This window comes from Balaenoptera acutorostrata, chromosome 14 (assembly GCF_949987535.1).
Source record: "Balaenoptera acutorostrata chromosome 14, mBalAcu1.1, whole genome shotgun sequence".
Lineage (NCBI taxonomy): Eukaryota > Metazoa > Chordata > Mammalia > Artiodactyla > Balaenopteridae > Balaenoptera > Balaenoptera acutorostrata.
The window spans coordinates 52,552,775-52,624,863 of NC_080077.1; the positions used below are offsets into that span (position 1 = coordinate 52,552,775).

The 72,089-nt window shown below is 38.3% G+C and overlaps 1 protein-coding gene and 1 non-coding gene across 2 annotated transcripts; both read left to right on the top strand.

Annotated features, from left to right (window-relative positions):
• Positions 1-17,481: 17,481 nt before the first annotated feature.
• On the top strand, positions 17,482-55,184 carry OSTM1 (osteoclastogenesis associated transmembrane protein 1). Its single transcript, XM_007190657.2, has 6 exons — positions 17,482-17,974; positions 30,369-30,483; positions 42,184-42,281; positions 46,626-46,793; positions 49,211-49,376; positions 53,087-55,184. The coding sequence occupies exons 1-6, from the start codon at positions 17,570-17,572 to the stop codon at positions 53,140-53,142; spliced, it is 1,008 nt and encodes a 335-aa protein (XP_007190719.1). The 5' UTR covers positions 17,482-17,569; the 3' UTR covers positions 53,143-55,184.
• LOC114238976 (U6 spliceosomal RNA) lies at positions 35,486-35,592 on the top strand. Its single transcript, XR_003624192.1, has one exon. It is a non-coding gene; the product is annotated as a U6 spliceosomal RNA (small nuclear RNA).
• Positions 55,185-72,089: the final 16,905 nt, after the last annotated feature.

Below are 72,089 nucleotides of genomic sequence, written 5' to 3' on the forward strand. Positions count from 1 at the left end.
TTCACAAGGATATATTAAATTGGTATATGATAAAGCAGCAACTAAATTATTGGATGTGTCATTTTCATTACATTTGCTACCTACTCACTGCTCCTCATGCATTCTGGTGATTTACTATAACTAATCATATATATTTAAATCATATGGGCCTATAAAAAAGATATTATTTGTGATAATTTAATAATCATGCAACTTCAAATGTTAGGCTTTACTTTTAAGGATCATTTCCACATTTTACTCCTTTTCTTTGGATTAGCCAGCCATTTTATGAGGGCCATCTTGTGTTCCTCTTGTAGAAAATCCAGTATATCAGTGTTTCTTTCAATTCATAATGAATGGTACAATTAAGATTTAAGTAGAAGCACACTAGTACAGGAATTGAAAGCTACTCTGAACCTGTAAATGAAACGTTACACTTTTAAATTGTTCACATGTTGCAACGCAGCCTCTCTAAAAAGCTGCCATATGTAAACTTAATTTGAGATGGAGCTTTTTAAAATAACATGATTGCTTGTTACACTGAACCTCTTCCTTGTCATGTGCTCACCAAAAAAGCTCATTTTATCTAAAGAAAGACTCACAGATGCTTCAAGGAAGAAAAGGGGAATTTTCACTACATTTGTTTTAAAAAGAACATCCCGTACAAGTATTTAAGGGTGAGGAGAAGACCTTACACTCATTAACTCATGTCCTACCTACTTCTCCTCCCTGCTTTTCACAGCTTTACAAAGAAGCACATTTGGGAAGTGATTTGTCCATCATATATGAATCCATTTTGAATAAATATGTAGCTTTATATTTATTTTTTGTAGCTTTATATTTAAAACAATGCTTTAGAAAACTAATATTTCCTGTTAGAATTTGTGTCTTCAATACTGCTTTAAATCCCATTAACTTCTTTTCAAACTTAGATGTATCATTTCTAAGACTGAAGTAGAGGGTACATTTAAAGATGATGTTGCAATTATGGGTTTTCTCATTTTAATTGGGATTAATTAATTTTCTGAAAGGTAGAATGGAATAGCAACTTAGTGTAGAGGTTTGAGTCTTGGTGAGGTGAGAGAGATGAGTTCAAGGCTGCTGAAAATACCCTACTGACATGTCTTGGCTATAGGAAGAGGAATGGCTTTGTTCCAAAGTGGATTTCAGGCAATTATATGTACTACTGCCTAGGACTTAAAGGGTTTCTGACAACTTGGACTACAAGTAGAGAATTAGTGTCTTAGAAATTTTTCCTATCCGTTTTATTGTTACATCTGGGTCCAGAGGACCTAATCATGGGATGAAGCAGAGAAATAACCAAGTGCTTATGATCATTATGGAGATGAGGAGTTGCAGGAAATCCTAAACATCCAAGGTCTTGATATTCACAGGATGATCTAGAATTCATGTTCTAAAGGGAGAGCATTTCTGGAAACAACTTATTACCCACAGGTCTCTGTCATTAAGGCATGGTAGTATCCTAATCAATATATCTTCTAATAATGGGGTAGATGATATTTTAATATATTTTAAGAGGAAAGTAGAAGGATTTTCCAGAGATCATTATTTTAGAGAGCTGGCTAATTATCTCATGTTTATAGATCTCCAGTAAAGATGACTTTAGTAATCTTGAGCTTTAAAATTTCTCTTTCTACAGTCTTCATAATATAAACAGAGTAATAGCAGCCATATATACATTTATTAAAATCACATTTCTCCCGGGATGGAATTCATTTACCCAGAATTTATTTAACCAATCACTGTATATGTATATATCAATATCGATATCTGTATCTATGCATTAAGCCAGAGCTTAAGATCAGCATGGAAAAACAGACTTGCTGTCCTGACTTGATATAATTCCATTCTAAAACAGAGAAATTTGATGTTTTAGGTAGCTTTGTGTCAGGTAAGTACATGATTTCCTTTCGACTTTATGAAATAGTGCAAATAGCTTATGGATCTTCAATTCTTCCCTTACGGACTCCTAGATGTCTAGGGATCTCAGGCTGGAACCCACTGGTTTACAGGACAAAATCAACTGAGTCACTGCTTGTCCATTGTGGTCATGTCAGGCACTATGATAATTGAGTTGAATCTCTGCAAAGCTGACCTGGATAACTAACAAACATGTGAATTTGAAGATGGCTCAAAATCCAGGAATAAATTTGCTACAGTCAATTAAATCTCTTTGTGTAAGAATGGTTCAAATAATGAGCTATATTTTTAAAAAACATACTTATGGTATATATTGAAGTGACCCCCAAAAGCCCAATTGCCTCAAAATTCCTCCTTTTACCCAACATACCTTAATACCATCCATTTCCTTTTCCACAGCATGGACTCCAGTAGGCTACTGTTTAAGATCAATTTTCCATGAGGAGGGCCTTGCAGTAGATACCTATTAAGTGAGCCATCCAGCCTCCCTTCTCTGCAAACTTCTCCCGTTCCCTCTCATCTACATGGTCACAGGATAGCCTCCAAGCAGCCATGGGTATAAATTATGAACCCTAATTTTTGTCCTGGCTAAAGTTTGGGCTGAACAGAGATTCATCCTTGGAAAACTTCAAATTGGGAATAAAAGATCTGGTCTTTGCCTAGATTGAAATCCTTAATGCATGAGATATAAAAAATGGAGTTTGTTCAGCCATATTTTCTACCATGAAGACTGGGTAAAGAGATACATAAAGTGGGCAAAGACAGAGAGAGTGTCTGGTGCATAGCTTCAGTCCCATCCTGAGACATGGCCTTGGTTTGATCCTTATATTTTCTACTTTTTGCTTAAGTTAACTTGAGTTGGGTTTTGTTTCTTGAAATCAAAAGAGATCCAACAGACAGACTGTCCTGATGGAAGCCTATTGTCAAGTCCCACAGTCACATTATTGCCTCTATCAGATCAGCCAGTAGTTATTCTCAAATGCACAGAGAATCTCTGTCTCTGAAGATCTAGGAATACAAGCCAGGTACCCAGGAGAGTCAAAATGATATCTTAGTTCACATCTGACAAGTCCAAGATTGATTGATTGATTTGCTGTCAAACCAAGTAATTATTTTAAATAGTTGCCATACTCTTTAAAATGTTAGCAGACTAACAAAAGGGAACACAGAGAGGCAACTATCTCCTCCATGGTACTCAGAAAAGTAGAACGGTTGCTTTTGTGTGGGTAATTTATTTCTCTAATTTTGGAGAGAAAAAAAAAAGACCTAGTCCATAGTTTTATTATTCAAATACAGAAAGCAGAGTTTTCCATTCTTCATACAAAGCTGAGGTGGACGCAGTTGGAAATAACTGAATAATTAAAATATCAATCAGAACACGGGAGATTAAGTGACTTTACTTGAATAGAGCAATTGGGCAGAATTAGAATTGGAAGGAAAATAAAATAGTTTACAAAAGAGGGAAAGCAAACAATTTAACATTGGCCGGGTCTTCAAGTAAGGGATGACAACAAGTGGTACTTGCTCCAAATGTTGCCATAGGTAAACTGAAGAACATCCATTTCTCTGAGACATGGACATTCATACATTTTACCTTGTTTGTAACATTTGCTTCCTCCTGCTTCTGTTGCCATGTACACAGTGAATATGACTTAACTTTCAAAGAATACTTAACTTTTGATATTTAAAAAGGCATACTGTACAGAAATCGCACCTTATTTATTTCTCTAGCTATCTATGTATCCCAGGAAATTTAATAATGGATAACAAACAATAATAAAACAGACTTTGAAACTGCCAAGAGATACATAAAATCTATAGTATATGGTTATTAATAAGAATTGAATAATTAACAAGATTTTTAAAATAGTGCAATCACCTTTCTATTTATAATTAGGTATCTGTATTAGTCAGGGTTCTCCAGAGAAATGGAACCAACAGGAGATATAATATAGATATAGATATAGATATATAGATACACATGGGGAGGAGGGAGGGATATTTATTATGAGAAATTGCCTCACATGATTATGGAGGCTGAGAAGTCCTAAGATCTGTAGTGGGTATAGTTACTGATGTATAGTTACAGTCTGTGTCTGAAGGCCTGAGAACCAGGAGAGCCGATGGTGTAACTTCCAATCTGAAAGCTGGCAGGCTCAAGACCCAAGAAGAGCTAATGTTGCAGTTAAAGTCCAAAGGCAGGGAAAAAAGTCAACGTCCTAGCTCAAAGCAGTGAGGCAGGAGGAGTTTCCTCATACTCAACGCTTTTGTTCTATTTAGGTCTCTGCTTGATTGGATAAGGCTACCCACATTAGGGAGAGCAATCTGCTTTACTCACTGTGCTCATTCAAATGTTGGCTTACCCAAAAACACCATCACGGGGCTTCCCTGGTGGCGCAGTGGTTGAGAATCTGTCTGCCAATGCAGGGGACACGGGTTCGAGCCCTGGTCTGGGAAGATCCCACATGCCGCAGAGCAACTAGGCCCGTGAGCCACAGCTACTGAGCCTGCGCGTCTGGAGCCTGTGCTCCGCAACAAGAGAGGCCGCGATAGTGAGAGGCCCGCACACCGCGATGAAGAGTGGCCCCTACTTGCCGCAGCTAGGGAAAGCCTCCGCACAGGAACAAAGACCCAACACAGCCAAAAATAAATAAGTTAATTAAAAAAAAAAAAAAAAAGAATAAACTCTCTTTAAAAAAAAAAAACAAAAAACAAAAAACACCATCACGGACACAACCTGAATAATGTTTGACTAAATGCTGGACACCCCATGGCCCAGTCAAGTTGACACATAAAATTAACCATCACAAATCCACCCCTTGTAAACTTGGCACCCATGTGCATCTCCTTAAAACAAGCTTAATCTCTAAATAAAGACAATAACAAGGTCATAATTCTACCTACCATGATACAACTATCCTGCATATGGCCAGAAACACACTAACCACTTCCATAGAAGAGGAGGTAACGTCCTGGAATGGTGTTTACTCTTTTCCTTGATATCCCATAACTTAAATTCTACGATGTAAAATTAACGATACTTAAATTCTACGATGTAAAATTAACGATACTTAAATACGATGTAAAATTAACGATACTTCAATACTTAAATGACATAAAGCCAATATATCTTATTTTATATGATAAAGGAATAAGAGAGGGAAGAAAACAAAGATATTTGAGATACACACACACATACTCATAACAAAATAAGGGAGAGTACTCATGACAATTACGTCCTCATTTCTATAACTAGTTATGTGGTCATAGCTGGTATTTATAACTACCTTCTTCCACTACCAATTTTGTATTCCTTTTGTCTTCAGCAAGCACCTCAGCTGCTCACCGTTCTTTACCTGGTGGAGTGACCCAAATCTTCATTCCTGAAGGGTCTGGGTCATCAGTAGTCCTGCCTGGATTGGGCTGTTGTATTTTTCCATTGGCCTTAATCACAGGGTATGGTGATACTAAGGGATCTCCTATATTCCAGACATACTCTTCCTTACCTCCATTGTGAAGCAGTAGTCCAAGTCCCCCTTGGTAGTCAGGATCAGTCACCCCAGCCAACACAGAAATTTCCTTCTTTGCTTACTTATTAAAATGCATGAGGAGCCCAGTGTGGTCAGGCAGCAGTTTTAACTTCCAGTTCAATGGAATCATTGTGTCTCCTGGTGGAAGCATTCCACCTTTTGGAACTAAGACCTCTAAGCTAGCAAAACATAAGGTCACATGGACAGGAAGCAAAAATTTTGGTAATAAGTCAATAGGGGTGATAGTGAGTGGTGACACTCCCATTTCTACCCCTTGAGTCCTGGACCTGTGAATCCTAGCAATGGGAGAAACAGCATCATGTATTAGGTATCTAATTAACAACCAGATTTTCCTGTTATATTAGGACATGGATTCAGCGATCAGAATTTGGTCACTGATAATGTACAAATACTGAACACACATATTAATGTGTATCTCTATTCCTTTCTTTTTTTAAAAAATAAATTTATTTATTTTATTTATTTTTATTTTTGGCTGCATTGTGTCTTTGTTGCTGTGCACAGGCTTTCTCTAGTTGTGGCGAGTGGGGGCTACTCTTGGTTGCGGTGTGCGGGCTTCTCATTGCAGTGGCTTCTCTTGTTGCAGCACGCGGGCTTCAGTAGTTGTGGCTCGCAGGCTCAGTAGTTGTGGCTTGCAGGCACTAGAGCGCAGGCTCAGTAGTTGTGGCACACGGGCTTAGTTGCTCCACGGCATGTGGGATCGTCCCAGACCAGGGCTCGAACCCATGTCCCCTGCATTGGCAGGCGGATTCTTAACCACTGCGCCACCAAGGAAGCCCTCTATTCATTTCTTTATTGAGCAGATATTTATTTTAAAATATATTGCTATAAACATGAAGTCCTAATAAGATTCATCTGCTAGAAATATACATTTACAACCAGATAGTTTGTCAGGTAAATGTAATTAAACTTCACTGTTTTAAAAATATCTTCTAACGCAGAGGCTATAAAATACTCTATTTAGGAGCAGGAGATTTGGAAAGGAGATTGGCCACCAGAGTAAGTACATGAGACTCTCTGTGAAGTGTCATGAATGAACATGATTTATGTGTTCCATGTGTTCCGGTCATTTTAGTCAGGCATGCAAAGTTTACGGACATTAGGAGTTAACTTATTGCATTTTTGCATATTAAAGAATTAGGAAAATAGAAGTATAAGTTTCCACTGATATATTAATGGAAAAAGCATTTAAAGCAGATGTGTAATTGCATTACATAAGTTCAGTGTAGCAAATGTACTGAGTACCTATTAAGGCCAGGTACTTCTGAGTATACAAATATAAACAGGACACAGTTCACATTCCCCATGAGGTTATCATCTCATGGGAGTGGGGGGTGGTGAATAAGAGACACATTCTAATTACTTTAACGAAGAATGAGGTAAAACAGAGGAAACTGCCATTTAAGACAGCAAGTTGAATGCATGATTAGATCTGCTTCTTCCTGAAATCTCACCAAAATGATAGTGAAAGGATTTTTTTTAAAAGACACACAAGGACATAGACAACAGGAGGGAAGAAAACAAAATAAGAATATTGGGGGCTTCCCTGGTGGCGCAGTGGTTGAGAATCCGCCTGCCAATGCAGGGCACACGGGTTCGAGCCCTGGTCTGGGAAGATCCCACATGCCGCGGAGCAACTGGGCCCGTGAGCCACAACTACTGAGCCTGCGTGTCTGGAGCCTGTGCTCCACAACAAGAGAGGCCGTGACAGTGAGAGGCCCGCGCACAGCGATGAAGAGTGGCCCCTGCTCGCCACAACTAGAGAAAGCCCTCGTACAGAAACAAAGACCCAACACAGCCATAAATAAATAAATAAATAAATTTATAAAAAAAAAAAAAGAATATTGGAAGTTGGAAAGCAGATGGACTAATGATAACTGACTTAGCAGAACCAGGAAAATTGAATCCTAAGCCTGCAGTGGGAGGGAAAAAAAAAGCAAGTGAATTACATTATAGAACTCTCAAATAACCCAGGAAGTGGGGGACCTCAGGTACCTCTGAAAATGTAGGTGGAGGAGCTAAAAAGAAGATGATATTTGAAAGTTTGTTTACAATACCCTCCCTACAACTCTGTCTCACTCTGATTCCAGCAGAATACCCCTGAAGTTCTGATCTCTGGAGAAAGTGAAACAGAGGGAGTCTGGACCAAGAGGCATAAGCATATTTGAGGGCAGGAGTGTTTTACTAAAAATAGGGTAATTAAATAAAGGTTTACTAACAGAATGCAAAGACTGACAGTCTTTTTCCACTGCTAGGATCTCAGAATGCTGGCAGCCAGATAGCATATTGGCACGTCTTCTCTGAAGAGCGTGATCTGCACAAGAGAAAAGATCTAAAATATTTCTGTTTTCAGTTCTTTGTTTTGGGTGACCATTCTGTGCATTGTAAGATGTTTAGTAGTCCTGGTCTCTACACACTAGATACCAGCAATACCCCTACCCCTGTTGTAACAACCAAAAATGTCTCTAAACACTGCCAATGTCCCCAGTGGAGGAGGATAAATTGTCCCCAGTTGATAACCACTGGCCTATAGTGATCCCTACAGTCAAAAAGCCCTTTCCATGAGCTTCCATTCATCTTTGTAGCGCCTCTCTCTTAAATATAAGCAGAAAGAGCCAAAGTTCACCAGAAATCCAAGGAAAAATGGAGAAAAAAGCAGCTTGGAGGAACCAGGCTATGAGGAAGAAGAAAACTTTAAAGAGAGCATATAGCATCTACAAAAAAAGAACTACTGGAAATTAAAAATGTAGCAGCAGAAATGAAAACTTAGAAGCAGCACTGGAAAACAAAGGTAATGAAATCTCCCGAAAGTAGGGTAAAAAGACACAGAAATGGAAAAATAGGAGAGGACACAGAAGATGAGAAAATTAAAGTAACAGCCTAGGGGGACTATATTAGGAAGCAGCTTAAGTTGTTATAACAAAGAGACTCCAATATATAGTGGCTTAAATAGCAAAGAAGTTTATTTCTCTGTAGCCTAGGGTAGGTAAATGGCTCTGCTTTATGACCAGCTGGCTCTGTCATGCCAAACATTTTACATCCATATCCATCCCTGTAGCCAGGGCTGCTGTTTCAGTTGTTAACATTCCCTAACTAGCAGGAAGGAGGTCAATAAAAGTCAAAACAAAGATATGACTCATAAGGTACATGTATCACTTCTGTTCACATCTAGCTGCAAGGGAGGCTGGGGGATGTAGTCCTGCCTATGCCATCAAAACTCAGGAGAGAGTTATTAAAAGGAAGAAGAGGATGGATATTGAAGGAAGTTGAGCAATTTCCTCGATAAAGTCTAACATCCAAATAAAAGGAGATCCAAAGAGAGAGAACCAGAGAAAATAGTGGAGAGAAAATCAGCAAATAAATATATATTACGATGACTAGGTTTTCCTGGGGTAAAAACCAATCCCTAAATCTTAGTAGCTTATAAAAACAAAGGTTTATTTCTCATTCAAGTTGAACGTCCATCACAAGTCAGTCAGCTGGGAGTTCTGTTCTATGCTTTCTCACTTAGGCCAACAGAATCTCCATCATTTAGAAAAGTGTTAGTCATTGTGATGGGTGGGTGGGACCCCTGGTGAATCATACACTCATCTCTAAAGCTTCCACCTGTCATTCTTGCTCACATTTTACTGGCCAAATTAAGTCAAATGGCTAACCTAACTTCAAGTCAGGGCAAAGGGCACAGCAAAATGCAATCCTATTATGTGCACAGGAGAAACACTGGAAATATTTAGTGAAAAATATTAATGACTACCACAGCTCACCTAAATAACTGGTTCACTCTCCTTCCTGCAGGCAAAATACACTCATTCCCCCTCCAAGGGAAACAGCTCCAAAGTCCCATGTTGTCATTGTATAAAGCTCGAAGTCTAGACTCTGTGTTTGAGTCTGGACTCACTTCTTTGGGTGATATGTGGTAGTCTCTATAGCAGGTTCAAATGTGGCTCTTCTGGGTCCAAAGACCTATGAACTAAAAAGCTAACTTATCTGGTCTCATATACCAATACATGGTGGTAGAACAGGATCAGTATAAGCTTATAAATAGGAAGAATGGAGACACAGAGCAGACAGTAGGCCACTGCAAAAATGTAATAAAACAGTGGTTTCCAAACTATTTTTTTCCCCTAGTAGAACTTTTTAAAAAAATCTTATGTGGAATTCCCACATGTAAAGTAGATCAAAGTAAACTGCTCTGCTTGGGGATAGGAATGCTGCCTGATCTCCACCTACCCTCGACCTAGGGCTACTCTTGAGGAAGCTCCATGAAATCTTTAGAGGTCATGAAGCATAGTGGAAATGAAGTCATCAAAAGATACCCAGGTTTTGTTAGGGCAAAGAGGAAGAGAAAATATTGAGGGAAAGGAAGATTATGGACGATAGACTGTGACTTCCAAATGACCCAGTGGAATGATTTGGGAAGGTGGGAAGCCATGGGAGACTGGGTCAGGTGAGGAGATGTATAAGGTGGTATGCGCTCTCTCTTTTCATCGTACTGGATTAAGCAATGCCCCAACAATTTTAAGCTCAGCCTTTATGCTGCTCTATGCTTTCACCTGAACAGCTGACCGTTGCTGAAGAGAACACATAATTAGGCCGACTGGTCAAACCTTAAAATTGTGTCCACAAATCTCAAATAGGCATTCAATATTGGCTGGCAATCTTGTCACACTTACCTAATATGTTCACTTTCTCACTATCTAAAACAATTATTTCACCTTCTTTTCAAGCCTTGAGCTTCTTATTCTCCACCCTCTCCAAATGAAATCATCTTTCAATAAATATTTATTGAGCATCTATTAAGTGCCCAGCACTGTTCTAAGTACTAGAGATAGAGCAGTGGAACAACAACAACAAAAATCCAGTGGAAGGAGATAGAAAATAAATATATAGAATTTTGTATAGTATTAAGGGCTATGGAGAAGCAGAAAGCCAGTCGGGGGAAAGAGCATGCTGTTGGGAGTGGCAGATCATGTAGATTCTTCTAGGACATAGTAAAGACTCTGCCTTTAACTTTGAGTGAGATGTATAGCCACTGGTGTGGTCAGAGCATAAGGGATGATATCACCCAACTGAGGCTTTGAAAGGATCACTTTGCCTGTATGGTTGAGTAGACCACAGGGGAGAAAGACTGTTAGCAGGGAGACTGGTTATTGGCCTTGATCTCTGAGCTCTTCTGATCATCTTTGACTACCTTCTTGGCTTATATCCTTAGTTTTCCTCCATTCTACATATTTTGAAGGAAAGAACTGTCAAAATACAATTTTCAAAAAGATAAAAACATGACTCTCATACAAATATAGAATAAAAATGTGTCAAGTATTTATTAGCTCATTAATGTTTCTCAAACTGAATAAAGGCACTGAAAAAAAGAAAGAATATTGCTAGGTTAGATGCAAAACATGCTAATGTCCCTTAGGGTAATCAAACCATAATCTTTGGGGTTATCTTTCCTAGCAGAGAGAAATCTACACATTAACATGTAGCTTCATAGTGTCTGAGCTCTAATTAAATAGTAAAGAGCCAAACACAGGTTCATTCTCCTAGACTTGAAAATTAAGTAATCCTTGCTTGCCCCAGTGTAGTGACTCTTTTGCTTTACTTCCAAATTTGGGGTAAATTTTCTTAAAAAATTTCCATGAAAACAAATTTTTGAGAAGTCTCATAGTCTTGATTCACATTTTTAACTTACTAGAGGAATCTGGGATGGTACTAAGGTCAATTTCTCTTCTTCTCTGGGTGTCTTGCCTTTTTTCTTTGATCTCTATCCTTTGCTGTTGCACTAATGTATGTAAGAGATGCAAAGTACCTGCATTTAGGCAGTGGCATTCCTTTGGTTATTAAGTTTACGCTCAGAACAAGACCTTTTCTTGATCCTATTCTGATATTCCAGGGCTATTATGCATATCATCTATGAAAATAATCTTCTTCAACAATCATTAATTAATCAGTGTCTCAATCTCTGGTTGACTTACTTTACCTCCAGGGATTCAACCACCACAACGATTCCCAATTCTAAATCTCTAACCTAGGCCACTCTACTATATACCAGATATGTAATTTAAAATGCTCCCTGGGTATCTCTATCAGAAGCATCCTGAAGTGACAATTCCAGTTGAATTCATTGTTTCTATTCCAGTCCAAATGTATTCCACTCTTCCAATATTTCTATTCTATTCCTGTCCATGGCACCACCATTTACCCAGTTATCTAAACTTGTAAACTTCGAGTCATCACTGGTTCACATGCCCATATCTACATAACCATCAATTCTCGTTCTTCTCTATCATAACTATCTCTTTAATCTAATCCCTCTTCTCTCCCACTTCCACCTCAGCCTCCTTTAGGCCTTTAATGTAGTTACTTTAATTAGGCTTTAGTCTTAGTACTGTAAAAAAAAAAAATCTCCACTGCTGTGAGTGTTCTCTTCCTAAAATGCCTGTATGATTATATCATTGTCCTGCTTAAATCTTTTAATGGTTCCCCACTGCCTACAGGATAAAACTTAAGCTTTTTAGCATAGAAAGTACCAAGTGGGCAGATTGCTTTTAGCACCATCCCTATAATCTCCATTAGTAACCCTAATAAACATAAGCTCTAAGTAAAAATAGTGTGCTTGCCATGCAGATTCTGCTTTAAGACAAGTTCTCCAGTCTTTCCTTCTATCTAGACTGCTGCCATTCACTCCTCTGATAGAGACATTCTAGAGCTGCCACTGGGTGAATTCCTATTCATTCTATAAAACCTCACTCGAAAATCACCTCCTCTTTGAAAAGGTTTCTGACTCTTCTCCAAACCCCCAGGCACAGTTATTTCAATATTTATTGCTCCTAAAACACCTCCACATTACCGCCTTTAATATTTAACTTTATTGTACACAATTTGATTTTATGTCCTATTCTTTGTGAGCACAATGGTGTTCTAGTGATCTTTGTTTATTCTAGTGCATACCACAGTAAATTACTGTTTTTTTGTTTTGCTTTGTTTTTTGTGTCACATGTTCTAAGATACGTGAGATAAAAAGCAATTTAATGTAATTCTTAAACTTGTAGGAAGGAATTTTATTTGGGTTTATTTTAAATCTATGGTTCTTAATCTTTTGGATCACAGACCCCTATTAAAAACTATGATGAGGGGCTTCCCTGGTGGCGCAGTGGTTGAGAATCTGCCTGCTAATGCAGGGGACACGGGTTCGAGCCCTGGTCTAGGAAGATCCCACATGCCGCGGAGCAACTAAGCCCGTGCGCCACAACTACTGAGCCTGCGCGTCTGGAGCCTGTGCTCCGCAACAAGAGAGGCCACGATAGTGAGAGGCCCGCGCACCGCGATGAAGAGTGGCCCCCACTTGCCGCAACTAGAGAAAGCCCTCACACAGAAACGAAGACCCAACACAGCCAAAAATAAATAAATTACAAAAAAAACAAAACTGATGAAAGTTATGTCACTCTTCTCAGAAAGATATACATACGTACAAAACTCTATGAAAAACTTTCGTAGGATTCACAAATGCCCTGAACCCACTGATAGCTGACAAGGTAAGAAACTATCTTTTCATTTTTATTAATTTTTTGAGTAAGAATAATATTCACATGGAACAAAAATTTAAAAGTAATAAAGTTTACAATGAACAGTCTCTCTTCTAGCCCTGTTCCCATACTACTCAATTCAATTCCTCTTCTATCAAAGTGACCACACTTAGTGTATCCTTCTGGAGACAGTCTATGCATATGTATGCATGAGCATTAAAAATTCTTTTTTTTGACACTTTCTTTTTTTCCATTTAATTTATGTTGGCAATTGTTCCACATTGGGTACATAAGATGTCAAATGCACAGAATTCTATTGCACTGCTGTACCCTAATTTTTTTACAATGTATTTTAAATTTTGAAACAATATCAAGCTTACAAAAAAGTTGGAAGCACAGTACAAATCATTTCTTTCCAGAACCAACTGAAAGTAAGTTGCTGAATCAAAACGACAATGAGATATCACCTCACACTGGTCAGAATGGCTACCATCAAAAAATCTACAAATGATAAATGCTGGAGAGGGTGTGGAGAAAAGAGAACCCTCTTACACTGTTGGTGGGAATGTAAATTGGTGCATCCACTATGGAAAAAAGTATGGAGGTCCCTTAAAAAACTAAAAATAGAGCTACCATATGATCCAGCAATCCCACTCCTGGGCATATATCCAGAAAAGATGAAAAACTCTAATTTGAAAAGGTACATGCATCCCAATGTTCACAGCAGCACTATTTACAATAGCCAAGACATGGAAGCAACTAAGCGTCCACTGACAGATGAATGGCTAAAGAAGATGTGGTACATATATACAATGGAATACTACTCAGCCATAAAAAGAATGAAATATTGCCATTTGCAGCAACATGGATGTACCTAGAGAACATCATACTAAGTGAAGTAAGTCAGACAAAGACAAATATTATATGATATCACTTACAGGTGGAATCTAAAAAATAATACAAATGAATGTATATACAAAGCATAAACAGACTCACAGACAGAAAACAAACTTACGGTTACCAAAGGGGAAAGGGAGGGGGAGAGGGATAAATTAAGAGTATGGGATTAACAGATACACACTACTGTATATAAAATAGATAAGTGGGGCTTCCCTGGTGGCACAGTGGTTGACACTCTACCTGCTAATGCAGGGAACACGGGTTCGAGCCCTGGTCTGGGAAGATCTCACATGCCGCGGAGCAACTAGGCCCGTGAGCCAGAATTACTGAGCCTGCGCGTCTGGAGCCTGTGCTCCGCAACAAGAGAGGCCACGATAATAAGAGGCCCGCGCACTGCGATGAAGAGTGGCCCCCGCTCACCGCAGCTAGAGAAAGCCCTCGCACAGAAACGAAGACCCAACACAGCCAAAAATAAATAAATTTAAAAAAAAATAGATAAGCAACAAGGATTTACTGTATAACACAGGGAATAATATTCAATATCTTGTAATAACCTATAATGGAAAATAATCTGAAAAAAAATATATGACTGAATCACTTTGCTGTACACCTGAAACTAACACAGTATTGTAAATCAACTATACCTCAAAAAAAAGTAAGTTGCTGCCCTGATGTCCTATCACCCCTGAATGCTTTCCTGTGTATTTTATATTTACAAATAAAAACATTCTCTTGCATAACCACAATACAATTATAAAAATCAGGAAATTAACATTATACATTACTACCATCTAATTCTCAGATCCCATTCAAATTTCGCTAGTTGTCTGAATAATGTTCTTTATGTCAGGTGCAATTTCTCAATCTTTTCTTGACTCTTGTAGACATAACACTATAGATTACAGGCTAGATATTTTGCAGAATGAAACAACTTGATTTATCTGATGTTTTCTCATGATTAGAATCAGGTTATGCATCTTTGGTAGGAATATATAGAATTGGTGCTATGTTCTTCTAACTGCGTTCTATCAGGTGGCATACAATTTCTATCTGTCCCATTATGATGACGTTCATGTTGATCATTTGATTAATGTGGGATCTGACAGACTTCTCCACTGTAAATTTACTCATTTTTTCCATTTATAATTAATACATATTTTTTGAGCAGATGACTTTGAAAATATGTAAATATTTTAATCCCCATGAAACATTCAGCTTATTCATTTATTTAAATATATCACTATAGGTTCCTGGTTTCCTGTTTTATTCAATGGTTTACGACCCATTGACCACCATTATTTGTTTTGATGCTCAAATTGTTCCAGATTTGGCCAGTGGGAGCCAGTTAAGCTGGCTTCTGTGTGTTCTTGACACGTCCCCATCATTCTTTCAGCACTTCCTTACTTTCTGGTACAAAAAGATGATCCAGGCTAAACTTCTGCTTTTCCTACCCCAGCGGTAGAATTGGCTATTTCTCCAAGGATTCTTGATTCCTTTTAGTGGAGAATGACATTTAGAAGCCACAATCTATTTCTATATGTATTTGCAGCCACTAATAATACATACATTGCTAATTTTAATCCAACACTACAGAGTTCATTCTACTTTTCTCCCTTTTCATATTTGTAACTCCCTTCTTGGACAATGAGAAACCAGACTCCCATTATCCTTAATATACTTACCTATTTGATCAATCCTTCTGAAGGTAAGCAAACTCCCAGTCACTGCTGTACCCTCCCTTACAGGGAAACCCTTCTTACCCAACTCAGGATCCAATACCCTGCACCAGGATTCCCCGCCCCCCCACACCGTCATGTCTTCCTCTTCTTCCCTGTGCTCTGACACCCCTCTCTGGGCCTCTGACACCCCCACCCGACCAAGCATGGATGCCAACCTTACGCTACTTGATCTAACAGCTTTAGGATGGAATTGCTCCAGGAAGGGAAGTTTGAAATTGAGTGGTTTGCCCAGGATTTTCCAGGTTTTTGCATTGGATGCAGGTTTGTGCTGCACTCCAGGAACTCCTTCAGTCCTAAGGAAACCTGGACATTAGCCACCCCAGTAAAATAAGTTGTCTTAATTTTCTCAAATGTCATCCTATAACTTTTAGGTCTTTCTACATGTTAGAATTACCATTCTTAAGAGTTCTTTAGGAACCATTATGAGTAAATTATTAAACCTCCGTGGAAAGTAATATAGCACAATCAACAACATCACAAATGCACATACTCTCTGACCCAGCAAGTCTATTGCTAGGAATTTATCTTAAACATATACCAACCTGTATAGATATGATTATTACCTGCAATATTGTTTGTAATATTAAAAGAATAAACAGGCATGTTAAAGAAATTATGGAACTTTTCTCCCTTCCCATTAGGAACACAAAACAATAATCAAACAGACTGGCTAAAAAAGTAACTCTACCAACTCTCAGAAACATAAATTAGCACCATAAGATGAATAGGAATTAGTACAGTAGCTCTGCAATTTACAAGGCAAAAACGAAAGCGGGATGACACAAAACAGCCAGGAAATAATTCTTCTACCAAATCTGTTAGCAGATACTTGTCAGAAAACCGTTTTCCAGGTCATTAGCTAAATTCTTTTTACAGCACAGTAGTGGTATCAGGACGCTTTTCAGAGTGTCCCCAAAGATTGCCCTGGGCTTGTCAGAAACTGGATAGGAGTTTGAAATTGAGCAGTTTGGCGAGGATTTTCCAGGTTTTTGCACTGGGATACAGGCTTGTGCTGCACCCCAGGAACCCCTTCAGTCACAAGGAAACCTGGACATTAGCCACCCAAGGACCAGGCTACACAGTGAGAGAACTTAGACCGGCGCTGTCCGACACAGCACCGCTCGCCAGATAGGGCTATTTACATTCACATTAAATACAGTTAAAAATTCAGTTCCCCGATGGCAGTAGCCACATTACGAGTGCTCCACAGCCGCAAGTGGCTAGTGGCTACCGTATGAGCGCAGATACAGAATCTTTCCATCACCTCACGAAGTCTATCGGACAGCGCTGACACAGCTGAGCTTAAGGGGAAAAAAAGCTTGTAAGCCGCTAGGCTCCACTATCAAAAATAATCAACACACGTCATTACTCTTTCCAAATATTTTGAGGGGGAAAATTATGCTAAGAAATACCAAGTAAAAAAACCTGCCAAGGCATGTGCCAGCAGGCTTTCTCAGGGAACTCACTCGTAATTCCCACGGCGGAGGCCGTCCGTCTTTCTGTGGCACATAACTCCTCAGACTTCTAGAACTCAGCGAACAACTAAAGAGGTGGGCAACCGAGGGCAAGACCCCCGAGATTTAACGGCTAAAAGCGGCCGACGCCTGTATTCATAGGGCAGGCGAGCCTCAGCTCGGGGCTCCACAGCCGACGCCACACGGGTCTCGCGCGCCCCTCGGTCAGGCGCTTGGCACAGGATGAGAGCGCGAAACCGCCCGTCTGGGCGCGCTCCCGCACACGCGCCGGTCCGCTGCGCGAGAGTCTCTCTGCAGCCAATGGGGCGGGGCGCCGCGCGCCGGAGGCGGGGCCGTGACGCGCGCGCCTCGTGACCCTGCTCGCGGCCTGCGCCCAAGGAAGCCGGAAGCGGCCGCTGTCCGCAGCACAGACTAGGGGCGGAGAGGTGGAGGTCTGCGCCTTGGGGTTCGTGAACCCCGCGATGGACCCGGACCGGACAGTCGCGCGGCGGAGGTCATCGTTGCTGCTGCTGCGGCTGCTATTGGTGGCGCTGCTGTGGTCGGGGCTGGCTCTGGGCACCTTCTCCTTGGGCAGCAGTTCCCACCGGGTCCTCCACGACCTCCTGTCGGAGGAGCAGTTGCTGAAGGTGGAGGACTTGTCCCTGGCTTTACTGCAGGGCGGAAGGATGGGGCCACTGTCACTACCCCCAGACTTGCCGGATTTGGATCCCGAGTGCCGGGAGCTGCTGCTGGACTTCGCCAACAGCAGCGCAGAGCTGACCGGGTGTCTAGTGCGCGGCGCCCGGCCGGTGCGCCTCTGTCAGACCTGCTATCCCCTCTTCCAACAGGTCGCCAGCAAGATGGACAACATCAGCCGAGCCGTGGGGGTGGGTAGAAGGCACACCCGGGACCTCTGGCGTGGATTGTTGGAAAGGGAGGAGGATGGAATGATGGTTAACTTGGTGTGGGGGGGTGCTCAGTTTCCCCATTTGTGAGAAAAGGGGGTTGGATTGGGACTGTGGAGTTAGGGGCATCAGAAAAGTGGGTGGCATTATGGGGCTTGGGGTTTGGATTTTTGCTTCCATGGCTGCTGTTGGGCATCTTTTGGTACATATTTGCAGATAGGTATGACTAGTTTTCTTGGGGCTTCTGCACGCCAACTCTACCTTTCTTCACCTCTTTCCCCCCAGTCTGCCGCAGCTTCTTCCCATCTCCACCTGGAGTTCCCAGGAAGGACTCTTTCCTGAAACCCCAGGTGGAGTGGGGAAACTATAGTGTGCTGGTGGTAAGGAACTTGAGCTTTGTAGCCAGGCATTTTCAGATCCACCACTTTCTAGCAGTTTGACCTTGGATTAATTACCTTGGAGTCTATCTTGGAGTTTCCTCCTCTGTAGAATAGAGAAAAACCGCTGCCAGATGTGACTGTTAAAAAAATAAAAAGAGATAATGCATGAGAGTTCATTTTAGTCATTAATACAGCCTGGAGCCATTCTGCCAGGAGACCAGTTCTTCTCTGCTTATTCGAGGTGTACTCTGGGCAATTTATATTCTCTGTTTCTGTTGTCTCATCTGTAAGATGGGTGTGAGAGGAACTCTGAGAAAACTATTACTACACATAGTAATAGTTCTCAGTAAATGGGAACTAAAATCTTACAAAATGGTAAATCTGCCCTCCACTCTTGGTACTCTTAGAGCTCTTCTGGTCATGTGGTTGGTGCTGTGAGGGTCTTGATTAAAAGAAAGAAAGAGAAAGAAAGAAAGGGAGGGAGGGAGGAAGGAAGGAAGGCAGGCAGGCACAGAGACATGTCCTTGTTCCTAAGTACCTTATAGGGGCTAGAGTAGGAAAGGATTAGAGTGTCAGAGCTGGCGGGAGTCATGAGGTATGGGCTGGATATGCCTTGTAAAGGAAAAACAGGAGAAATGACTTTGCGATTATGGAGTGGAAAGTTCCTCTTGTACTGAGAAAAAAAGTCTCATGAAAATGTGGTTGGAATTATTTCATAAATCATAGTTGATTTGACAAAATATAAACATAGAGTTGCATCCTACTTTGTCAGCCTGATATTACTTGACATAAATATGTATTTTTTACAAAAATAGGGAATTTATTTGCATTAAATAAATTCTGTGGCCGGTCTCTGTAAAGAGCTACTTTTCAAGGTACTTTAAGTAAATGTAGACCTACATGCAGTATTTTTCAGGCATACTTCTACTGGGTATAGCAAGGGCTATATATGTGTGTGTGTGTGTGTGTGTGTGTGTGTATACATATATATATAGTATATCTCACCATGATTTTAAAGTAAAACACCAAAGACTTGTCCCTGTCAACTACAGCAGGATATGATATGGCATCATATTCTGTTTTAAGCAATTAGGTGCATTGTTCTGTGGCCAGAATGACGTGAGTCATTCTTTCTCACCTCTTTAGGATGAATCCATGTCCATGGATTGATTGAGAGGAGGGGATTATAACAAGGAGAAAAAGAATCAAAGGTAGAAATTAGCAAGCTATTTCTGTGGTACAGCAAGCTGATTCATTTAACTGTAATAGAGTTATCTGATGAGAATTCAATTTTCTAGTCACTTCCTCTTGGAATTACTGGGTCAAGGACTCCATATAGTTTTATTATCTCAAGGTAAAGAATACAGTGATTTGTGAAACCTGAATAGTAGAATTGACGGATTCCCTCTTACTTAGAGTCATACTTTCTTCTTTAATTTAAACTGAATAGAGATGTAGTTTCATTGAGCTGTTCAGCATCACCAGAGTGGTTGCCAGGATGCTTTGGCCCCCCAAATTCTCAATTGCTAATCTTCATCTTATTATACTTGGTTTGTTTAAAATTTATATAAGCAGATAGATAGACATATTGATATGTTTATATATATATTACCTATGATTGGAGGTATGTATCTAGAAGTGTTCAACATAGTTTTAGTGTAGATTAATAAATTGTTAGGAATATAGGGAGAAAATTGGAACATAGCATAACGTAATCTATGTCTTTCATTGGAGATCAGAAAATGTAGTGCTTCTCATTCACTAAAAAAAAAATTATTGAGTACCTATTATGTGCAGGGTAGTGGTAGTAACTAGGGATATAGCTGTGAATGAGCAGAGCTTGTAGTCTGGTAGGGGAAACAGACATTAAACATATTGTTATAAAAGTAATTATTTAATTCAGGTGTGATAAGTGTTGCAAAGAAAAAAGTCCCATATGCCACCAAAACATATAACAAGAATGCTGATCTTGAGCATTCAAGATCAGCTGGGAGTAGATAGAAGTGGTCAGTGATTAAAGCTGACAACTAAAATTTGAGAAGGTCGGGGAGGAGAGAGAATGTATACATGTAATGAAGTAGCAGGTGTGAAGACTCTGAATGGGAGTCTGGTGTATTTGAGGACTAGAAAGAACTTAAAGCACTGTGAGCCAGGAGGAGACTAGTGATCTGAGCCTGAGGAAGTGGGCAGGTGCCAGGTCATATTACCAATAGGGTAGTACTAAGGGTTTTAGTCTTTGATTTTAAAGCAGTGTGATATTACTGAAGGGTTTAATTCTGTGAATGATATGATCCGATTTGTACTTTAAAAGGTCATTATGGCTACATGAGAGAAAATGGAGGGGACAGGGACTAGGGAGGGTAGGGAAAGAGTATGTGTGGGGAAATGAATTAAGAGACTCTTGCAGTGATGTGAGAAATGTTGGTGGCTAGGCTACATGTGGGCCATTGTGACGGGGAGAAATGGATAGATTTCAGAGATATTTAGGAGGTAGAACTGACAAAACTTGGTAGTTATTTGAATATGGAATGTGAAGGAAAGGAACGATGATTTCCAGGGTTTTAATAAGAGCAGCTTAGTGAATAGGGTTGCTATTTAGTAAGATGGAGGGAGGAACCTGTTTGGTGGGGGAAGATCATGAACTTGATATTGAACTTGTTGATTCTGAGGTGTTTATGAGACATCTAGGTGGAGATATTGCATATGTGGTTGAATATGTATGTCTAGAGATGTGGATTGGGGATAATCGGTTTGGGAGTAGTCAGCTTAAAAGTAGTGTTTGAAACCATGGTATGATGAGTTTGAGTAAGAAGTGAGAATACATAAGAAATGCTGGGTTGAAGATTTGGTTAGAGGATAAAATATTGAAAGAGACCAAGAAAGAAGAGTCGGAGAGATTAAGAAAAATCAGGAGAATGTGCTGTCCTATAAAAGGGAAAAGGGAATGGGTGGTTATTTGTGTCAAATCCAGCTGAGAGGACCAGAAGTGAATCTATCAACATTGGCATTCTTGGTGCCATAAGAGCCATTTTGAGGGAGCACTTGGGGGTGAGAGTAAGATTAAAGTAGATTAAATAGTGAATGGAAGATGAGGAAGTGGGAATTGTGATACTACACAACTAAAAGTTTGGCCATAAGGAAGAGATAAGAAAGAGAGGTCACTAAAGAGGAATTGAGACTCAGGGATTTTCTTTTAATTTCTTTTTGTTCCTTTGTCCCTCCATCCCTCTGTCTCTACTTCCCTTCTTCCTTTCTTAAGATGGGAGAGACCTGAACATGTTTAAATGCTGATAGGAAGAATCCTATAGAGAGAGTGAAGATATAGGAAACAGTGGGAAAGTAAACAAGGTCAGTTTTCCTGAGAAGGCAGAGTAGTTGAGATCTAAGGCATCCACAGAGAGAGAGAGAGATGAGCCTTTGACAGGGGCAGGCACGTTCTGCACTCTAACAGGAGGGTAGAAGGAGAGGTTGGGTGTAGAGGGGTAGGCAGATCAGAGTTTCAGCTTGATGGTCTCTGTTTTCACTGTCAACCAGGAGGCTAGATCTTCACTTGAGAGTAAAGGGTGAGAGGGATATCAGTTTCAAGGGAGAGTGGAGAAGATTGCAATAGTGGTGTTAAAGAGGGGAGAATGAGCAGACAGGCAAGTGAGGAGTACAGTTTGGGATTATGGATTTATTGTGGAAATAATCTGCTTGGTTGTTTGCATTTTGCCAAATAGGCATGATGAAAGTGGATTGTTGGATTCATTGTGGTTAGGTTTCTGCTAAGTGGTTGTGACAGATTTGAGTATTAAAAGTTCTAAATATAAACCAAAGGCCAATGTTTTTTGTCATGTGCTAGGTGTTGGGAATACAAAGATATAAGACAAAGTTTCCATCCTAAAGGAACTTTTGTCCAGATGAGGAACCTAGACATATATAGGTGGATATCATGCTTTAGGAAACTGAGCCTCAGAGTGATTAAGTAACTTACCCAAGGCCATGCAGTGAAAGAGGCTGGGTTTGAATCCAAAAGGATACCACTGCCTATTTCATAGAGTTGTTACAAGGATTAAGTGAGTTATACATTTAGAGCTTTTAGAACCATTAGGTATTCAAAAGTACATCATCATTGTTGGGATTATTCATCACTTACCTTCCATTCTCACTGTTGCTACTGTCTTCTCATTATACATGAACTATGGAAATAGTCTATTTAGTCTCCTGCTTCACCCTACATATTGTGATATAGACCTGTGCTCTCCAAACTCTGCTTTTCATGCCATCTTCCTCAAAAATCTTAAAAAGTTTCCCACTGTGTGACTCTCATAACCCTCAAGACCCTTCATTACCTTGCCCTGACTTCTCCCTATACTGCCTCTACTTTCATAGAGGTACCTTCCACTGGCCTCCTGAATACTCCCTGAATACTACATAACCATTCCTATTTTCACCCCTCGATCATTTTATTTACCCCATTTTAGAACCTTCTTCCCTTTCTTAGTATAGGGCTTAGTTCAAATCCTGCTTCCTTCGTGAACTCTCCTTATTTCTCCCAACTACACTGATGTCTTCCTCAACTGAACTATTCCTCACATTGACCACTCATGCAGGTTATTCTGTATTGATTTTTTTTTCTTTATACAGCAGGTTCTTATTGGTCATCAGTTTTATACACATCAGTGTATACATGTCAATCCCAATCTCCCAATTCATCCCACCCACCCCCCTGCTACGGCTTTCCCCCCTTGGTGTCCATACGTTTGTTCTCTACATCTGTGTCTCAATTTCTTCCCTGCAAACCGGTTCATCTCTACCATTTTTCTAGGTTCCACATTTGTTTTTCTCTTTCTGACTTACTTCACTCTGTATGACGGTCTCTAGATCCATCCACGTCTCAACAAATGACCGAATTTCGTTCCTTTTTATGGCTGAGTAATATTCCATTGTATATATGTACCACAACTTCTTTATCCATTCGTCTGTGGATGGGCATTTAGGTTGCTTCCATGACCTGGCTATTGTAAATAGTGCTGCAGTGAACATTGGGGTGCATGTGTCTTTTTGAATTATGGTTTTCTCTGGGTATATGCCCAGTAGTGGGATTGCTGGATCATATGGTAATTCTATTTTTAGTTTTTTAAGGAACCTCCATACTGTTCTCCATAGTGGCTGTATCAGTTTACATTCCCACCAACAGTGCAAGAGGGTTCCCTTTTCTCCACACCCTCTCCAGCATTTATTGTTTGTAGACTTTCTGATGCCCATTCTAACTGGTGTGAGGTGACACCTCATTATAGTTTTGATTTGCATTTCTCTAATAATTAGTGATGTTGAGCAGCTTTTCATGTGCTTCTTGGCCATCTGTATGTCTTCTTTGGAGAAGTGTCTATTTAGGTCTTCTGCCCATTTTTGGATTGGGTTGTTTGTTTTTTTAATGTTGAGCTGCATGAGCTGTTTATATATTTTGGAGATTAATCCTTTGTCCGTTGATTCGTTTGCAAATATTTTCTCCCATTCTGAGGGTTGTCTTTTCGTCTTGTTTATGGTTTCCTTTGCTGTGCAAAAGCTTTGAAGTTTCATTAGGTCCCATTTGTTTATTTTTGTTTTTATTTCCATTACTCTAGGAGGTGGATCAAAAAAGATCTTGCTGTGATTTATATCAAAGAGTGTTCTTCCTATGTTTTCCTCTAAGAGTTTTATAAAGTCCGGTCTTACATTTAGGTCTCTAATCCATTTTGAGTTTATTTTTGTGTATGGTGTTAGGGAGTGTTCTAATTTCGTTCTTTTACATGTAGCTGTCCATTTTCCCCAGCACCACTTATTGAAGAGACTGTCTTTTCTCCATTGTATATCCTTGCCTCCTTTGTCATACATTAGTTGACCATAGGTGTGTGGGTTTACCTCTGGGCTTTCTATCTTGTTCCATTGATCTATGTTTCTGTTTTTGTTCCAGTACCATATTGTCTTGATTACTGTAGCTTTGTAGTATAGTCTGAAGTCAGAGAGTCTGATTCCTCCAGCTCCGTTTTTTTCCCTCAAGACTGCTTTGGCTATTCGGGGTCTTTTGTGTCTCCATACAAATTTTAAGATTTTTTGTTCTAGTTCCGTAAAAAATGCCATTGGTAATTTGATAGGGATTGCATTGAATCTGTAGATTGCTTTGGGTAGTATACTCATTTTCACAATATTGATTCTTCCAATCCAAGAACATGGTATATCTCTCCACCTGTTGGTATCATCTGTAATTTCTTTCATCAGTGTCTTATAGTTTTCTGCATACAGGTCTTTTGTCTCCCTAGGTAGGTTTATTCCTAGGTATTTTATTCTTTTTGTTGCAATGGTAAATGGGAGTGTTTCCTTAATTTTTCTTTCAGATTCTTCATCATTAGTGTACAGGAATGCAAGAGATTTCTGTGCATTAATTTTGTATCCTGCAACTTTACCAAATTCATTGATTAGCTCTAATAGTTTTCTGGTGGCATCTTTAGGATTCTCTATGTATAGTATCATGACATCTGCAAACAGTGACAGTTTTACTTCTTCTTTTCTAATTTGTATTCCTTTTATTTCTTTTTCTTCTCTGATTGCTGTGGCTAGGACTTCCAAAACTATGTTGAATAATAGCGGTGAGAGTGGACATCCTTGTCTCGTTCCTGATCTTAGAGGAAATGCTTTCAGTTTTTCACCATTGAGAATGATGTTTGCTGTGGGTTTGTCATATATGGCCTTTATTATGTTGAGGTAGTTTCCCTCTATGCCCACTTTCTGGAGAGTTTTTATCATAAATGGATGTTGAATTTTGTCAAAACTTTTTCTGCATCTATTGAGATGAGCATATGGTTTTTATTCTTCAATTTGTTAATATGGTGTATCACATTGATTGATTTGTGTATGTTGAATAATCCTTGCATCCCTGGGAGAAATTCCACTTGATCATGGTGTATGATCCTTTTAATGTGTTGTTGGATTCTGTTTACTACTATTTCGTTAAGGCTTTTTGCATCTATATTCATCAGTGATAGTGGTCTGTAATTTTCTTTTTTTGTAGTATCTTTGTCTGGTTTTGGTATCAGGGTAATGGTGGCCTCATAGAATGAGTTTGGGAGTGTTCCTTCCTCCACAATTTTTTGGAAGAGTTTGAGAAGGATGGGTATTAGCTCTTCTCTAAATGTTTGATAGAGTTCACCTGTGAAGCCATCTGGTCCTGGACTTCTGTTTGTTGGAAGGTTTTTAATCACAGTTTCAATTTCATTACTTGTGATTGGTCTGTTCATATTTTCTGTTTCTTCCTGGTTCAGTCTTGGAAGGTTATACCTTTCTAAGAATTTGTCCACTTCTTCCAGGATGTCCATTTTATTGGCATAGAGTTGCTTGTAGTAGTCTCTTAGGATGCTTTGTATTTCTGCAGTGTCTGTTGTAACTTCTCCTTTTTCATTTCTAATTTTATTGGTTTGAGTCCTCTCTCTCTTTTTGTTGATGAGTCTGGCTAATGGTTTATCAATTCTGTTTATCTTCTCAAAGAACTAGCTTTTCGTTTTATTGATCTTTGCTATTGTTTTCTTTGTTTCTATTTCATTTATTTCTGCTCTGATCTTTATGATTTCTTTCCCTCTGCTAACTTTGGGTTTTGTTTGTTCTTCTTTCTCTAGTTCCTTTAGGTGTAAGGTTAGATTGTTTATTTGAGATTTTTCTTTTTTCTTGAGGTAGGCTTGTATAGCTATAAACTTCCCTCTTAGAACTGCCTTTGCTGTGTCCCAGAGGTTTTGGATTGTCGTGTTTTCATTGTCATTTGTCTCTAGGTATTTTTTGAATTCCTCTTTGATTTCTTCAGCGATCTCTTGGTTATTTAGTAACGTATTGTTTATCCTCCATGTGTTTGTGTTTTTTACGTTTTTTCCCCTGTAATTCACTTCTAATCTCATAGCGTTGTGGTCAGAAAAGATGTTTGATATGATTTCAATTTTCTTAAATTTACTGAGGCTTGATTTGTGACCTATGATGTGATCTATCCTGGAGAATGTTCCGTGCGTGCTTGAGAAGAAAGTGTAGTCTGCTGTTTTTGGATGGAATGTCCTATAAATATCAATTAAATCTATCTGGTCTATTGTGTCATTTAAAGCTTCTGTTTCCTTATTTATTTTCATTTTGGATGATCTGTCCATTGGTGTAAGTGGGGTGTTAAAGTCCCCCACTATTATTGTGTTACTGTCCATTTCCTCTTTTACAGCTGTGAGCAGTTGCCTTATGTATTGATGTGCTCCTATGTTGGGTGCATATATATTTATAATTGTTATATCTTCTTCTTGGATTGATCCCTGGATCATTATGTAGTGTCCTTCCTTGTCTCTTGTAACATTCTTTGTTTTAAAGTCTATTTTATCTGATATGAGTATTGCTACTCCAGCTTTCTTTTGATTTCCATTTGCATGGAATATCTTTTTCCATCCCGTCACTTTCATTCTGTATGTGTCCCTATGTCTGAAATGGGTCTCTTGTAGACAGCATATATATGGGTCTTGTTTTTGTATCCATTCAGCAAGCCTGTGTCTTTTGGTTGGAGCATTTAATCCATTGAGGTTTAAGGTAATTATCGATATGTATGTTCCTCTGACCATTTTCTTAATTGTTTTGGGTTTGTTTTTGTAGGTCCTGTTCTTCTGTTGTGTTTCCCACTTAGAGATGTTCCTTTAGCATTTGTTATAGAGCTGGTTTGGTGGTGCTGAATTCTCTTAGCTTTTGCTTGTCTGTAAAGCTTTTGATTTCTCCATCAAATCTAAATGAGATCCTTGCCGGGTAGAGTAATCTTGGCTGTAGTTTCTTCCCTTTCATCACTTTAAGTATACCATGCCACTCCCTTCTGGCTTGCAGAGTTTCTGCTGAGAAATCAGCTGTTACCCTTATGGGAGTTCCCTTGTATGTTATTTGTTGTTTTTCCCTTGCTGCTTTCAATAATTTTTCTTTGTCTTTAATTTTTGCCAGTTTGATTACTATGTGTCTTGGCATGTTTCTCCTTGGGTTTATCCTGTATGGGACTCGCTGTGCTTCCTGGACTTGGGTGGCTATTTCCTTTACCATATTAGGGAAGTTTTCGACTATAATCTGTTCAAATATTTTCTCAAGTCCTTTCTCTCTCTCTTTTCCTTCTGGGACCCCTATAATGTGAATGTTATTGCGTTTAATGTTGTCCCAGAGGTGTCTTAGGCTGTCTTCATTTCTTTTCATTCTTTTTTCTTTAGTCTGTTCCACAGCAGTGAATTCCACCATTCTATCTTCCAGGTCACTTATCCGTTCTTTTGCCTCAGTTATTCTGCTATTGATTCCTTCTAGTGTAGTTTTCATTTCAGTTATTGTATTGTTCATCTCTGTTTGTTTGTTCTTTAATTCTTCTAGGTCTTTGTTAAACATTTTTTGCATCTTCTCGATCTTTGCCTCCATTGTTTTTCCGAGGTCCTGGATCATCTTCACTATCATTATTCTGAATTCTTTTTCTGGTAGGTTGCCTATCTCCACTTCATTTAGTTTTCTTGGGGGGTTTTATCTTGTTCCTTTATCTGGTACATAGCCCTCTTCCTTTTCATCTTGTCTATCCTTCTGTGAATGTGGTTTTTGTTCCACAGGCTGCAGGATTGTAGTTCTTCTTGCTTCTGCTGTCTGCCCTCTGATGGATGAGGCTATCTAAGAGGCTTGTGCAGGTTTCCTGATGGGAGGGACTGGTGGTGGGTAGAGCTGGGTGTCGCTCTGGTGCGCAGAGCTCAGTAAAACTTTAATCCGCTTGACTGCTGATGGGTGGGACTGGGTTCCCTCCCTGTTGGTTGTTTTGCCTGAGGCAACCCAACACTGGAGCCTATCTGGGCTCTTTGTTGGGGCTAATGGCCGACTCTGGGAGGGCTCATGCCAAGGAGTACTTCCCAGAACTTCTGCTGCCAGTGTCCTTGTCCCCACGGTGATCCACAGCCACCCCCTGCCTCTGCAGGAGAGCCTCCAACACTAGCAGGTAGGTCTGGTTCAGTCTCCCCTGGGTTCACTGCTCCTTCCCCTGGGTCCCGATGCGTGCACTGCTTTGTGTGTGCCCTCCAAGAGTGGAGTCTCTGTTTCCCCCAGTCCTGTCAAAGTCCTACAATCAGATCCCACTAGCCTTCAAAGTCTGATTCTGTAGGAATTCCTCCTCCGATTGCCAGACCCCCAGGTTGGGAAGCCTGACGTGGGGCTCAGAACCTTCACTCCAGTGGGTGGACTTCTGTAGTATAAGTGTTCTCCAGTCTGTGAGTCACCCACCCAGCAGTTATGGGATTTGATTTTGCTGTGATTGTGCCCCTCCTACTGTCTCATTGTGGCTTCTCCTTTGTCTTTGGATGTGGGGTATCTTTTTTGGTGAGTTCCAGTGTCTTTCTGTCGATGATTGTCCAGCAACTAGTTGTGATTCTGGTGTTCTCACAAGAGGGAGTGAGAGCATGTCCTTCTACTCCGCCATCTTGGTTCAGGCCCCTAGTTTGTATCTGTATTGATTTTTAAAATATCCAGTCATCCACTTACGAAGACTCTACTTAAGTAACTGGTTATACTTAGCCAGCTACACCCACTTAGAGCACTTCTTGTTGGCAACAGGTCGCTAGGTGAAATAGCATATATCAGTTACTTACTAGGTGCCAGACATTGTGCTAAGTGATTAACGTATGGTATTTCATTTAATACTGTACCTGTAGGACTCATGATCATGAAACTGAGCCTCAGAGAGTTTACCTCAGCTGTCCAAGATTACCAGCTAGTAATCCAGATTTTTCTGACTCTTTAGGCCATGCTCTACTTTAATCTGGTGGGTAAATTATCACAAAACATTGTTTCATCTTTTATGAAATCTTCTTCTATAGCTGATATTGCTCTGAAAGCAATTCCAAGAAAAGGGCTTTTTTAAATGTTTTGGTCAATTTACTATTTTAAAGGCAAGTGTTCATTTGGCTGCATGTTTTAATGAGACAACAAAACTAAGCCACAGAAAGGGTAATCATCCCAAAATGATCTTCAGAGATATTTTAAAACAAGAATTCTGCTGTTAAGCCCTCCTTCCCTCTTTTCTTATCCCACATGGCTGATCAGTTCTTTTCTAGAGTCAACATATTCTCTTTTTTATTACTAATGACGCTATTTAATTCCTTATCTGTATGTCTCTGGGGAGGTTCTGAAGACCCAGTGTTGATGGCATTCCTTTATACTCTTTGTATACTCAGAACTCCAAGATTCTTATAGTGCCTGGTAAATAGTAGGAGTTAAATAACTTTGAAAGAATGAAGAGTCAGCAGGACTTAGTTCCTTGCTTGGGGCAAAAGGGAAAGGAAATAGATAAGGATCCAATAATTTAGGAACTTGAATTTATTATTTGCATAGTATGAGTTTCATTATTAAAACGATCTGTGGAAAGCGTGTTCTTCTATCTGGGTACAAACTATTTCGGTACAAACTAGATGTATCACATTTTCTTGTGGATTTTAAGATTTTGAGCCAAAAAATGCCCAGAAGATGAAACAATGTTTTGTGATCATTTACCCACCAGGTTTTTAAAAATGTGTAAATAATATATGTTCATTGTAGAAAAATTTAGACAGTGTAAAAGAGGCAAAAAAGAAAATGAAAATCGCTCTATTTCCATTATTCAGAGATAACTACTGGTACATTTTGGTGAATAGCTTTCCAGAATTTTTTCCTGTGCATAAGGAGTAAGAAATATTACATGTGGGCCTAAGTTGAGATTGTACCATAGAAGCAAGTACTTATTTATTTAAGAAGCAAAGATTTTCTTCTCTTGCAAGTGAACCTGGTACCAATAAATGTTAGCTGCTATTGTTTTATTACAGTTGTTATTATTAATGACATCATTATTTGATTATAGCAAAAAAAAATTAAATGCTTATAATAAATATTTGAATTATTTTTATAAGGTTTTTTGCCTCAAGTTGTTGTTTGGGAAGTCTAAAAACATTCAGATTGTATTTTTCTTTCTTTTTCTTTTGTCGTTATAGAATTCCTCAGAGAGTCATAATTGTGCCAGAAGTCTCTTAATGGCAGATAGAATGCAAATAGTTGTGATTCTGTCTGAGTTTTTCAATTCCACATGGCAGAAGGCAAATTGTGCAAGTAAGTAATTCTTTCATTTTCATGTTGCTGTTATGGTTCAACAGTATAGATGTCATTTTATTTTAGTGAATTTTGAACTGAAAATTTTGAATATTTTTTATTACTAAGTTTAAATGAACTGTGATTAGCATCACGGTTTATTAGTGAGAACTACTTGGGCAAATACTGAAAGGCAGAAAAGTGTAGCAGTTAACAGTGAGCTTTGCAGTCAGACAGATCTGGATTTTATTCTAAGCTCTGCCATTTATTAGCCCTAACCTACTACTGTCAGACCTTGGGCATGTAATTTTACCTCTTGGAGCTTCAGTTTCCTCATCCGTAAATTGGTGGTAATAATGGAACCTACTTTATATGATTGTTTTGAGGAATAAATAAAATAAACTATGTAAAGCACTTAGCTTAGTATCTGGCATATAGTTAATGTTCAAGGAATGTTAGCTGCTTAATATAATAGTAATTATGATGTTCATAATAATCTGTCATCTGGTGGTAGGGGGAGGTGATAACGTCTGTTCTACCAGTTTTGCAGGCTTGTATGTATTTGTATAATGAAATGAGATCTATTTTCAAGCATTCTTTGGAAAAATTAAAATCACTATTTCAATTCGTAAGTGTTTTGAATACCAACTATGTACTAGGAAATTCTTATTTTCTATGCCTTATAATTTTTTTAAAAAATTTTATTTATTTATTTATTTATGGCTGTGTTGGGTCTTTGTTTCTGTACGAGGGCTTTCTCTAGTTGCGGCAAGCGGGGGCCACTCTTCATCACGGTGCGCGGGCCTCTCACTATCGCGGCTTCTCTTGTTGTGGCGCACAGGCTCCAGACGCGCAGGCTCAGCAATTGTGGCTCACGGGCCTAGTCGCTCCGCGGCATGTGGGACCTTCCCAGACAAGGGCTCGAACCCGTGTCCCCTGCATTGGCAGGCAGATTCCCAACCACTGCGCCACCAGGGAAGCCCTATGCCTTATAATTTTTGAGGAAGAAAGTTATAGTTACAATGTAACCTAAAGCAGACAAATAACTGCTATAATAAAGTTATAGAGTCTTGGGGAAGCTGAAAATAAATCAGATTGGAGAGAATTTGAAATACTTCCTGGAGGAAGTACCTTTTGATCCTACACTTTTATGGCTGGGCATGATTTCAATAAGTAGAGATGAGAGGAAGGACAGTGCAGATAGGGAGGCATCGTGAACAGAGGCACAGAGGTATAAAAGAGTAGTAGACGTTACAGGATACTGGAAGCACAATGGGAGGTAAACTTGGAAAGGGAAGGTAGGACCTTGACCTATATAGTAGTTTATCACTTATGCCAACATTTTTCATACCGCTTAGAACACAGCATAGTATTAAGAAATGGTTATATACTATAGTATCTTGGGAATTTACAATACACATAGAATATTAAAGGCAGTGAGAAGGACTATAGGTTAAAAAAAACTTTTAAACATCATTTAACCTAGCACTTTCTGAGCTTTTTTTTTTTTAAACTACAAAGACCCTTTTTTTTTCTTTTTTTTTTTTGTGGAACCCCATTAGAAGAGAGAGACCAGTGAGGAAATTCTTACAATGGTTTAGGCAAGAAGCAAAGAAAACATGAAGTAGGGCATGGGCTGTGGAAATAGAAAGGATAGAGTGAATTAAAAATCTGTGTACCTGTAAGTCATTAAGGAGCTTAACTTTTCTAAGGACTTTGTCTTTTTGTTTAGTTCATATGAAGGAAAACTGTAAATGGGAAAAAGACTCCCTGCTAAGTTTCTTTTCCTTTGTAGTATACCATGCATATTGAATATTAACTCTTTTAATTTTGTCTCTATTAATTCAAATTTTCTGGTAATTTGAACAGAGGCTTGGCTGACAGCTAACTTTTTTTTAAAGCAAATCTTTACTTTTTTGGAGTAAAACTTTTTAGTATAAATATGATTGAACAGAGTTTGCTTAACTTATATGGAAGAGCTGTTTTTAAGTATTCTTAAGCCCTTCAGAAAAATCCATTGATATAGGAAAAAAATATGTTAATTGCAAATAATTTAAAATCAGTTAATTAGAATAAGTGGGGTATGTGTTGGGATTCACTTCTTTCGACTGATGTTACTTAATTTACATACTTGAGAGGTAAAGCATCTTTTCTTTAAAAGGTATTTTGTAATGAACTTACTAATTTAAAATAGCTTTCTTCTCCAGCTATTTTTAAAAAAAATAAAAAGGAAAGAAAACATTTTGCTGCATATTTACTCAGTATGGTAGGTATAAAACTCTTTAGAATAAATTCTTAGGGTTACCTTTGTTTTTCTGTGAGGCATCCTATCTTCAAAATATTCCTTGATTGAACTTCTTTTGAAGAAAAATGAAATGTTTACTTCCTAATTAAAATTAATTTGGCCAAAATATATGGCCAAGCAAGGTGCAGAGAAATATGACATCTTTTGGAGAATTAGATAGCTGATTGGGCAGTAAAGACAGGAAGACTTAGTTTTCATTCTGCTTACATTTGTACCCTTTGGATTGTATACCATAGCATTTAATACCTATTCAAAAATACATAAAAATTTTTAAAACTTGACAGACTGTCCAAATCTGCCATGATTATTCATATGTTAGATGTAATCAGAGAGATTGGCTATTTTCTTTTTCCAGATTATGCATTTTAAAAAAGTTATCTTCCATTCATTGTTTCATTCACAATTTAAAATTTATCATAATGTATATTCTGTATTTTATATGGAAATAAAATAGTTTTATAAATTTGTGCTCCTCAGCTGTTTTCCCCTGGGTATTCATTCTAAAGTAATCATCTAGGACTTCCCTGGTGGTCCAGTGGTTAAGACTTTGCCTTCCGATGCAGGGGATGTGGATTCGATCCCTGGTTGGGGAGCTAAGATTCCACATGCCTCGAGGCCAAAAAACCAAAACATAAAACAGAAACAATATTGTAACAAATTCAATAAAGACCTTAAAAAAAATGGTCCACATCAAAAAAAATCTTTAAAAAACATAATAAAATAATCACCTAACCTAGAAATGAATAATCTTTACCAAATTACCTGGAAACACTTCTAATTATGTTCTCTGCAAATCTCTGTAATAAAGATAACATGAACATTTTCTGAAAAATTTTAAGAATTGTTCAAAAAACTTCGCAATTTTTACCAAAATTTAATAAAGCATTCTTAACATAGTCTTCTGTTACAAAGCAGTGAGAAAAGAAATTTGAAGGAAGGAAAAAATGAGCTAAAGAAGGTGAATAACAAGTCAGCAATTAAATTAAATAATATTTCTCAATGTCATGGCCCTTGGTTCATTTGAACTTCACAATAAGCCCTGTGAGGTAGAATGAGGGCTCAGAAAGTGTAAACGGACTGCAGATCAAGAGCCTAGAACTAAAATCAGAAGGCTTTAAGATTGTTCATCTGAATAGATAGTGTTCATGAATTAAGGCCTAATTTGGTTTTAAAGTGCTATTTGACAAATTCATTGCACAGTCTCCATTTTAAGAAATATTAGCCCTACACTTTAGCCCTGCAAAGTTTAATATCTATGCTATATACATGTTTGATATTATGGAAAACCTAGTCTTTTACTAAAAATATAAATGTAAAATACTCTTTTTTTTCTAAAGACCTATCAGTACTACATAAAATTAGAACTAGATAATGTGAAAAAAAAGTTTGTAATAAGGTTGCACATTTTCTAATGTTAATGCTCAGCAATGATCAGGAATCAGGCATCAGGTTCTGAGACAGTCGCATCTCTAGCAACCAGATCTGTTAAACCACTGATTTCATGGGATCCTCACTCTTTTATTTTCTTAATAAATGATGCTAAAGGCTTCTCTTTTCCTTTTACTTAAAAGATAATCCATTTGTTACCTATCCAGTCATTGATTTTTTTAAATCTTTGGCCTTTAGAAATAGGTAAAAGAATGAATACAAAGGATATTTACTCTTTTAATAAAATGGAAGAAAGCAATCATATCACACTATAATTTTAAATGAATTTGTGCCTGATCAGAAGTTTGCCTAGGATGTTGTCATTTTGTATTGTTGGAGACCAAAATGTGCCATTCCAAAATACGCCTCTTTGGCGTAAGGATTATTTTGAGCTGATTATTTTGAGAAACAGCAGACACAGGAGAAGCTCTGAAAACAGAGTAGAAATAACCATTTTGTATGAGAAATTTATATTTATTAAGGAAATCTCCACTTGTAAGGGTGTCTCCCTCTCTGTACCAGGAAGAAAAGGATGACTTTAAATCACTAGAGAGGGCTTCCCTGGTGGCGCAGTGGTTAAGAATCTGCCTGCCAATGCAGGGGACACGGGCTCGAGCCCTGGTCCGGGAAGATCCCACATGCCGTGGAGCAACTAAGCCCGTGAGCCACAACTACTGAGCCTGCGCGTCTGGAGCTTGTGCTCCGCAACAAGAGAGGCCGCGACAGTGAGAGGCCCGCGCACCGTGATGAAGAGTGGCCCCCGCTTGCTGCAACTAGAGAAAGCCCTCGCACAGAAACGAAGACCCAACACAGCCAAAAATAAATAAATAAATAAATTAAAAAAAAAAAAAGGGCTAAGTTGACAAGCCTTGTTTAAATCACTAGAGAATCTTGTAAATGGAGAAGGCAGGGACATAATCTGCATAACCTTATGCTTGTTTACCTCACTTTTCCTGGTCATTTCCCCATAACTGACCTCCCCTACACCCATCTTTCTTTGTTTTTACCTGAAGATGATGTTCAAGTCTGACTTCTAAGCCACCCCTTTGAGTTACTCAATTTCCCTTTGTATCTTCCATGTATATGCGAGATATACATGTCAACAAACTTCTGTTTGTTTTTCTCCTATTGATCTGTCTGTTGTTACAGGGGACCCAGCTGAGAATTTACAAGGGTAGAGGGAAAATTATGTTTCCACCCCTACCGTATATGCATGAAAACACAGTATAAATATTCCCCCCCAAATCTAGATTATTTGCTTTTTTATTTAAACATAAAAAAAGACTGGTTGTGCTTGCTTCAGCAGCACATATACTAAAATTGGAACGATACAGAGAAGATTAGCATGGCCCCTGCACAAGGATGACACGCAAATTCATGAAGCGTTCCATATTTTTAGCAATTATACTCCAAGAAAGATGTTAAAAAAATAAAAATTAAAAAAAATAAACATAAAAAAAAGACTGGTCAATTTTCTCAGAACTTATGTAAAACTGTTAAATACAAGCTATGAACCCTTTTGTCTCAGTTAACTTTTTGTGGTGATCTAGTTATTAAATTTGCAAATACAGAGCTGATAAGTGATGCCAGCAATAGAACTCTTCAATGGTAAATAATCTGGAGTCTATTCAGTCTGGCACCTAAAAGATTAAATGGGAAGGAAAAAAATTACAAAGGAAGAACAAAAACTACTGAGGTGTTTAAAAAATTTGTTTTTAATTGAGACTTAAACCAATATGTGATCCATTTTGTAAGAATATATCTTTTGATATAAAATGACTATTCCTTTTTCATCCTCTGTGCTAGAAAATGCAAAACTATAATTATATAAAAATCTTTTAAAGTTAATTTAAGGGGCTATTAAAATTTTTTAAAATAATATTATTAAAAATATAAACATGTAAAAATATAAAAGCTAAAATATTGTTTAAAAGAATACTTATAAAATTAATACACTGCCAAAAAAATCACCTTTCTACTTGATCTAGCTGTGGGTTGGCACCTAGTCTTTGCCATTATTACTTGATGAAAGGAAGGCTAGACACTCAATGAAAGAGAGTGCCATCCTAATACAACATTGTTAATCAAGTATACTCCAATATAAAAAAAGAGAGAGAGTGCCCTCCGTTACCACTACCATCTATTTTATCTTTAGAATATCCGTGTCTTTGAATGATATTAGTCTTCGTTAGAAATAAATTTTTGGAAACTGATTGAAACTCAAAAGGAGTGTACACAACTCTTCCAATTCATATTACAAATAACATGGAAATTAATTCTTGTGGAGAGTGACTGTTGAGAAGTAAAGAAAATATATCAAGGATTTCTCCTCTTCACAATTTTAAAGCTGTTATCAGAAGTGTATTGTTAACGCATATATGTGGAACCTAGAAAAATGGTACAGATGAACGGGTTTGCAGGGCAGAAATAGAGACACAGATGCAGAGCACAAATGTATGGGCACCACAGGGGGGAAAGTGGCGGGGCAGGGGGTGGTGGTGTGATGAATTGGGAGATTGGGATTGACATATATACACTAATGTGTATAAAATGGATAACTAATAAGAACCTGCTGTGTAAAAAAATAAATTTAAAAAAAGTCTGTGTTTGAAAGAAAAAAGTTTAAAAGAAAAAAAAAAAGAAGTGTATTGTTGACATAGGGATAGCCTGGTTATTGAGATGCTTCTTGGTTATCTTATGCATATGACAGGTGAATAATAGAGTGACCAGATTTGATGAGACCATGAATTGCTTTATGGTAAAGTGTTTTGGTACTTTGTTTTTGATTTTTTTCTTTTTTCAACTTTATTGAGATATAATTGACATATAACATTGTTTAAGTTTAAGGTGTACAGTGTGTTGATTTGATACACTTATATATTGCAGAATGATTACCACCATAGTGTTAGGTAACACCTCCGTCATGTCACATAATTACCATTTTGTGTGTGTGTGTGGTGAGGTCATTTAAGATTTATTCTTTTAGCAACTTTCAAGTATAGAATACAGTATTGCTAACTAAAATCACCATACTGTACATTTGATCCCCAGAACTTATCTTACAGCTGGAGGTTTGTGCCCTTTGACCAACATCTCCCCATTTCTCCCACCCCCCCCCCCAGCCTTTGGCAATCACCATTCTGCTCTCTATTTCTAGGAGTTCAGCTCATAGTTGACTGTATATGCAGGAATTTATTTCTGGACTCTCCATTCTGTTTGATTGGTCTCCTTTCCTCTGATAGGAGAAAATCTTCCCTCGTTGATGAAACTCCTGGAGAAGGGATTTATGACAACTGAGTTTCTTTTGGAAGCTCTGTCTTCAAGCAGATAAGGGGAATTCACAGAAAGCTTCTCTCTGCCTTGGCTATTTTCCAAGTGCTGTCAGCTCAGAATAATCCTTATGGCAAATATTCTGCCACCCTTCACTTTTTATGTCTTGATTCTTTAAAAATCAATAATAAAACTTAATAGTTAACCAGAAGATCAATTAATCAGAACCCATCTTTCCCATATTTTATCTAAATGGTAACATACTAAGCATTGGACTCACTTATTTATATCTTATAACTTAAAATGTCCTAGTTTTCATACTTATTAAACTTAATTATGTTGTTTAGGTACAAAGTTCCCATAGTTTAATACTATGTTTTCTGAAGCTTGCCCTATTTTTCAGAAATTGGTAATTGTCTCTGTTGTTCTCTATAAAACTAGTTTTGAAAAACAGCAGAGATCCTTATACAAACTCCTAATAGATGCCAAATACTTTACCTAAAGATGCATACATAATTCCTGTTATGATATTTAGTAGGTTTCTATGTAAGGTCTTAACTTGAATCCTTAACACCTTTAAGAATGCCTCTTGAGCTGATCCTTGAGCCCTCACTGAGAAAGAAGCTATGCTAATCTGTCCTTGATGAGGCTGCATTGATTATCTGAGATGAGGAAAATTCATAATGACCACTTCACTTAGTGCTTATAGGAAGCTTTATTACTACTAATATTTCTTAACTTACTAATTTCTAAAATATATAGCTTCTCACTGCTTATAACCTTATGCTCCCAATTCCTACAAAAGGATAAAAGAGGAATTTTACTGGAGTTCCTTTGTTTTAAATCAGAAAGTCAGGGCTTTTTAATAATGAAGACATTTAAAATCTCATTTTATAAGTGAACTTCTTTGTGCTTTATAATATCACTGTCTAATGATCATTGAAAAAATTTTGATGGTACTGCATTAATGCAGTAATAAGATGGCCAGTCTATATTAGCTTTGAGTTTAATTTTCAAATTATTTCAAGTGAAAAGGAATGGCTGTTAGTAAAATAAAAGAGATTAAGTTCTTTGTTGTTCAGAGAAGCTTCTTTATAAATTACTTCTTTCTGTTTATTTTTCATTATTCTATAAATTACTTTTTTATAAAGAAATTATTTCAGTTACATACTTTGTATAGAAGTATGAATCACTCATATTCATACTTTATACTGCTTTTGTAAGACAATACAGGGACACACACACCCCCATATTGTGCATGTCAGTTGCCATGACGTGGCTCATTATACACAGATGTACAGTTGTTGTGGATGAAATTGTATTCCCTCTACTTCCCTCCAAAATATCAACTACAGAAACTGAAAACTTCTTCAATCTCATTAGCACAATATAATATTACGCATATTTGTAACTGTTTGTTTTTATTTATGTATACTCTACCTCGTGTAAATAGATTCAAGGCTACTTTGTGATGATATTAAACCAGGATTAAGAGAGACTTACGTTATTTTTTTTTTTTAAGAATTTAGTGTGTGAACTTTTTGAAAGCCAACAGAGAGAGTAACATTTTTAAATAGCAAAGGGAAAATGGTATAATTAAGATAATACTTAATCAAGAGCCTGGAAAGTATATTTTGTATTTCAATGCCTTACTAACTTGATGTATGATCCTCAGTATATCACTTTATTTCTCTAGTTGTTTCCTAATTTGTGAAGTGATCCCTCAGATTTTTAAATGGTAAGGTGAACAGTCAGAACAGGACTTACATGCTGGAGAAGATAAAGCTGCAGAGAATGTACAGTGTGTGAGTTCAGAGAGGGAAAGACTCTTGGAATAGGTTCATCAGCAGGGCCCCAGGTATGCCAGGTGCAGGCCAAGTCCTACACTAGGGGCCCACGTAAGGGGGTGAGTGGGGCTGGATTCCAGCTCAGCTTCTGGAGGTAGGAGCACTCTTTTGTAAATAACCTACCTGGAGGGAATGTCTTTTTCCAGTTTGCACAAAGGAGTCTTAATGTGCTAGTTGCTGCCCTGTTTACCAGTTTTAGGCTTCATCTCAGTTGCCAGCACTGATCAGTTGGTAGCGACTGCCTGAATCCCCGCATGGTGTAAGGAATCTATGGGTGGTGGAGGGAGGAGCAGTGGCATGTATTTATTGATTCCCAGTATTGAACTTTAATTGTTTAGAGTGTAGATATTTTATATTTGTAGTGTTTGAAAGTGCAGGCTCAGGAATCAGACCGAGTAGAAATTCCAGGTTTTTCCTTACCAGTTTTATGACCTTGGGTAACTTCTTAATTCCTCTCTGCCTCTGTTCCTTATTTAGAAAATGGAGATCATAATCCTTGCCTCATAGGATTGTTGTAAGAATTGAATAAATGTGTTTAAAGTACAAGAATGGCGCTTGGAACATAGCAACTACTCAGTTAACATTAGCTTTCATTGTAGTGATTGTTGTTTATAATAGTGCATGCATCGTATAGTGTGTTATACCCTAATGTCTACTCTAAGGGAGGGAAAAAATCTTTTTCCTCTATCCATTTTAGGTTCTCTGGCTGGAACTCTCTAATTAGACTGGCCAAAGACGGAGAAACAAGAGAAAACAAACAGAAGTTTATTAACAAGTGCATTGCACATGTACACACGGGAGCACCCAATGATCAGTAACCCAAAGGGATGGTTAGAATTTGGGTTTATATACCATCTTAGGATAATCAGAGGAGAAAGAGTTTTGGTCTTCTGGTTGAAGGAGGCAAGTTATGGGAAAGTGACCAGGAGAAGTATGGTAAACAGGATTGTTTAGTAAGGTTTGTTATATAGGTTTAAGTTAGAACCATCTCCATTGGTAAGAGTTAGTTGTTAAGAGTCCTCCCTTTTCTTTTTCTTGAGAGAGAGGGACATCTTTACAAATGGAAATTTCCTTTACAAGTGTAAATTTTATCTACAAAATAAAAACTTGTGCCCTGTTTTTAGAGTTTTTCCTGAATCTGTTGGTTCTTAAAGGCCTTTATTTTTTTTTAATTTATTTATTTTTGGTTGCGTTGGGTCTTTGTTGCTGTGCGCGGGCTTTCTCTATTTGCGGTGAGCGGGGGCTACTCTTCTTTGTGGTGCGCAGGCTTCTCCCTGCAGTGGCTTCTCTTGTTGTGGAGAACAGGCTCTAGGCGCGCAGGCTTCAGTAGTTGTAGCACACGGGCTTAGTAGTTGTGGCTAATGGGCTCTAGAGCGCAGACTCAGTAGCTGTGGCGCACGGGCTTAGTTGCTCCGCAGCATGTGGGATCTTTCCCAACCAGGGCTCGAACCCATGTCCCCTGCATTGGCAGGCAGATCCTTAACCACTGCACCACCAGGGAAGTCCTTAAAGGCCTTTAGCTCAGAATAATCCATATGCCAAAGAGGCATATTTTGAGTAGGCATATTCTGGTACTCTTCACTACCTATTCAGTGTATCTCTTATCCATTGATTTCTTTCTGTTTGCATTGCCACCTTTCTCCTGGATAATTGCAACAGCCTTCTATCCTGTCTCTCCACTCCCAGTTGAAAGATTATAATAGATGGCCCTGAGTGTGTATAATATACAGCTCTCAGTTAAATTTAAGAAGAACAAGAGTATGGTTGAGTACTAGAGAATAGAAAGTATTTGAACATCCCTTGTGGAGTAATTGGTAGGGCATCTACAAGGATTGTTTTGTGGCCCTGAAACTTGAATTGAGTCCCCTCATTATAACTTTAGAATTTTGTATAATAGTGTTCTACAACCACAGTTGGGAGTAGAGAAAGTTAATGAAGGTTTTAAATATTTGTGAGTATGTGGAATGTAAAAAGGACAAGGATTCTAGGAAAGTGAGATTGACCATGAGTTCCAGGATATGATGCCAGGCACTTGAACCTAGATCCCAGAGGGTAAGCTGAGAGCACAGGGAGAGGTAAAAGCAAACTGAGGATAAAGAATAAGTTCATCCAAGAAGGGAGAATAGATTAAAAAATTGTGCTATGTTCATACATAGAAAACAATTCACAGGAATGAACTTGAGCTAATGCTAAGTGAGAGTAGCAAGTTGCAGAGGAATATCATTTATGTAAGATTTTTAGAAAGACATAAAACAAGTGTATTTATTTCCAGGTTTTCCTTGAAGTCCCTTTATCAGTATTTTATGCAAAATTCTCGCCAGCTTGTTTCTCTGGTCTCCCAACTCACAACAGATTAGAAAGAGCAGATTTTAAAAGATTAACATCTTAGATGCAATAACTGACCCACTAGTGAAGATGGAAGAGACCCAGAACTACTAAATTTAACACAGAAAACAATCAAACAGCATATGAATTTAGCTAAAATTAATGCAGGATAAATAGTCTTATGCCTAAACAGCGCTAAGAGTACTCCTGTTAAGGCAGCATTTGATAACTGATATTCATGATTAAGACTTCGCACCATCAAAAATCAATTTCAATTTTACTTGGTATATGGTTTTTACAAAGAGAGAAAAGTATGTGACTATTTTAATATTTTCATTAAAATGGTTATGATGTAAAAAAAATCTTTTGGAAACTAAAAAGGTTAAGCTTCATGTATTTGGGAAATTCTCTTAACGTGGAACACTTCATGCTTGTTTGAATAAAGGATTACGATAGTGTGAAACAGAAGATAACAGCTTGAGAGATAAATGACTATATGTAATTGTTGCTTGAGATATATTAATATATTTTTTGGTTTCTTGACAGATTGTTTAACGAACAAAAGTGAAGAATTATCAAATAGCACAGTATACTTCCTGAATCTGTTTAATCACACCTTGACCTGCTTTGAGAATAACCTTCAGGTATTTTATATATGACACTTGAAATTAAAATGCTGCCTTGTCCAAGTGAATAATAAATAATTCCAATTTTTATAGCATTAATTGTTGATATTTATCTACATACACAGTGTAGAGGTAGACCTGGATTTCTGCTAAATTCTTCTATTACTAGCCCTTAGGCAAATCATCAAAACTTCAGTTTTTTAATTTGTAAGATGGGAATAGTAAGATCTACCCTGCCTACCTTCCAGTATTTTGTAGTCAGGATCCAATGAGTTAATGAGTATGAACATATTAACTGAGGCATGTGATTGTTTAATTAAAACACAGCGTTGTTCTATCTGACAATAATTTTTCTTGACTTTGTTTATGCAATAATGTATTTTACAATTGTATGATTCTGTCTATAAAAAGCTTATTCTTTGCCTCAATGTTTGCTTAAATATATTCTACCTACTTTAAAAGGTGCTGTTTAATAAGGTAACTTTGAGTTTTGAATTATAATATAAAAGGTAGCCTTTAAGAAACCTACCTTATTGGGTTTTGTTTTCTCCACCTCTGACCCTTGAATGTTAGTACTGGAATGTTCCTGGTAGTGGTGAGGGGTGAAACTGGAATTCTGGTAAAATCCTAGTTTTGAAACTTGCTTTTTAACGAGTAGGTAATCCCCACAAATAGATAGAAATATATTTAGGATATAGGTATGTATAACTTTCTCTTTAATAAATGTGGTAACATAGAATATGAATTTCCCTGAGTATAATAAAAACTATTAGATGAACATTTCCCAAAATATGTTCTGCAAGATTTTAATAGATAGCCCATAAAAAAGGTTTAGTATTCTTAATAAGGGTAAGAAATGCTTTAATACAGGACTGCAGAACTTTAGTGGACTAATGTACATTATATAGAACTTCAAATGGTAACTTTGTATACAGCATTTACCAAGCCTATTTGACTAGGAACTCTTTGGTTTTAGAGACCAAAGACACTAGTTCTGATGAATGTACTTTAGGGAAATTAGCATTTTTCCTGGGATGTTAGTTGCAAATATTTTTTCCTCATTTGTTGTTTGTCTTTTTATCATACTTCTCTTTTTGATATGAAGAACATTTTAATTTTTATGTTGTTAGATTTACCAAAATTAATTTAATGGCTTGTGGATTTTGTGTCACACTAGAAGGCCTTTTCCCACTTTGAGATTATTTTTAAAATTTCTCCTGTGATTGTTTTAGGACTTTCATGGTTTTGTTTTGTATATTTAAACATAATTTATCTGTTTGAAATTTATTTTGGTGTAAGATGTGAGGCTTAGCACCAACCTTTTTTTCCTGATGGCTTCTTGACTTTCAAAACATGATTTACTAAATAAATCCATGAAATGAATTTTAGAACCAAGTTCAAAATAATCAATCATTTTGATATTTTATTAGAATTGCATTACATTTTAGAGTCATCATTTGGGAAAAATTGACCTGTTATTATATTAAGCTTTCCTATCTAGGAGTACAGTATATATTCACTATTTTTTATTGCAGTAAAATAGAATATAAAATTTACCACATTACAGTTTTTAAGTGTACATTTCAGTGACATTAAGTACACTCACATTGTTGTACAACTCTACCACCATCCATCTCCAGAATGTTTCATCTTCTCAAACTGAAACTCAGTACACATTAAGTAATAACTCCCCATTTCCTCCTTTTCTAACCCCAGGCAACCACCATTATTCTTTATTTTTTAATGTTCTCTAGCACAGTTTTACTTATTTATTTAAATTTCATATAGGTTTACACATTTCTTAAGTTTATTTCAAGGTATTACACAGTGTTTGGTGCCCTTATGAACGATATCTTTTCTTCCCCCACTACAGATTTTAACTGCCTATTTTTAAATGGTTTTTTTTTTTTTTGGAATAATTTTAGACTGACAGAAAAGTTGCAAAGGTAATACAGAGAATTCCTGTATATCCCGGACCTAGTTTCCCCTAATGTTCACCTTATGTTACCAAGGTACATTAGTCAAAAATACGAAATGAACATTGGTATGTAACTATTAACTAAATGCCAGACTTCATTCTGATTTCACCAGTTTTTCTACTAATGTCCTTTTCTGTTTCAGGATTCATTCCAGGATAATGCATTGCATTTAGTAATTGGTTACTCCTTAAAATTTCTATAATATATATAGCTACATTTCCTTTCTATTTCCAAACGCTGTACTTGTGAGTCCTTTTTTCCCTTGAATTTTCTTTAGGCTTGTTGAAGATACATTTATATTTATTGATCTTTTTGAAAACCCACCTTTGGCTTTATTTATCAGTTTCTGTTTGCTTTTTCTTAATGTGTTAAGTTATGCTTTTGCATTTATTAATTCCTCCTGTATTCTTTTGGTTTTGTCATTTTTCTATTTCCTTGAATTGAATGGTTTTAAAAAATTAATTAACTAATTAGTTAGTTTGTTTATTATCAAGGGAGAGGTATGAGCTGGAGCTGTAGATTTGAGAGTCATCAGGTACAGATGGTATCAAACCTGGAGACTTGGATGTGAGTGAGTGTAGATAGAGATGATGAAGAGGCCCCAAGGACTGAGTTCTGGGCAATGCCTATGTTTTATAGGTTGTGTGTGTGTGTGTGAGTGTGAGTGTGTGAGTGTGTGTTTGAAAGGGAAGGGGAACCAGCTAAAGAGATAGGTGGTAGCAGTGAAATTAATGGTATTGGCTGTGGCAGTGCCTTCTGGCTCAGTGATGAGGCAGAGATGTGGGTTTAGGTTCCAGACCAGCTCCACCTTATGTAATATGTATTTGCAGGTGGCTTCTCTGGGAACCTGGACTGTCTGGGTGACTGTGGAGACTGCTTTTTGTGGGTGGTCCCACAGGCAGGGTGGGGCTATTATTCCAGCCCCTCACATCTCCAGAGGACAGTAGGTGGTTGCAGGGGATAGAGGGTCACAAGAGACGGTGGTTCCGGCTAGTTTCTCTGGGAGTGGTGTGACAGCTGTCATACAACCTTCCTGTGATGAAATGTGCATGTCATGCCTCTATAATTAACAGCGCTATCAAGGGCCTGGGTTTACTCTTCTGTGCTTGAGTCTCTTCAGAAAAGAAATCAGGAATGGCACATGCTGATGTCATCATTTTCCCAGGATCCTACTTCCTCATTTGCTTTAAACGTTGCAGGGCTTTTTGTTGTTTGACTACGCCACCATTTAGTCAGTCAGTCCCTGTATCGATGGAGATTTTTGTTTGGTTCAGTATTTTACTATCACAAATATGGACAGTCTTTTGCAGGTAGTTGTATCTTTATCTGTCTCGTAGATTCCTAGAAGTGAAATTGCAACGTCAAACGATATGTACATTTTAAGTTTTAATATAAATGACTAAATTATACTCCCCCATCAAGGTACTGTGCTCCATTTTTGATCGAACACATTTAGCTGAATGTACACTTGTTCTGTGAAAAACAGGCAATGGGCTATTTCTTGTGGCAGAACTAAAGAGAGTCTGAGTTTCTCTGTCAAGTAGATAGTAAGGGTAATGTTGTAAGGGCTACATCAGCTTAATTCCTTTAATTTTTCCTTTTCTCTTTCATTCTGATAGTCAGTTAATATTATTTCTCCAGGCTATAAGGTAAAGAATAAAGGGAATAGAAAACAAAAGTGTGAATTGACTGTTTAGCAAACTTGTTCTTGAAATACAAGTGTCAGTCCCAGAAGTGGAAAACATTGAGATTCACTAACATAATGTCTTATATCCAGTACCTGAGGTTATATTTTAGGTTATACGATTCATCGGTGTTAGTCCCTTTTTGTTGACTTGAAAGGCCTGGATTAAAAGCCTTAAAAGCCTTGGGGTAAGAGGGCTGGGGGAGGGATGTAGTTTGGGTGCCTTTTCATAACTCATTATAAAGTCTTCTCTGTCTCAATAAGGCAGACTCAGGGTTCAAGTCAGCACAGGCAAGGGTATACTTTATTTGGTGAGTGTAGGATAGATAAGGGCAGATGTATAAATGACAAGATAACTTAGTAAATTTTTGGTATTTAGGCATCAATAATTTGGTATATGAGCTAGTGTTGTCCTCAGTTAACAGTGGCTAGTGCAGTGGTTTTCAAAATTCAGGGGCAACTAAAAAGTGCCAAATATTTTGCTGTGTGCTACATACCAGTCTCTATTCCTTGGGACCTGTAATACAGGTAAGGGTATCCCTATTTTATAGATAAAACAGAGGCTCAGAGTGGTTTAGCAACCTGCCGCACATCACAGCTCAGCACTTTAACATACTCTATTATTTCCTCCAGGAGGGCAAATAAGTTTAAAAAATGTAATGTTTATTGTGTGTATTATATGTGCCTTTGACATTTTAGGGGAGCGCACACAGTCTTCTTCAGTTAAGAAATTATTCGGAAGTATGCAAAAACTGTCGTGAAGCATACAAAACTCTGAGTAGTCTGTACTGTGAAATGCAAAAAATGAATGAACTTGAAAGTAAGGCTGAATCTGGAACACACTTATGCATTGACGTGGAAGATGCAGTAAGTACTTTGCTTCTGATACAACACGTGGTTTGCAGTGTTGTTGAATATGCCTTCAGTATTATTATTGGAATTTGCATATGGTATCTTCAACTAGAAATAACTAGTTGCTAAGTAGTAAAGTTTTAGAATATCCTGATGTGTCAAACTAAAATGGAAATTAATCAGGTACGTCATAAGTAAGTTGATAATTTGGTATATTTGACTTCTTTTTATTAAGTATAGTTGATTTACAATATTATATTCGTTTCAGGTATACAACATAGTGATTTACTATTTTTATAGATTATGCTCCATTTATACATTTTGTTTTTTAAGTTCGATAATGTGTGTCATTTTCAGAGGTGTGGGTGTTGTTAAATGTTTTCATTTCAGTTTCTTGTGCACTTGTTGCTAATTCAAGAAGTCTGTAGGTTTTGCTACAATATGTTTCTGAAGCCATTCCTCAGTTACTTCCTATCCCGTTGCTTTGTTTATTTCTTTATATCTGTTACCATCTGAAAAGTTTTGTTTACTTATTTGTAGTCTTTCTCCCCTTACTAAAATATAAACCATATGAGAACAAGGACGTCATGGCCTTTTAGTTCACTGTTCAGTATCTAGAACAGCGCCTAGCAAATAGCGGGCCCTTAGTAACATGTATTGATTGAATGAATAGTCAACAGAAACTTTTTCCTCCGTTGAATAGCCTGCCTTTACATGGGGCACCACTAGATGGCAATCAGGCCTTTTTATGGGAATACGATGCCTGACTATTGAGGCGTTAGAGGAAACTGAAAATTTATTGGCAAAAAACAGAGAACTTGTGGTCAAAATTGGTAAACTTAATGTTTGAGAATGATGAGTATGAATTATAGCAGCTCAGAGTGAACATAGTGGATCTGTAATATTCAGAATGGTAAAAAGCACTTAAAATGGATACACCATGGGGATTTTTGTTTGTTACTGCTCTGTTACTAATGTTTAGAGTAGTACCTGGCTTCTAATAGGTTCCCAATAAATAATAAACATCTTTTTAAAGAATAATAGTCTATTTTTTTTTAAATAAAGAAGAAAAATGAATATTGGTTCTATGACACAAGTTGGATTACACAGCAAATCAACATGACCAACCTATTTTAGAACATCCATCTTTGCAATAAACAAAAATTACAACAGACATACAGTGCACCATTTGTAAACCATCTCTCAATTAAACAAAATCCAGGCAAGAACAGTTGTAAACGCTAAATTTGATAGTTTCCTTACATCATTTAACCTGTTTGACAGAAATCATGAGCTCAGTGAAAGTGAGATACTGCAGCCCCTAAGTGTATCTAGGGGCTAAATAAGATATTAATATTGTCTAATAAAGTTTCCATGACTCATTAGATATTATGTACTTAAAAAATTACTTGCCATGAGTATGAATCTTTCATAGTATCTTAGATAAGCTATTAAGCATGTCATAGATATCATCTCTTGAAGAGAAGCCCTATAAAGTTGATATTTTTATCTCCATTCTAAAAATATTGCAACAAGCTCAGTGAGATTACATAGGTAACATATGAAAGAAAATATTTTGTTTGTTTGTTTTTGTGAGACTTCCCCTCCCCCCCCAGTTTTGTTGAGATGTACTTGACAAATAAAATTGTAATATATTTAAAGTGTACCGTATGATGATTTGATATACATACATATTGCAAAAGGATTCCCACAGTCTAATTATTGACATTCATCACCTCACATGGTTACCCTTTTTTTTTTTTTTTTTTTTTTTAATTTTTATTTTTTTAATGCTATTCTTGTCTGCTTACATTCTTTTTATGTATGTATGTATGTATGTATGGCTGTGTTGGGTCTTCGTTTCTGTGCGAGGGCTTTCTCTAGTTGTGGCAAGCGGGGGCCACTCTTCATCGCGGTGCGCGGGCCTCTCACTATCGCGGCCTCTCGTTGCCGAGCACAGGCTCCAGACGCGCAGGCTCAGTAGTTGTGGCGCACGGGCTTAGTTGCTCCGCGGCATGTGGGATCTTCCCAGACCAGGGCTCGAACCCGTGTGCCCTGCATTGGCAGGCAGACTCTCAACCACTGCGCCACCAGGGAAGCCCTGGTTACCCTTTTAAATCTTTTTTAATGAATGAAGCACAGTATATTTCTTTTGATACAAGTTCTGTGTTTGAAGTCTGTGAAAAGCTGACATTCTTTGGACAGTATTGAATTTACAATATGAAATTTCTGTATGGATATAAATTTATACAATGACTAATCGTGAACCAACTTATTTCCCTGACAGAAGAAATTGTCCTCAACTATTAATAGATTTTTTAGGGATGTGTATTTAGTCTAAATTTGGGGTTCTTGTTATTGACAAAATAATTGTATGAAATTGAAGACAAATTAAATATAAAATAGAGTAACATTATTTGTTATTGTTTCAGATGAATATTACTCGAAAACTTTGGAGTCGAACTTTCAACTGTTCAGTCCCTTGCAGTGACACAGTGCCTGTAATTGCTGTTGCTGTGTTCATTCTCTTTCTACCTGTTGTCTTCTACCTTAGTAGTTTTCTTCACTCAGAGCAAAAGAAACGCAAACTCATTCTACGTAAGTTTCTTTTTATGGTTGTTCATTTATTTAGATTAAAAACCTGTATTTAAAAAAATCTAAGCCTGTTTTAGAAATCATATATACTCTGAGAACTCAAACTATATTAGCCTAAAACAGCTCTCTTCTTCAAATTTTACAACTGTGCTTACTAACAGAAGAGATGTGTAAGTTAAGTGACTTTATAATCAAACTTTAACATACAGTATCTTTCAGAAGCTTTAATTGAGAAAGCTAGATTCCCTGGAATAAGGTTGACAACAACAAAGGAATAGCAACAAAGGCTTTGCAGACCTGAAATAGCCATAATAGGGAGATAAATAGTAGAGAGCTCTTAGGCCCATTGGCAGAACCACCCATGACAGAACCACCAAACAAGTAGCAGGCAGGGAGAAACTGTAGCTTACACACAGACAATTTGTTTATGAACAAATTGGAATTGTAGTTGCAAGAAAGTTACTTGACACATAGCATGTGCTCAGTATGTGTTCATTCCTTTCCTGTCTCCCCATCAAATAGGGCAGAGCAGAAAAAAACACTAACTTAGAAGGTCCCAACTAGCCAAAGAAAAGTGACCTCCAAATCTCGTAGGTTTCTTGTTTATTATCAGAATGAAAGTATGGGCTTATCCCTTAGTAATTTTAGTTTTTTTAAAAGAATGTTTTCTGGAGAAAAAAAAGTCAGGCTTTTTTTCTCTCAAATATTATTCCTAGTCTAGGAACCTATGATATAAAAATTCTTTCCCCTGTAAATTTCTTTCTGGCATTTCTTCATGATTTATCTAACTTCACTTCTAATATATCTAACTTAAAAAAAAAAACAGATTGCTTGTAGATCAGTTTACATTGAATTTGTAATGTCTTGTCACCTCAAAAAGCTAGCTACTAGAGGAGAGAGTCTTTATCATGAGTGTATTTAGTAAAGTATTTTGAAGATTGCCAGCATTCTGTAAATATGTAATAACTCGGGCCTAAAAGTGCTTCTTTAGAGTAATAACAAAACATTGCAGGGACCTCACCGTTGAGAAACTATATTTTTCAGGGCTTGGTGTACTTTTAAAGTTTAGCGTCTTATTTGCTTTGCAAATCTATTTAACTCTACAGAAGATATATAGTACTTCTGATCAGTGTTTTTGTTTGTTTGATTGTTTTCACAATAAAAGTCATTACCATCCATTTGCTTGTATAAGCCACAAATCTTGTAGTCGTTTAATTTCTTTTAATATCTTTCAATATCTTAACTCTTTTTCTTTTCTTTTCTTTCCCCATTCCCTTATTCCCTCCCCTACCCCTTTTCAATTCATCAGCGAGTACTGCCAGCTCTATTTCCAAAAAGATATCTTAAATTATCTTTTCTCTATCCCCATTGGTAATACCTTAGCCCAGGCCATCACCGTCTCTTACCAGCACTAAGGCAGAGGTCCCTTAACTGGTATCCCTACTTCTACTTCTTGACCCACTACAATCCATTGTCGGTATAGTGGCTAGAGTAAATTTTTAAACATAAATTTTACCACGTGCTCCTCTCCCATTTGAAACCCTTCCCGTGTACCCATCGCACCTAGAATAAAATACAGACTTATTCCAAGGTCTGCTTTCCAAGCTGCATGTGACCTGGTCCCCATCTGCCTTCCTAAACTCCTGTGTCTACCCCTCTCCTTTCTCATGATGCCGTATGTAGGCAGTCTGGCCTTCTTTCTGCTCCTCTCAAACACCAAGCTCATTCACACTGCCCTCTTTCCGAGGTTCTTGTATTTTTCCCTCTCTGCTTTCCTTGACTGGCTCCTTGTCATCCAGGACTTAGGTCAAAGGTTACTTACACAAAGAGAACTTTTATGACCCCCCCAACCTAAGAATACACCCTTTTTAAAATTCTTCTGTATCATCTTTCTTTAATAGCATTTAATCACTATTTAGGCTATTTAAATTAACTTTTCCACTTATTTTCTTTTTTTTTTTTTTTTTAATTAATTAATTTATTTATTTTAGGCTGTGTTGGGTCTTCGTTTCTGTGCAAGGGCTTTCTCTAGTTGTGGCGAGCGGGGGCCACTCTTCATCGCGGTGCGCGGGCCTCTCACTGTCGCGGCCTCTCTTGTTGCGGAGCACAGGCTCCAGACGCGCAGGCTCAGTAGTTGTGGCTCACGGGCCCAGTTGCTCCGCGGCATGTGGGATCTTCCCAGACCAGGGCTCGAACCCGTGTCCCCTGCATTGGCAGGCAGATTCTCAACCACTGCGCCACCAGGGAAGCCCTAGAAGCATTGTTTATGAATTAAATGATGAACTTAAGGAAATGCTAGTGTAAGCAAATAGTTCTTGTGCTGATACCTCATGGAAATTTTAATTTACTTTTCTTTATGCTACCATTTTATATGCTTCCATTCATCAAGTCCTATGGTAGGAATTAGGGATTTAAAAAGGAACAAAGCACAATAGATGCCCTCAAAGAACATACCGACCGTAATCCAATCATTACAACAAATGTAGTAGAAGTGCATACAGTGTGGTTGGACCACAGAGGTATAGAAGACGAACTCTGCATTTGGGGTGTTGGAATTCACCATTAGAAGATCCCTGGAGTAGAATTTTGGAGGATGTAGGGATTTATCAGATAGAGAATAAGGAAGCAAGGAAGTTGTAGTTATATGTACTCACTGGTATTGCTACCTGGTTAGTTTAATGAATTTGGTAAATAGAAACTAGATTACTTTTAATAATTTTAAACAACATTAAAAAAAAAAACCCCTTTTGATTTAGTTTGCTTCCCAAATCCACTGAAGGCTTAAGAAGTAGACTTTCAGTTTAGGCTGAAGCAATACACTGGTCCAGGAAGCCATGTTGTCATCTTCCACTTAGAGTTGTCAGGGGAGACCCTGACAGAAACTAGAACAGTGGTTCTCATCCTTGGCCACATACCAGAATTGTCTGCAGAGCTTTCAAAACACAAAAACAAAAGTTAAATGCCTGAATCCCATTGCAGACCTTCTAAATCATAACCTCTATTCTAGTGTTGAGAACCTCTGAAGTAGAGAGATTCCTAGTTATCCAATGTAAGATACTTTCACTATGGCATGGTTGTTTTTAATTTCTGGAACATGAGAAACATTCATGTTTAACTAAAGAACAAAACATATTATCAAGCCAAATAGCCATGATTTTCTTATTAACTCTAATGACTCAATCCCATTAGCATCATGATCAAAACTGATTGTACATATTTTATTAGCTGCCATATATGTTTGTGCACATGTGTGTAATATCCAACTCACTTTTCTTTGTAAGCCATTTGAATGTGGTTTTTTTTAAACATTACAGAGTTCTTCCACTGAATTCTTTTAAGAGAAATTTAGATTTGGATTTCTAGATTAGACTTTCAAATATATAATTTTATTATTATACTTTACAGCACTTCCATTTTTAAAGTAGAGTACTTTCATTTTTATTACATATTTAAGACTATTGTTCAGGCTGATATAAATTATGTCTGTTTTATTTGGTACTGCTTCTAACAAAATCATGTGCAGCTTCTAGCAAAGTTATATCTTTTGAGGTTGGTAGAAAAAAATAGATTTAGGTTTAATCCTTATAAGATTGAATCTATTCAGATTCAAACATAGAATTAATAGATGAATACTATAGTTTACATAAAATAATGAATAATCATGTTTAGAGAATTAAATTTAAGTTAAAATATAATACTTTTGATTTATTTAGCCAAACGTCTCAAGTCCAGTACCAGCTTTGCAAACATTCAAGAAAATTCACACTGAAACCTACAGAATGGAGAATTGACATCATATCCCATGGATGAATGGTGGAAGACACAGCTTGGTCCAAAAGAAGATAAACCGTGATTTAACAAGTCAAGTTCTTAAGAAATGCAAGGACTTCAGATTTATTTTTAAATAAGAATTTTCAATTTTTCTTTCCTGTTCCACCCCCTTTTTAAGGGTTTGGGTATTTTTAATTTACAGGCATAGCAATGTTGTCTATTTTAAAGTGTATTTGTTATAATAACAAAAGATGCAAGAACAATCTTGTTTTATTTTGTAGGCATATTGTTACTATTTGAGACTTCCAGTATCTCCTTAGTTAACATAGTATCTCTAGTAGCAAAGTTTTTGAGAACTAACATTTAAAAATTAATCAGTTATAGCAAAGACTTTGAAAAAAATTTACTTGCCGAAAAGTAGCAAGTCCAAAGATTAAGTTTCTCACCATTGCAGTATTATTGTCACATATATTTAATATGTCATATATTACAAATAATATGTAATTCAATCTCTGGTTTCCTTAAAGTCATTTTTGAAACCACTAGTTATAAACCTCCCCCAAAATTTTTAGAAATGGAAAGGCACATTACATTTATCTTTGTAAAAAGATTTATGGTAACTGGTTTCTTACTTGACTTTTATAAATAGTGTTTTACACCTTATTTTTGCCTTTATTTCATAAGTAATTTGAAATCACTGGACTGCTTTATTATATTCAGGGTAAGATGGATTCTTTTTATACCAGGGATTTGCATTGTGGATTATATTATTTGGCAATTTATAATTTATTACCACTTTAAATCAAATGTAACATTGTCACAATGTATTTAAATTATGATTTTTTAATAGGGATTTTCTCTTGGGATATATGGGGAGTTTGGGAGGGGAGAAAAAGGAGGAGTAAAAAAAAGCTTAAGATTCAGAAAATAGACAGGGACCGGAGGGGATGCTCACTATAAGAGTATTGAATGGTTTGTACTGGGGGGCGTGAGTCAGAAAGAGAATCTGATACAGAAAGTAGTTCAGTTAAGATGATGCTTATTTTTTTTCTAAATTATTTAAATCAGATAAAAGTGACATATGATTGAAATGAAGTTAGATAGTTCACACTCGAAAACAAATTCCTTTTTGGAATGTTTATATCAACCTTTCAAAAAAAGCTTCATTTCAGAATTGTTCACATTTTTTTCCCTCAGGTTTTTAGCATTAGGTGTTTCACTTGTTAATTCCTTCTAGCTGTCTTGGTGGAAATAGGCTTTCTTTTCTTTTTTCTTTCTTTCTTTCTTTCTTTCTTTCTTTCTTTCTTTCTTTCTTTCTTTAATATAAAGCCTACTTTATATAGAAAAACAGTTTGCTTAATTGGTACAAGAATCAGAATCCCTTTATACACTGTAAAATGCTCTTATAGAGAGACAAAAAAGTGTTTTTATTATTTTTTAAAATGTTTACCATATATGCAGAGTGAAAGAGAAGGCTCATCCTTGGATATGCAACATATCCAAAAGCTGTTACAATTTTTTTAGTCTGCTGTGATCCATTTAAAATGTGCTGGGGTTTATTCTGCTGTTACTGTTCATGCTGCTGATGCTAATAGCACTGTCTTGATTTGAAGCATATGGTTGAGGGCCATTGAAAGCAATCTTTCATTAATGCAGATAAAATCAGTTTACATGTACAAAGTTACAAAATGGCATATTTGATTCTGTAAGAAGTGACTCTTTGAGCACCTTTTAATATCATGTATTTCTGAAAACCATTGCTTTTGGATATGGTTGCTAATAAGCACTTTACAAAAGAAAAGGCAGCCTTTAATATTTTTCTGGTTGAGTCATTGCTCTTTAGAAGTAGCATCAGCAATAGATTTCAAAAATATGCATTAAGCACTACAGTAAAGTGTATAAATATTTCATTTGTAAAGTTGTATTGAAAAGTTCTTTGCATAGTTCTGAATTCTTAGATTCACAGCATATGTGTGTACACCAGAACATCTTCAGTTTTTTGGCACTTTGAAATAAACAAACTAGCTTAAGGAAATTAAAGTGCTGTATTTTATTTTTATTATTTATTTATTTATTTACTTATTTATTTATTGGCTGCATTGGGTCTTTGTTGCTGCACGCGGGCTTTCTCTAGTTGCGGCGAGTGGAGGCTACTCTTCGTTGAGGTGCTCAGGCTTCTCATTGCGGTGGCTTCTCTTTGTTTCAGAGCGTGGGCTCTAGGCGCATGGGCTTCAGTTGTTGTGGCACATGGGCTCTAGAGTGCAGGCTCAGTAGTTGTGGCGCATGGGCTTAGTTGCTCTGCGGCATCTGGGATCTTCCTGGACCAGGGCTCGAACCCGTGTCCCCTGCATTAGTAGGTGGATTCTTAACCACTGCGCCACCAGGGAAGTCCATATGCTGTATTCTTACAATAAAGTAAGCTACAGAAAAGAAAATGTTATTAAGAAAATCATAAGGAAGAAAAATATGTTTACAGTACTGTACTGTATTTATCGATACTATAAGTTTATGTCATTTGTTTACAAGATGAATTGTCTGTCAGTACCTACATCAATATTGTCTTATATGATGCAAAATACTGTAGATGTTATACGTATTACTAACACTAGACATCAAAAATGAAGAGATAATGTGAAAAAGAAATTCAGTTTATTTACAGGTATAACAATTCATGCATTGATAATGAAGAAGCAGCTATATGATTGCTTTATGGTAGCCTAGGATAATCAATACAATTGCTTCATGGTAGCCTCGCCTGCTCACTAATGAATGAATTGTTATAAAATTTTTATGGCATGCATTATTGCAGTCATATTCATGATACAGTATTGGAAACATAATTATATATTTAAAAAAAACACTTCCCTGTGACGATAGGCTGATACACAGTTTCTCCAATTATGAAAGAGAGAGGCATACTGTACAGTTACGTAATTCTTTGAAAGCAAAGTTATAAAACAGTAAGAAAACTAATATCATTAATGTTATGTTAAATACCACTCACCTTGTGCCTATGTAGGGATAGGCTATCCACTTCAATACAAGTCTTGCACATGATGTTCTACACATATATTTTTGTATATATGTTGAAAAAAAAATCTGTGTATGAAGAGACCTGCACATTTCAAAGACATGTTGTTCAAGGGTCAACTGTACCTTAAAGAAATCACTATTGCCTTCTGGCTTGCAAATTTTCTGATGACAGGTCTGCTGTGATTCTTATGTTTGTTCTTCTTTATGTAACATTTTTATTTTCTGACTGCCTTCAAGATTTCCTCTTAACTTTCAGTTTTCAACAGTTTTACTACGATGTGTCTTGGTATGTTTTTCTTTGTATTTATTCTGCTTGGGATTCTCTGAGCCTCTTGGATTTTTTGGTTGTATATCATTAATTTCGGAAAATTCTCATCCATTATACCATCAAATATTCTTCTGTCCTGTTCTCTCTCTCTCTTCTCCTTCTGGGACTCCAATTAGATTTATGTTAGACCATTTGATATTGTCCCACAGCTCTGTTGGATACACTCTTCTGTTTTTATTCACTCTCTTTTTCTTTTATGTTTCAGTGTGCATCATTTCTATCGACCTACTTCAGGTTCACTGATTCTTTCTTGTGCTGTGTCCAGTCTATTAATAAGCCTGTCAAAATGATTCTTCATCTCTTGATACTGTATTTTTATTCCCAGGGTTTCCATTTAACTCTTTTTATAGTTTCTATCTCTCTGCTGAAATTCTCTGTTTTTGTATGCTGTCTACTCATTCCACTAGATCCCTTAGCATTTTAATCACAGTTACTTTAAATTCCTGTTGGATAGTGTCAATATCTAGGTCATCTCTGGATCTAGTTCTGTTAACTATTTTATCTCTTTTTTTTTTTTTAATGAATTTGTCTGTTTTTCTCTCTCTTTTTTTTTTTTAAATTTATTTATGGCTGTGTTGGGTCTTCGTTTCTGTGCGAGGGCCTTCTCCAGCTGTGGCAAGTGGGGGCCACTCCTCATCGCGGTGCACGGGCCTCTCACCATCGCGGCCTGTCTTGTTGCGGAGCACAGGCTCCAGACGCGCAGGCTCAGCAATTGTGGCTCACGGACCCAGCCGCTCCGCGGCATGTGGGATCCTCCCAGACCAGGGCTCGAACCCGTGTGCCCCGCATCGGCAGGCAGATTCTCAACCACTGCACCACCAGGGAAGCCCTATTTTATCTCTTGACAGTGGATCATTGTCATTTTTTTCTCTTGCTTTTTAATGTGTCTTATAATTTTGGATTGAATGTCAGACATTGCATGTAAAAGAACAGTAGAAACTGAGGTAGATAGTATTTATACCTACAGTGGGCACACCTCTCCTTCTCTTGGGCCATTAGTATGGGAGTACCAAGTAACTCTCAGTAGTAGTTGATCTGGGCTTGGGTTTTATTGTTGATATTGTAACCTTCAATATACCACAGCTTTAAAATTCATCCAGTGGTGAACTGCTGCTACTTTGTGTTTAGTGAGTGGCCTAGAATGCCAGGGAGTTTTTCTCAGTGTCCCTGCTTCACCCTCTTGCTTTCAGCAGACTGCACAACTGTACTACAAGTGGAATCTCTACAAGTCCTGCCCCTCCCTTAGCTCTAGGGATCTGTTGCTTGTTTCTTTGAGCAAGTTTTGTGGTTGGGGCAGGCAGTGTTTTCCCCCCTAGCCTCAGTCTCATGCAGGCCCTGGGCTCTTGAGCTTTACAGGTGCACCTCCTTCTCCCCATGGCAGTCAGACTCTGCATTGTAATGGGGGGGGGGCGGTTCTTAAATGAGAGTAAGTTTCCTGTCCCTCTCTCACTGGCAGCAGACCTAATGCTTTGCATTAGGGCAGGATCCTGGTCACAGATGGGTTTCCTACCCCCCTCCAGCATCTGATGCTTCTTCCTTCAACTCCTTCTCTACTACAGCCTTTTCCTGGAACCAGGGAACAGGAAGGTTTTGTACCACTCCTCTAGTGGCAGATGGCTCTTCCTTTGTATAAAAGAACATGGGTTTCATGCCTTTACCCCAGTGGCAGATGGTTATCTGCATGCCTGTGTCACCAAAGGGTGGCTCTTTCAGTTTTCCTGATCTACCCCCCATTTTTCTTATGAACACCCAGTGGAGGCCTATGGAAAAGAGCTGGCAAGTGAGGGCAGACTCTTCTTGTATCTGTGGTTCCTGGGGATTCTAAGCTGTCACACTGGCCCATACTTTGTCTTTAAGCATTCGTTAAAATTTCAGGTTTTTTCCTCTTACTGTTTTGGCTGCTACTCTTCCTTCTGTACTCTGCCCAAAGAAACATAGTTTGTAAGAGCAGAGCTTCTTGTTTTTCTATATCCTAAGTGGGACTGGAACTCATTGATTGCTTCTTTGTTGTCAAGTTTTTTCTTGACAGCAAATTGCTGTGCAATTTGTTTAATGGGTAAAGAGATGAAACAAAAAAACAAGATTGATAATGATGGAAAACATAAATAGGAACTAAATCCCAAACCAAAAATATAGTAGCTGAAATTAACTCAGTGGAAGGGTTTTATAACCAATAAGACATGGTTGAAGAAATGATTAAGAATAAATTAGAAGAATATCTCCAGAAGGAAACCTGGAGAGAAAAATGTTTGTAAATACACATGGGGGTGGGGTGGGTAAGAGATATAGGGGATATCGTGAGAAGATTTAATATAAATGTATTTAGAGTCCCTGAAGCAAAGGAGAGAGAAAAATGGAACAGAAACAATTTTTGAAAAGATAATAGCTGAGAATATTCCCAAACTGGTGAAAAACATTGTCACAAATTAAGAAGCCCAAAAAGGATTTAAAACAAACCCAAAAACCTAGTCACATTCATTGTAAATGAAAACCAAGGAGAAAATCATACATACATACAGCTAGAAAAAAGAGACATTACCTTCATGAGAGCAATAATTAAACTTATTGTTAGTTTCTCAAGAGAAATAATGAAAGCGGGAAGGTAAACGGAGTATTTTCAAAGTGCTGAAAGAAAGTAACTGACAATCTAGAATTCTCTGCCCAGCAAAAATGTGTTCTTCAAAATTGAAAGGGGAATAAGGCATACCTGGGCATAAAGTCTGAGAGAATTATCACAAGCAAGGCCTGCATTAAAGGCAATACTAAAGACCGTTCTTCAGGCAGAAATAAAATGAACTTAGGTGGAAACCCAAAGGCACAAGAAGGATAAAATAGATAAATAAATCTGAGTAATTATTGACTGTATACAACAATAATGCCCTGTGGGATTAACATATATATAATGAAAACACATAACGATGGCATAAAAACCAAAAGAGGATTCTTGGAGTTAAAATGTTTTAAGGTCGTTGTATTATGTGGAAAGAAGGTTATTTCTTTAGGCTGTTTCTGGAAGTAAAATTGATTGTCAAGTGGGTACTGGTAAAGAATTTTTTTGTTTTTAAATTGGATTGAAGGTGCATTCGGACTCAGATCCAATTCCACTCCTTTCATGACATCTTTTATGATTTTCTTCTGCTCTTGACTCTTCATATTTAAGGAAGCAGCTTGTCATAAAGGAAAAAATGAGGCCTTTAGAATCAGACCTGGGTTTAAACTCCTGCTTTTTCCCTTCCTTGGACAGGCAATTTACTTCCCCTTCCTTGGACAAATGGGAGGTAATAATACTGGCCTCACATGATTATTATGCAAATTAAATGAGATTAGGTATATGAAGAGCCTGCAGTGCAGTGCCCAATATCTAGTACTTCATACTGCTCAGTAAGTACTAGTCTTTTTCCTTTTGGACTGTACTATGCACAAATTGTACTATGCAATTTGGCACTTGATTAGACACCCTCTCACACTGTTTCCTAGGTTCCTTATGTTTGGGATTATTATCCCTCCTCTCCCGACTAGATTGTAATCCTTTCCAGTTCAGGGACTATATCTCTTTTTCCTCTTGTACCTGTAGTTCAGTGAAGGGTTTTTGGAGTCAGGGTAACACTTGTTTGAAGAAAGCACGTGTAAACAATATAAAATACATTCCTGAACTACACACTGTTTTGTAGCAGGTCCATGCAGAAGGATGTTTGGGACCTTGAAGAAAAGTCTTTCAGCTGCCCTTGAAAACCATAAATGGTGAAAACATAACTATTTAATGGAAAGAGAGAAGTGCTATCTTACCATTCAGGAACCCTCCAGTTTAAGCACTGAAGATTCCAGGCTAGAGCCAGTATCGAGTGTCATGGATTGCTGCCCTTAAAAGTAGCATCTTAAGTTGCATATAATACCTTCTTTGGGCAAGAGTCCCATCTGCTTAATCTCTGCTAAATGAGTGTATATTAGATCTGACTCTTGAAAAATACCAAGTTGAATCAGACAGTTAAACTAAAATCAACATGATAACCATAACTGGTTTAATTTATCTTGCCTTTCAGTAATCCCACACATTACCTACTTATTTGCTGTCATGAACATGCCATTCAGCTAAAATAAGATTAACTGCTTAAACTGCAGCATTACAGGCAGAGAACGTTAATGCCACTTTGTGTTTCATTGTAAGGTTCAGCAGTTAAGCAATACGGTGTTGTCATTTCTTCCTTTGTAATCAAGATGGTTTCACTTAGGATTAGTGCTCCCCAGCTGATTCTCCTGATGGAACATTTGAAGCAGCACATTTATATGTCTAGGTTATAGCCTGGCAGCAATAACAATCTTCAGAATCAAACCTGTTGGCCTCATCAGCACTCAAATTACACTGCTCTTTGTGAAGCCCCCATCTGCTCTAACGGTGATGAAAATCTCGCCTGCCATGCAGACTGTGGAAGGGAAGTTGGAAGGGGACTTGACCATGCATCTGGAAAATAGCACTGTGACTCAGGTGGAATCAGAGTCCAGAAAATTAACGCAAGTTTCCCCCAAGTGAATGCACATTTGCCTGTTCTCTGCGTCAAGGTCAAATCCCACTTCAATGGATCTTTCTAGACTGTTCGAGCCCCACTCATCTCTCTTTTCTTTGTACTCTAATTGCAATTATAGTTCTCCCTACATTACTTAAGACTGATTATTTAGTGATTTATATGATTCATATCATTGTTCTATATGGGCTAAGACTATCTCTTCAGTTAGACTGCAAGGTCTCAGAAGTCAGGGACTAACGTCTATAGGGTCCTGAACCCAAAAGAATGGCCCAGTAATTGCTCCTTGACTGAAGGAAATAACCTCTGTGTGATGTGACCCATTATGACTCTGCCTGGATAGTCTGGAGAGGGGACCATCAGCCTTGGCTGAGCCTGCAAGGAGCCCCATCCTCATCATGCCTTCTCTTCCGTGGAGCATATTCAATTTTTGTGGTTTGTCAAAGAGAGTCAATATGGTGACCAACAGATTTTTCCATCCATTCATTGATTTATTCATTCAATAAAGATTTATTAAGCACCTGCTGTGTGCTAAGTCTTGTCAGCACTCTAAGAACTGAGAAACTTCTTGCTGGCTATTTTGGCTGAAATGGGGAAAACGGTTTAAAAGAGCTAGAAGAAAACTCCTTTCTTCTCAGACACTACCCTTCAACCCCAACTTTTGAGCAGAAGCACACTTCTGTAGAGCTTTCTTTCCCCGTGTTTATTCATCACTTCCTCCCATTCTCATCTCTCCTCCTACTTAAATTGCTGTCATGGGTAGGAGTGCTCCTCCCCTGCCTCCCTGGCTGTGACAATAGCAGGCAGTTGAATTTTCCTGTGTGAAACTCATTTGCTCAGGTCTCTGCTGGGCAGGCTGCACTTGCTATGTTGGATGAGTTCCAGCATGCTCCTCTGGATAGGATCTCATATGGATCAGGATTCCTCAGTGGGCAGAAAGAGGGTGGGGAGGGAAGAGGGCAATGAGGTGGGTTCTGCCCTCTCTGCCCAGGGCGTCTGATGAATTCTTTAATGAATTATAAGCAAGGAGCTCTGTCTTGGATATACCTCTACCCCCAGCCTAATAATTGTTGACCAAGTTTTGACCCTTCCAGGGAAAAGCCAGAGCCTCAATTGCCTGGGATGATCTGAGGCTGGTTTGGGGGTATTGGAACAGCTGCCTGCTGAGCTAGACCTCTTGGGAAACCTGAGGTCATGCTCTTGACAGCAGTGAATCCAATAGTGATGCACCCTACTCCCTTGCGTCCTTCATTTTCCTGCTAGAAATAAGGATATACTAGAAGGACCGACTCTTAGAGCCAAGATAGACCTTAATCACCTCTATTCCAGGCCTCCTTATTTCTCAGGTGTAGAAATTACAACTAGTCAAAGTGGTTCACCCAAGCAGACGGAGCAGTAGTGGCAGAGCCAGGGCTGTGACCAGGTCCCCTGACTCCCAGGCTGGAGCTCTGATACTCCATGCCATCTCTCACTATTCCCTTCTCCATCACTCTGTTCCCATACCTCCTTTTACTGCCTCTCCATCTATTCCTTCTCTCTTGACTGACTCATTGTTTTTCTTCTTACAATTTCAAAAGCAAAAACTACCAGTGTGAGAAGGAAGACAGCAAAAATGAGCAAAACTGACTTCCTCAACATTCTCCTAAACATCTTTGATTTGTCCATAGTATGCTAACGAATATTTCTTAGATACCAACCTGCTTAAGCATTCATCTCGTTGAATTTACTGTGGACTCATAGAAGTTTATTAAGTGGATTTCTAATAGAAAGAGCATGTTGTTTAACTTTTTTTTACTTTTTTTTTTTTTTTTTTTAGTTCAGACTTGTACAAGTGACAGAAATCCAACTCAGACTAGCTTAAGCATTAAAGGAGATTTATTGGATTACCTAACTGGGAAGTCCAGAAATTGATCTAGCTTCGGGTTTGACTGGACTGAGGAACTGCAGGGAGGTTGCCACCTGTGCCCTCTACCCATTTGTCTATATTATCTTCATTCTTTCCTACTGCAGACAGGTGTTCTTCATGTAGTGAAAAAAAATATGGCTGCCGGCAGTCCCCATTGACATACTTCCAAAAAGCAAGACCCCTTCTCCTCCAGCTCCAAACTGGTCTCAGAAAAGGGCTCTAATTGGCCCAGACTGGGGCACATGCCCTTCCCTGGATCAATCACTGTGCCCAGGAGAATGAGGTGTTATGATTGGCTGGGCCATCCCTGGTTGGGGAGCTAAGGTCCTGCATGCCACGTGGCAGGCTGTCTCCACCTCTCGATATGAAATGTATTCTGTAATTCCAGTTACAGTCAATGTCTTTATCCAGATTTGTGCTCTGACTGCTTGGTATGTTTGGGCAGTGGCAACAGTCTAAGACAAAGTCCACTGATTGCTCATGTTTGGAAACCAGGCTCTGAGCAGAGTTCAAGGTGGGGCAGAATGAGACAGTACAGCTTTCTGTATTGTTTTTGTTGTTTTTTCTGGCCTCGCCACAGCAGCATGCAGGATCTTAGTTCCCTGACCAGGGATCAAACCCGTGGCCCCTGCAGTCGAAGCATGGAGTCTTAACCACTGGACCGCTGGGGAAATCCCTCTGGTTTTCTTTTAGTTTCACACCATACCTCTTCTGAGAGGCTGAAAACCACTATAAAATGCCCTCTTCTACTGTCAAGATGGCACTGGATTTTTAAAAAAAATCTCCTTGCCTTCTTTTCCTACTGACTGTGGTGAGGAAGGAGAGCGGTAGAGAGGAAGACGTCTTTAACAGAGGTTGCTTGTTGCCCCCAGTGGTCGCTCTTCATTTCTTCCATAGCTATAGAAGTTTGCACTGGACGCCTGACTTCTCAGGATAAAGACGACATTTCCCAGCCTCCCTGATGTGGGGGAGAGGAGCGGCATCCAACTGAGGTTAGTGGCCCACGGGCTCACAGCAGGAATGTTGAATGGCAACTTCTAGGACCCTTGTTTTAAGAGAGAACTGGTGTAGGTGAGTCCCCACATTCCTCCTTTACTCTCACACTACTACTACGCTTCACTTCTGATGCCAGGTGTGTGGGGTTTGACACATCGAGCAACTCTCTGGCACCAGCTGGGTGTCCGACAATCTAACTCCACTCTGACACTACCTGGAGATAGCCTCAGATCCCACCCCCACTTCAGATGTCAATCACAAGTTTCAGCTTGTCACCTATACTTCTGACTGACTGGCTATAATTGGGGCTCCCATGACTCTCTCCTTGTGAATGGCTCAAAGAACTCAGGGAAACACAGTTACCAGTTTATTATATAATTAAGGATATGGTAGAGGATATGGATGAACAGCCAGATGAAGAGGAGAGGTCCAGAAGGGTCCTGAGTGCAGGAGCTTCTGTCTCTGTGGAGTTGGGGTACGTCACCCTCCCCCACATGTGGATGTGTTTACCAACCTGGAAATTCTCCAAACCCCTGATACTTTGGGGATTTTTATAAAGGCTTTGTATGATCAATTATTAACTCAGTCATCAGCCCCTTTCCACACCTTCCCAGAGGATAGGGGTGGGATAGAAGTTCCAAGCTTCTAATCATGGATTGGTCTTTCTGGTTACCAGCCCAAATCCTGAAGCTATTCAAGAACCCACCAAGAGTTGCCTCATTAGAATAACAAAATTCTTATCCAAAATTCCAAGGGCTTTAGGAGCTCTGTGTCAGGAACTGGGGTCAAAGGCCAAATATTAGAACAAAAGATGCTCCTAGTGCTCTTATCACTTAGGAAATTACAAGGGTTTTAGGAGCTCTGTGCCTGGACCTGGGAGGCAGAGACCAATATATATTTTCTATTATTTCACAAGGCCCTTTATCTTTCTCGCCTTTCTCCATCCTGCTGCTTGGAAAGTGGCTGTGATGGCTGGAGCTCCATCTTGAAAGAAAAGGACAAGGGCCATGCATAGCAGAGCAACAAGCCTGAGTCCTTGACACCATGGAGCCCCCTACCAACTCAGGCCTGCCCACTCAGATTTTATGTGAAGGAGGAATAAACTTCCATGTTGCTTAAGCTACTATTATCTTGAGATTTTGGTCATTCACAATTAAACCAATACCAATTGATTTAGTATATTTCAGGTGGAGCAGATGAGCAGAGGAATTCTATTTTGTACTAAAGGACAAGGGAAAGTGTCATATCACCCAGGAAGGGCTGAGTGTGTGATAGCCTGGAGTGAAAAGGGTGAAAAGCTGGGCAATCGTTTTGGGGGGTTGGTAGGAGCAATGCTACTTCCTAAAAGTAACCAAGGCCAAGGCTTTTGAACTCCCTTCTTTCTCTGCTATTGGTCCTTAATCTTAAACCAGTGCAAATCCCTTGAGCATTCAATGTCCATATTGGTAAACTAATAATAATGTTTTATAATGTGTTTGGCTTTTAGTTTCACAAGTAAGAAACACTGAACAATTAATAGAGAGAAAATGCAGTATCACAGCTTGAAAATTGAAATATACTTAAATAGTAATAAGAAAGAAGCACTCCAACTTATCGACAGTCTTCTCTTTTAAGCACTGTGCTAGGCTAAGTACTTTATAAACATTAACTCATTTAATTCTAACAACAATTTTATGTGCTAAATGAATTAAATACTGTTTTTAGCTCCATTTTCTGGATGAGATACTTAGAGATACTTAACTGACACTTGGAGAGAAAGATTAAGCATACCTAGAATCACACAGTTAATAAGAACAGATCTGCATGACCCCAACACCCACACTCCTAAGCAATACTCTGACTGAAGTTGTGAAGAAATATATTCTACAAAATCGAGATCTCTTTTAACAATTTCATGTTAAAATGAGTGTCAGTTGGTGTAACAGTCAGGTTCCCCACAGGAAACAGAATTTATCGCAACAGGTAAGACAGTGCAATGGGGAGACTGTAATAAAGGGACTGCCTCCAGAGGTGTGGGCGGGGTTAAAGGAATGAACGAAGGATTTTGAGGCACCCAGAGTCTGGCACCAGCAGGAAGCCATTAATTCCCCTAGGGCTGAAGGGGAAGAAAAATTGGTCTTGGAGCCTGGCGAGAGCTGGAGCTCCCTGAGGGGAGCCATAGGTGTGGAACGTCACAGCTATCAACAGAGACGCAGCTACTAAGGAGGGAGGGCAAAGAATAAAGCCTGACCCCTCTCTCCTCTTGCCCTTTCATCAGAAGGGGTCAATCTCCTTGGGCACAGAGCAGGGCTGGGAAGGATGGAGAATGGGTCAGGAAGGCAAGCAGAGGAATTACAGCTAGCACCGTCCATCTCTGAGCTACAACAGCTCTGTAATCCAGCCATCATTCAGACTTTTCTAGAAAACAGACTCTTTGGGCAATTCTTTGAGGGAAAAATCCCACAGGACTGAGAGCAGCTCTCAGAGCTCAGGATCCACTCCCTTTCTTCCCCTGCTTTGCAAGGATAACCCTGCTGCAGGGAATCTTCAGGGCAGCATAGGCAGTTCAGCCCTGCAATCCCAGGGTTCTCTTTTCCTCCATGTAGCCTCTCCAGCCATCCTTTAGGACAGTCTCAGCCTTTAGTGCTGTATTCCTTCATGCCACAGGAGGAGAGGCAGCTGTCAGAGTAAAGAAGTGAGTGGATGATGGTCAGACAAAAGCTGCTTCAATGATTAAGACATATTTTTTACTTGGGCCCGGTCTAGTCATTTATTTTTGGAAAATCCATGGATATTATATCCACAGGAACCAAAAATTAGTTTCCACCTGCAGTAGACACCTCTTAAATGGTAAGCAATGATGGGCCAAGGCCCATACCACTATCAGTTGTGTTTACTTCATATTATTCATGAATTTTTTTTTAAAAGGAAGTAAGAGAGGTGCAGGGAATCTGTGAGAAAATATTTTGTGGGAAATGAAGGATAAATAAATTGATAATCTATTGTCTTTTGACTTCTGAAAAAGGAAAAATTCTAAACTCCGAAGCTTCTCCTCAGAGGATATTTTACACCCATTAACTATGAAACAAAATTGGTATTACAAAGAAAAGGAAAAGGTAAATTCTGACCACTTAAGCCTCTGGGAAGCATGAGTGAGAAAGTGACACTGACAGTCTACCGTACAATCTTGTTTTAATGAGAAAAAGTCTGAAAAATCTTCAACAGCCCACACAGTCCAAATCAAGCCTTTTATAAGCAGATGTTGCCACCTTTGGGGCCACTAGAAAATCAAATCAAATCCTTGGGCAAATTATAAAATGGTACCCTTAGGAATTACAGAAATAATGAGTCATTCTACTCTTCAAATACATGGTAATAAAACCACAGTATATCTCTGTTTTTATGGTTAAGTTTTATTTTTAAAGTATTTTTTAAAGTTATATTTTGGTAAATCATTTTTCTAACTTTGTGTTCTTTCACAAAGCAGTTTTGTCATATTTTTCTGTTTGTCATGATCACTAAACGGCTATTATATTTATATAAATTAATAATACCAGTTCTGGCTTCAATAGGCAAAAAAATAAAATTTAGGAGAAAAGAATATTTCTTTCTTACTGAAAAAATATATACTTCTGGTCTTTACATTTTCATTTGGGCTTTTGCCATGCCACAAAAAAAGAAAATGAAGCCGTCTGAAAAGTGTTGACATAGATGGGGAATTTCTTTTAGCAAAGAGTGCTTAAGAGGAAGGTGGAATTACTCACTAAGTCAATATTTTCTCCCCAAAAAAGGCTCTGCAGAAATGTAGTCTTCAGAGATGCTACTCTCTCTCTCTCTCTCTCCCCCCCACCCCCCCCCCCCCGCCCCCAGACTCATGATGTACATTAACATATTAAAGGCTCTGGGAATTACTGCAAGAAAGTAATCTGCTTAACATTTGTTTTACTCACCATTGTTTTTCCCTCCACAAAACCCTATAATTCCCCATTGAAATTATTAAGAAAAAACAAAAAATATACTTTGGGGAATGTGGCCTTGAACTGAAGTTCCCCTAACTACAGTATAACTCACTGTAAAGATTTTTGTTGTCAAATTGTTTTGAAATTTTTAAGCCATCCCAGGAAGACTCTGATTTCAATGAACCAAATCTAATCTTTAAGTAGGAGAACTGGCCTTTATGTCACATGCCCAAGCACCAGCAAGAATGACATCCAAGACCCTTGCTTTGTTCTTTGCCCTATTCACACCTGAGTTTCTGAGAAGTTCCTGACGTCCTCTGCCTGAACTTTCCCCTTATCTCTTATTTTTGGCCTCATAAAAATCCCCTAGGGAGGGCTTGGGGAGACAAAAACCAAAACACATTTGATAATCCTCTGGTCTTGGCTCCCTTCCTCTGCTCTGATTCACATTTACCCCTTAAATTCTATCTATCTCCTTCCAGACACTCCAGAAATAATCCAACCAGATTCAGTTTATTCTAAAGCCCTGGTGCTGGACTGTGTCCACTCACTCAGTCATTGAAGGGGTATTTCTGGCCCCCTAAGGCGAGGCAGGCAGTGTGCCAGGCCCTGGGGCTCCTGCAGTGACCCAGATAGACATGGGCCTGAGCTCACAGAGTTCTTGATCTAATGAGAATGCCAATGTCAGGAACCAGGCAGGTCCTAGGTAAGAAAACCAGGGATTACTAACTATTAAAGAGCAGGGAGACTGGAATTTAGTCATAATAGGCAATTATATTTTATTTAAAATTTAAAATTGTATATCCTTTTCAATAAAGTGGTTTTTGTTTCTTTGGCTGTTTTAATTTTATATGAAAAGCAAAGTTGGCTATAAACGCATGATGATTTCCCTCTAGATTAACCAATCTTATGGATAATATAAGGGTAACCAAGTTTACTTGGTGGCTGCATATTCTAATTTCAGTAAAATAAGTAGAGACCAGTTAAAAGCTTCTTCAGGACTGGTGTTGTAACTCAAAACTTTTAAATGCTAAGTGAATGTTAGGTGTTCACGTATGTAGAGACAAAAATTTTTTATGAAGAACATTTTTAGGTACAAATTCTTTTGAACTGACGATTGTGATTTTTTTAAAGGTGCTCCTCAGGATGGGTTTGGAAGGAGCTGCTGGGCTTGGATATTTGGAGAAGAGTGAATCTGGGAATCGGATCAGAAAACCTGGCTTAAGGCAGACAATGGTCTCTTTCTCTTCCTTGCTCTCTGTGAATATGAAATTCTACCTGTCCCAACTTCTCCTTTTCCAGACACAGAGACTGGCAGCTTTTTGGAAGCTTCAGCTGTTCCCTCCCTCAAGGGTGGTGGGCTTAGGGGCTGGAGGTGAGGTGCTGCTTTGGGTGAGGGGGGCGGAATGGTGGTCACTTCCACAAGCCATTTTGGGTGAGACAGATTTTATACAGGCTTTTAGGTCAAGATATAGTCAGGAGCAACTCAGGGAAAATTCTCCACCAAACCTCAGGTTCCTAGCACCAGAACAAAATCTTTTTTTTTTTTTTTTTAAAGGAGGGTGTGTGTCTAGACTAGAGGAGGTAGAGGAGGAAGTGCTCACCTCCATAATATATGGTCATTATGCCCCAAGTACCCTTACCCATAGGCAGAGCAGGTAATCCTTGATTCAAAAATGACAGCCCATGAATAAGTCCTGGGATGTAATGTACAGCACAGTGACTATAGATAATAATACTGTATTGCATATTTGACACTTGCTAAGAAAGTAGATCTCAAAAGTGCTCATCACAAGAAAACAAATTTTAACTATGTATGGTGATGGTGATGTTAACTAGACTTATTGTGAGGATTATTTTGCAATATATATAAATATTGGATCATTATGTCATACCCCTAAAAAACTAACGTAATATGTCAATTATATCTAAATTAAAAAACAAAAACATCCCCCAAACAAAAAACAAACAGCAGTCAATGCAACTGCCCACCCATCTACCACTCTAGCTTCACCCTTTTTGATTGTTTGTTTTTTATAAATTTGTTTATTTATTTTTGGCTGGATTGGGTCTTTGTTGCTGCACGCGAGCTTTCTCTAGTTGCAGAGAGCCGGGGCTACTCTTCGTTGTGGTGCGCAGGCTTCTCATTGTGTGGCTTCTCTTTGTTTCGGGGCACGGGCTCTAGGTGCATAGGCTTCAGTAGTTGTGGCCTGCTGGCTCTAGAGTGCAGACTCAGTAGTTGTGGTGCAACGGGCTTAGTTGCTCCGCGGAATGTGGGATTTTCCCAGACCAGGGCTCGAACCCATGTCCCCCGCATTGGCAGGCGGATTCTTAACCACTGCGCCACCTGGGAAGTCCCCACCCTTTTTGATTCTTGAGAGCTTTCTTTTTTAAAATCGTATACTCCTTGGAGGAGTTATAGTTTAATTTAGGAGTTATAGTTTATCAGATAACATGTCCAAAACTGAGATGATTTCCCATCTTGGTAAACGAGTACCAATGCCCACACAGTTGCTTAAATTAAAATCACACCCTTTCTCTGTATTCCTCATACAGTCCATCGCCACTTCTTGTCAGTTTTTCCTCCAACGTATCTCAAGTCTATCTACTTCTCTCCCTTTCCCCTGCACCATCCTAGCCCAAGCCTCCCTCATAGCTCATTGGCAATGCCCTCCTATGAGCCCCGCAGTACCACCCCATGGCCATGAGCTGTAATTGCTGTTTACTCACCTGCCTCCTCTCACACAAGCTCAGGGCCTGGTGTATCTAATAGATGAGTGAATCTGAGTGACACTATTTTCTAAGTCACTGCTGGAGACAGGAAGTTGGGAATTCTACTTAGTATACTCAACGAGAATATTCTTTCCCTAGGTCTGGCCTCTGGACACTAAAAACAAATAAACAGACAAACAAACAACAAAAAAACCCCACAGATATATTTTGAAGGATAACTTGACCTGAAATGAATCCTAATCAGTTTAGACAGTAAAATATAAGACTTGATTTAGAACCAAGAAACTTTTCTAAGCTTCACCTATCAAAGAATCTTCAGGGCTTTTTCATCATGTCGAAATCCTTGATCAAGCACACTGCAAAGGGCTTAAGAGGCGATTCTGGATAATTTAAGCAACCAGGATACTTTTGAATTAAGGTTGTTGGGAAGAAGCCCAGGCAGAATAGAGATCCCTTTTAATCTTTTGGACTTCAGGGTCAATTTGTCAGGTAAGGAGGGAAAGCTACCTTCACTTTGTTTTTCTCATATTCTGTCTCTTCTTGCCTCCCTCATCTTTCATTATATTTTCTTCATCCTTCCTCAGAAACATCTCCCTGCTTTCTAAAATCACAGCTCTTAAAGCTGGAAGGGACTCAGTAGACTCTCTAGTATCTGGCTTAACATCCCCTGAGGTGAAAACCTAGGCTCAGAGACTTGAAATGATTTGCCCACAGCAGTTGGAGACCAGTTTTTCATTGATGACCCCTAATTTGTCCCACTATGTACTGCTGCCTTGCTTCTTTCTCTAAGAGAATAGTAAGAAGAAAGAAGGCTCCAGCACTGGCAGGAAAAAAAATGTTTATTTTTCTTTTATTTGAAAAAAAATAATATAACATGAATTTGTGCTTTCAAAATATTAATTTCCTGAGTTAAAGAGTTAAACTCAGGTCACAAAACAAAAGAGAAATCCTGATTAAATTAGAAAATAAAAATACTTTGAGTAGAAGTTTATCATTAGAGCTCTGATTTGTTTCTCCTGTTCACTAGTTAGCTGCCCAGTAGTTCTTAAGTTCAAAACTCTGATAATGTCCTTCTAATCATACTCTATTGAGCCACGGGGACCCTTAGCCCTAGACTAATGCAAGAGGCTTAGAACTCTCTCACATGCCTTACTTGTTTCTTTACTTTCTTTTCATGGATTTTGTTGACTACTTCCCAGATGTTTGAAAGGTACCCATTCAATGTCTCTTTATACAGGTGCACCATTAAAATTTAAATTTGAAACAAAAATAAAATATCAAATAGATTATCCTTAATAAAAATATTCCTAGGGAGGGCTGCTCCCAATTCATTAGGATCTGTGGCTCATGGGGTAGACAAAGACTGACCTAATAATGCTTATAGTACACTGGGGTTTATAGAGATCCAGACTGCCCTGTTGGTAACCTGCAGAGGAGCCAGTGCACACAAATGGAAAGCATCCTCCAAACAGTCTGTGAGAGAATCATGCG

Bases quoted from the DNA above. Each gene is read 5' to 3' on its own strand.
- OSTM1 (XM_007190657.2), top strand. From the start codon at position 17,570: ATGGACCCGGACCGGACAGTCGCGCGGCGGAGGTCATCGTTGCTGCTG. The intron at 30,484-42,183 runs GTAAGTAATTCT...GTTTCTTGACAG, and splicing joins GCAGAAGGCAAATTGTGCAA to ATTGTTTAACGAACAAAAGT. The intron at 49,377-53,086 runs GTAAGTTTCTTT...TGATTTATTTAG, and splicing joins GAAACGCAAACTCATTCTAC to CCAAACGTCTCAAGTCCAGT.